This window comes from Nannobrachium achirus (genome assembly GCF_963921795.1).
Source record: "Nannobrachium achirus genome assembly, chromosome: 16".
Classification (NCBI taxonomy): domain Eukaryota; kingdom Metazoa; phylum Chordata; class Actinopteri; order Myctophiformes; family Myctophidae; genus Nannobrachium; species Nannobrachium achirus.
In genome coordinates this window covers 23,800,747-23,872,835 of record NC_137823.1, presented here as the reverse complement: position 1 = coordinate 23,872,835, position 72,089 = coordinate 23,800,747, and the positions used below count along the sequence as shown (strand labels likewise).

Sequence of the window (72,089 nt, the reverse complement as noted above, 5' to 3'; positions counted from 1 at the left end):
CGCAGTTTATAAAACTGGTGATGGGATAGGGTTGTGTGGCTAAAAACACGTGAAAGTGTTTGCCCTTAAGCTAGCAAAGCCTGAAAGCCATGTGCCAGGTTTGGAAGCAGGAAGGTAACTCCTGACTATGTTGTCTTTGATAGTCGGGCCCTTCTGAAACAAATTCCTGGGGGCTCACTAAATACCTCCCGTAGAGAATTGGCACTTTAAATGTCCCAGTTTTTGTTGTCGCTTCTTTGCTATAGCATGTGACAAAGTAAGGTTTCAGGGGTTGTTGTGGTTGGGGGGTGAGCAGATTCCTTCTTTCAAGTGACACGGCTCTGTCATGAGCCTGATTTGAGTCTGTAGTAGATTCCCTCTGTCTGAAACACTGCTGCATGTCCATTGAGTTTGGAAATCCTGATCAGAATCACATGCGCCTCGTCTCTGTACCTGTCTACCTGACCATGAGGGATGTTCATAAAGTGTGTGCGTGCGTGTGTCTGCGTCAGTGAGTGAACTCTCTGACACTCTCTCTAGACCAGAGCTAAGCATCAGTAGGCCTAGTACATATACATACAATACTATTGTTTTAAATCGTCTTTTTACATTATTTTCCATCGAGGTCTAAAACGTTAAATCAGTTGTTGATCGGGTTTTCAAACGTTGAGTTGGCAAGTCTGTCGACGGTCTCACTCTCATTGTCGCCTGTACACTTAACGTTCCTGTATAAATCAAAACTGCCTTTAATAATCAAGATGCTAAAGAACTTTATTCCTTATTACAGATATCGAATGTATCAGTTTAAAGTCGTTGGTTGTCTTGTTAGCGGCAGCGCCAACTCGTTGGTTTCAACCTACGGTGACGGTTGATCATTTATCATTGTAGGCCTACATAATATAGCCTACAGTATAGCCTACACAATAATCTGGTTTTAATCATATTTCTTTTTTCCTAGGCCTACAGGTTGATCCGGGGTTTTCAAACTCAAGGTGACAGCGGTCTCATTGTCACCTGTACACCAAACTAAACCTTATTAATTAAAACTGCATTTAATAGTCGAGATGCTACATTACTTTATTCTTTACATACATCGAATTTCTCAGTTTACAGCCATTTTGTTTAAACGGAGAAACTTGTTTACCGATGTTGGTTTCAACCAACGGTGATGGATGATCATTTAAATCCTGCATTTTCACAAATCTCGGTAGTTAATATATTTATGTAATGAGGGAACCTTACAACTGATAGGCTTCTAATGAAAACTGCTTCTCTGGAGCCCCTCAGTACGGCTGCAGACATGGAGATTTCAGTGAAGAATAATCTAATACAGGGGTCTTCAATGAATTTCAGCCCAAGGACCCCCTAGTTGAGAGAGAGAGAGATGAAGCAGGGACCCCCACAACAATCTCATAGATTCCATATAGTTTCATTGTTTGACAACACGATCATCAGTGTATTTTGGATTCATGTCTTTGAATTTGAGTTTCAGATATTTAACCACTTGAACCGTCAATACTCAAACTTTCACTTGGTACTTAGTCTACTCTTTTTCTCCTCTACACCAAACCTCGTAGCCGAAAATAGCCGATCTACAAGCTCACAACGCAGATCTGCTATTTTTGGCTAAAGTTCTCCGAATATGGACGCTAGGGTTCAAGTGGTTAATATAAAAAAGTCAAACAAAGATTTGGAGGACCCCCTGTAGTAACTCTGAGGACCACCTAGGGGTCCCGGGCCCCCCCTTTGAAGACCCCTGATCTAATAGAACAATTTTATCAGACCACTGACGGTGTCAAACTCTGGGTTTTTAGTGACTGTTCTGTCAGCACTCTGCCCTCTGCTGTTTGAAGTTTAATTTTTGATTTAGCAGATTTTTAAGTACCGGTATGCAGCTAGACTCTATTTTAATCACCTCACGATAAATTGTTAATGTCTACTAATTATAGGTGTAGTCTTACACAGGTGTGTCCCAGTGAGGACCTGCAGTCTTCCCTCTGCCCCCCTGGGGGAATCCTACAAATATTATTCTAAACATGAGATGAAAACACCATGGTCTATAATAAGGCCATGGCTGCACGGAGCTGGATTTTTCATATATCCCGGTTTTTCAGATATCCACATAGAAAAATATCTAGGTCTACATGGAGCTGGATATTTCATATATCCCGGTTTTTCAGATATCCACATAGAAAAATATCTAGGTCCACACTACAAAGATATCTAGGTCTAACAAGCACACACACAGTAAAGTCTTCAGAGATATCCGGGTTCCCTGTCTACACGGATCCAGTGAATCGGATATTTTTCAATCCCTCCACTTATTTATCCGGTTTAAAAAATATCCAGCTTTGCAGACGAAATATCCAGCTTTGTGTGGCTGCAAGCCCCAACAGCACAAAAAAATGTCTAGCTTCAGAAATATCCAGCTCTGTGTTGCCATGGCCTAATTCAGAACCAAGCCAATGATAAGGATGAGGTCATAGTCTGAATTGAGACCCCAGGTAACTGGTGCCTTAAGCCAGGGTATGAATTCAGAATGAATACAGATTTCTGTCCCCACCCCTGGCATCTGAGCTGATGACTTCAATAAGAGTCAATGTAGTGCTTGGCGATAATAATTCATATTACCAGTACAGATGGCATACCTATGCTCAGCTACTCTGTCGCCCAGTCTCCTTAGTGTAACTACTAGCAATATAAAAGCAACCACAAGTGCATTCAAATCCATACACAACGTGGGTGGTATCGCAGTTTATAAAACTGGTGATGGGATAGGGTTGTGTGGCTAAAAACACGTGAAAGTGTTTGCCCTTAAGCTAGCAAAGCCTGAAAGCCATGTGCCAGGTTTGGAAGCAGGAAGGTAACTCCTGACTATGTTGTCTTTGATAGTCGGGCCCTTCTGAAACAAATTCCTGGGGGCTCACTAAATACCTCCCGTAGAGAATTGGCACTTTAAATGTCCCAGTTTTTGTTGTCGCTTCTTTGCTATAGCATGTGACAAAGTAAGGTTTCAGGGGTTGTTGTGGTTGGGGGGTGAGCAGATTCCTTCTTTCAAGTGACACGGCTCTGTCATGAGCCTGATTTGAGTCTGTAGTAGATTCCCTCTGTCTGAAACACTGCTGCATGTCCATTGAGTTTGGAAATCCTGATCAGAATCACATGCGCCTCGTCTCTGTACCTGTCTACCTGACCATGAGGGATGTTCATAAAGTGTGTCTACACCAAAAAACCAAACCTTGTAGCCGAAAATAGCCGATCTACAAGCTCACAACGCAGATCTGCTATTTTTGGCTAAAGTTCTCCGAATATGGACGCTAGGGTTCAAGTGGTTAATATAAAAAAGTCAAACAAAGATTTGGAGGACCCCCTGTAGTAACTCTGAGGACCACCTAGGGGTCCCGGGCCCCCCCTTTGAAGACCCCTGATCTAATAGAACAATTTTATCAGACCACTGACGGTGTCAAACTCTGGGTTTTTAGTGACTGTTCTGTCAGCACTCTGCCCTCTGCTGTTTGAAGTTTAATTTTTGATTTAGCAGATTTTTAAGTACCGGTATGCAGCTAGACTCTATTTTAATCACCTCACGATAAATTGTTAATGTCTACTAATTATAGGTGTAGTCTTACACAGGTGTGTCCCAGTGAGGACCTGCAGTCTTCCCTCTGCCCCCCTGGGGGAATCCTACAAATATTATTCTAAACATGAGATGAAAACACCATGGTCTATAATAAGGCCATGGCTGCACGGAGCTGGATTTTTCATATATCCCGGTTTTTCAGATATCCACATAGAAAAATATCTAGGTCTACATGGAGCTGGATATTTCATATATCCCGGTTTTTCAGATATCCACATAGAAAAATATCTAGGTCCACACTACAAAGATATCTAGGTCTAACAAGCACACACACAGTAAAGTCTTCAGAGATATCCGGGTTCCCTGTCTACACGGATCCTGTGAATCTGATATTTTTCAATCCCTCCACTTATTTATCCGGTTTAAAAAATATCCAGCTTCGCAGACGAAATATCCAGCTTCGTGTGGCTGCAAGCCCCAACAGCACAAAAAAATGTCTAGCTTCAGAAATATCCAGCTCCATGTTGCCATGGCCTAATTCAGAACCAAGCCAATGATAAGGATGAGGTCATAGTCTGAATTGAGACCCCAGGTAACTGGTGCCTTAAGCCAGGGTATGAATTCAGAATGAATACAGATTTCTGTCCCCACCCCTGGCATCTGAGCTGATGACTTCAATAAGAGTCAATGTAGTGCTTGGCGATAATAATTCATATTACCAGTACAGATGGCATACCTATGCTCAGCTACTCTGTCGCCCAGTCTCCTTAGTGTAACTACTAGCAATATAAAAGCAACCACAAGTGCATTCAAATCCATACACAACGTGGGTGGTATCGCAGTTTATAAAACTGGTGATGGGATAGGGTTGTGTGGCTAAAAACACGTGAAAGTGTTTGCCCTTAAGCTAGCAAAGCCTGAAAGCCATGTGCCAGGTTTGGAAGCAGGAAGGTAACTCCTGACTATGTTGTCTTTGATAGTCGGGCCCTTCTGAAACAAATTCCTGGGGGCTCACTAAATACCTCCCGTAGAGAATTGGCACTTTAAATGTCCCAGTTTTTGTTGTCGCTTCTTTGCTATAGCATGTGACAAAGTAAGGTTTCAGGGGTTGTTGTGGTTGGGGGGTGAGCAGATTCCTTCTTTCAAGTGACACGGCTCTGTCATGAGCCTGATTTGAGTCTGTAGTAGATTCCCTCTGTCTGAAACACTGCTGCATGTCCATTGAGTTTGGAAATCCTGATCAGAATCACATGCGCCTCGTCTCTGTACCTGTCTACCTGACCATGAGGGATGTTCATAAAGTGTGTGCGTGCGTGTGTCTGCGTCAGTGAGTGAACTCTCTGACACTCTCTCTAGACCAGAGCTAAGCATCAGTAGGCCTAGTACATATACATACAATACTATTGTTTTAAATCGTCTTTTTACATTATTTTCCATCGAGGTCTAAAACGTTAAATCAGTTGTTGATCGGGTTTTCAAACGTTGAGTTGGCAAGTCTGTCGACGGTCTCACTCTCATTGTCGCCTGTACACTTAACGTTCCTGTATAAATCAAAACTGCCTTTAATAATCAAGATGCTAAAGAACTTTATTCCTTATTACAGATATCGAATGTATCAGTTTAAAGTCGTTGGTTGTCTTGTTAGCGGCAGCGCCAACTCGTTGGTTTCAACCTACGGTGACGGTTGATCATTTATCATTGTAGGCCTACATAATATAGCCTACAGTATAGCCTACACAATAATCTGGTTTTAATCATATTTCTTTTTTCCTAGGCCTACAGGTTGATCCGGGGTTTTCAAACTCAAGGTGACAGCGGTCTCATTGTCACCTGTACACCAAACTAAACCTTATTAATTAAAACTGCATTTAATAGTCGAGATGCTACATTACTTTATTCTTTACATACATCGAATTTCTCAGTTTACAGCCATTTTGTTTAAACGGAGAAACTTGTTTACCGATGTTGGTTTCAACCAACGGTGATGGATGATCATTTAAATCCTGCATTTTCACAAATCTCTGTAGTTAATATATTTATAGTATTGCCTACTACTCACCGGTTATTCCTTATACAGCCAGCCATTTGTAATATTTTTATTGATTATTTATTGTGATTGTTTGTTGATTTGGCTATTTGTAGGTTGTTTGTTGATTTATGTTTGATAGAGTAGTGCTGTTCTTTGCTGCTCTTCGCTGAATGTTCAACTGCCACTCTCCGAACACCTCACCGGCACACTGGTCAACCGCGTAGTGCATTTACGCAATAGACTATTAATCAGTGTTGATTTTGTCTAATAAAAAATACACACTGCATAAATTCTCAGATTATGGATGACGGAACATTTTGACTTTTATGTTGACTTTAATGATATTTCTAAAAAAAATGCCCCACTGCCCCAAGCAGCTGGTCATTGTAGAATGCTGAAGTTATAAACAAAGTAGAAGTTGAAGATTCGTTTCATCAAAAGGCAGTGGATGACAGTTAACTTTTTTTCCGATGAAGACATAATTTGCCTTATACATTGCCTTATACAAACTTGGCAAGTGCAAATAGATTTTATTGTGAAGGGAGAAAATGCGTTTACATTTTTGAGCAGAGCTTCTGGAGGGAGCTACGCTCCAACATCTGGCTTTGTCCGGTTCTCAAAATGTTCGGTCAAAAAAGAACTGAACTGATAGTATTGTATACTGAACTGAACACCGATCCTTCACCGCTGATGGTCCTCAGTGATTCATTTTTTCTATTCGATATAACTATACTCGAAGGCTTAGAGGTATGGCAGCAGCATTTCCTGTGTCCATGTGACTCTAGGGGGTAGGAAATGAGATTCAGGATGAGTTGAAAAGTGATAAAATAACTTTATTTAATTAATGGATGTGTGGGGCTTAATTTGTGTTTATGCAAAACCCAACACAATCATCATCCCATTAGTTGAAAATACCGCCACTCGAGGGGCACGGTGGTGCAGTGGTTAGCACTTCGCCTCACAGCTCGAAGGTCCTGGGTTCGATTCCCGCCGGGGGAAGCTGTGGGCGTGTTCCTCCTCCCGCGTCATCAGCGCCCACACCCTAGGTGGGGTTGGCGATGGGGCCTTTCTGTGGTGAGTTTGCATGTTCTCCCCGTGTCTCCTTGGGCATAGGCCCTCACACAAAAACATGCAGTAGTCCTGGTTTCTATACACCCCCTCCCCCTAGCCAGCCGGGTAGTCCCCAATGTCCCCTGGCGTGGCAGGGGGAGAGTGGAAACCAGGACTACAGGTTAGGTAGTCACCGGGTGAGAAAAATGGGTTGCAAAACCGTGGGATAAAAAAGAAAAAAAAAGAAAATACCGCCACTCATGAATGTGTACCTTTTCTATGATGTTGCCTAAAACTGGAGGATTGATTTGGGGGTTTGTATTGCAAATTACACCATGATGACATCATGATCACGGTGTACTTTGCAATACAAACCCCAAAATCAATCCTCCAGTTCTAGGCAACACAGAAGGGGGGAACTTTTTTATTTCCACACAACTCCTCTAATAACTTAATCATAGTCTAAAATATTAATCATAGTTAAATATTGATAATGGGTGGTTCTCCCATTTAAGCACTTGTGCTTCATTTCTGCTCTGTAAAGCACTTCGTGTCGTGCGTGCATAGATCGGCCACGGTGATGTCCCGGCATCATGTTAACGTCGTCTTGTATGGTCCATTTCAATGTCTCGGCGCTAGCAGCGCTAGCAGCCCCCGTCCACATAACATGGAGCCAGAATGACGCTCTGTTTCCCAGAGCTCTGCGCACGGCATGCGCGTCACTAGCGCGCATCATCAGCGAGTGCCGCTGAGGCTTATGGGTAATGTAGTGTTTTTGCTAATCTGGCGATAATATAGTAATATTTTTATTTATTGGACGTTTCCAGACGTCTTTGTGGCTATTTAGGCAATCAATGTGTTAATAGCCTGTTTATTGGTCCTATGGTTTCGTTTATTGCAATGACCTTCAGGTCAACCTTACTGTATGAAGAGCAAAACGTACATGGTTAAAACACCTGGGGCTGTATTTTGATTGTCTCAAGTAGCAGATCTTATGTCTTAACTTAAAGGCCTGTCCATACTGTCTCTGACCACCAAACATTTTGTCAGAGTTCCGACTTACGACTTTCCGGGGTGCAGCGTTTCGAACTCTTAATTAAGAGTACTGTGAAAACACAAGTACATGCAACAAACACATCACATCACCAAAATGAATTTTAAACCAGAGCGGTCATACAACAACATAACAATTGGGCCTTGGCCGCCTTTGTGGCCTTCGTTAGGTATACTGAATGGCAAGTGAACAGAAGGGTTATTCCGTAAAATGTGTTATGTGCTTGCACTCTTTTGCCTTCTGTGTTCGGGGTGGGTTGCAAGTGCACTGATGTATAGGCGCTCGCCATCCCTGTCTTCCTTCTCTTCCTCCTCCTTAACCATCACCACTCCAACCAACTTGTTCTAGGTCCTCCATGTGTTCTTTTATGCTGATGATCTTCAAGTCGACCTCACTGTATGAAGAGGGCATTATGCCTCATAGGGACATTCTGCCTCCGTATGGGCATTCTGCCTCCTCATAGGGGCATTCTGCCTCCTCATAGGGGCATTCTGCCTCCTCATAGGGGCATTCTGCAAAATCAAACGCATGATTAATATGAAGTGAACTCCACTGAACTGATAGTAGTGTATACTGAACTGAACACCATACCGATCTGGTTCCCCCTGAAGTCGAGGTGGGTGGCAATGGCGGCAATGTAAATGAACCTCTCGCCATTAGGTTCTTTTCTCTGGTCCACCAGCACTTCCCCAACCAGCTAGACCGCTGGAGTTATAAACGGTGGAGAAGTTGAAGATTAGTTTCATCAAAAGGCAGTGGATGACAGCAATTATATGTGAAACTTGGCAAGTGCTAATAGATTTTATTGTGAAGGAAGGAAATGCTTATACATTGTGGGTTGTGATTGTGCTGATGAATAGGTGCTTGCCATTCTTTGTCTTTTTCTTTTCCTCCACCACCCAAGCCACATTGTTCTTGTAGAAAGCTGAAGTTATTAACAAAGAAGTTGAATATTGGTTTCAATCAAAAGGCAGTAGAACTCTGACAAAGTGTGTTGTACGCCCAGGCTCCCATTGGCCAAGCTTCACAGGACTCGCTGTGATTGGCCAGCGGGAGGCTTGATGAAATTAACCCAAAAATAGCACCGCTCACTTCACACTAGGTGTAACTTTTTTAAGGCCCATAAGACCTGGAAGAATGTGTGACTGATGGGAGTTGTCTCACCTTGCATGGACAGTGGTCCGTATCCAAGATACCAGTTGAAATCTTTCTCTGTGTCCATTCTGTCTCTCTTGATGCTCAGCCTCTTCAGCTGGACATCACTGTGTGAAGAGCAAAACGTACATGGTTAAAACACCTTGGGCTGTATTGTGATGGTCTTAAGTACTAGTTGTCTTGTCGTAAGGCCTATGTGGCCTTTGTCAGCATTAGTTACTGCAAAGAATAAAGGTGCTGAACTAACCAGTTAACTGATTTTCTTTTAGGGGTGATTTCTGTTTCTGTGAAACTAAACACAATCAGCACATAGGTTGAAAGTACGATCACTCGCCTCTAGATTAACTTAAGCCATTTACAGTATGATGTTCAACGTAGTCAAACAGATGATTCATCATCTTTTGACCTAGAATGAGTGTATACAGATCGTTTTCAAATAAAACCAAGGATTAATTTCAAGTGAACACTGAAGTACTGATAATACTAGATCTGAACAGAACACCATACCGATTTGTATTCTCCATTATACTCTGTGGTGCGGGCCACTGCCTTTAAAAAGATCCAGTTGTCCTGGATATTATATAGAGTCTATAGACCCAGTTGTCTTCTATAATGCAGCACCATCCCTCCAACCATCACTGGAGCCGCACCTTCCTCTTTGATCCTGTAGACCAGGGGTCCTCAATAGGCGGACCGCGGTCCATGTCCGGACCGCGAGGCACCGCCGACTGGACCCAGGACGAATTATAGTAAAAAAATAGTTTTTAAATAATCGGAAAATATCTTGCACGTTTCGTTTCCACTTCTCGTTCACTTCATTGCATGCACTCTGAGACTGTGTGTGTGTGTGTGTGTGCGCGTGTGTGAGAGAGAGAGACAATGACACGCTGATTGGCTGATGCCGGGCTACATAGTATTATGGGCTGTCATCTCTATGACAACGACGCGCTGACAGGCTCGTCAGCGCGTTACCACAGACCGTGCGTGGAAGCTTTCAGAGCAGGCAGCTAGCAGCTAGCTCTAGCAGCAGCCTGCAACAGTGCAACTAGTTATAAATCAGTGGGTTTCATTCACGCACATCAACATCAATGTGAATACGTTTGCAGGATTGTAATCTTCTCTCAGGAGAGTTTGTCGCGACGCGCCACGGCCCGTGACGGCCGCCTCTCTTTCTGCATGGCGAGCTGCACGCAGTACTCGGTACAGTACAGGAGTGAGCCACGAGCCGCTAAGTCAATCGTCACCGACGCGCAACAACTTGTTTTCAGATCGATATTCACGTTGCGACACAAGCATAAATTATTAGAAGATTATCCCAGTTTGTTAAAAGAAACCAGAGCAACTAACACTAGTATGGGAGTTTTTAAAACAAAACTCATGATTAATTTGAAGTGAACTCAACTGAACTGATGGTATTGTATACTGAACTGAACACCATACCGATATTCTGCCTTCTGACATCAGGGTGGGTTGTGATTGCGCTGTCGAGGTGGCGACGGTCTCACTCTCATTGTCACGATGACCTGTACACTTAACGTTCCAGTAGGCCTATAAATCAAAACTGCTTTTAATAATCGAGATGCTAAAGAACTTGAATCCTTATTACAGATATCGGGTTAGGGTTAGGGTGAGCTACAGACCCATAAGGGTCTATTTGGTTCATAACTATCTATCATTTGGCTGGGGCCTGGGGACCCCCTGGAACTCCCTCAAGGACCCCTCGGGGTCCCCGGACCCCACTTTGAGAACCAATCCTACTCACCAGTGGTGGAAAAAGTACAGTATCAACATTCTAATGTAGACATACTGTGTTACAACTTACAAGTAGATGTCTGTAATAAAAAAAATTGTGGAATAAGAAAAAGGTACAAAAGTATTGGTGTCAAAATAAACTTAAGTACTAAAAGTAAAAGTTCTCAGTAATCATAACAGTTTCCAAATGTATAAAAAATTAAAACTTAAGTACTAAAAGTAAAAGTTCTCAGTAATCATAACAGTTTCCAAATGTATAAAAATCCTTTAAAAATAGCAGATCTACAAGCTCTACAAGCTCACGACACTTTGTGAGCTTGTAGATCGGCTATTTGCGTATAGCCATCATGTCATAAATGTAGTGGAGTAGAAGTAAAAGTATTGAGAATTTGAAATACTCCTATAGTACTTAATTACAGTACTTGTAAAGTAAATGTAGACTACTAGTTACTTTACACCACTGCTACACACTCTGGCCCTCATTTATCAATGGAGTGTAAAAAATGGTCTATTTTTTTCACCAAATTTTGCGTAGGGCAACGTGTGCACGGCATTTATCAATGCTTCCTAAACAGACACACCTGGCGTACATTTGATCCCAGCGTTGATAAATGCGCAGGCTGAAATTTAAATAACACGCCCTTAATTATTCTCGAAACGCCCCATTTTACGACCAGAACAACCCGAATACGACCTAACAACCAAAGAAAAGCCATGTCCGCCTCCCACACAGACCACGCACACATGCACGCACGCACGCACACAACTACACACGCAACTAGGCTACTTGGAACAGCAGCATTTTGGTTTACACAGCAGTCTTTGACAGTGGAAACGTGGGATTAACCAACGGTACAATCTTTGACAAGGAGGCTATAGCACCGCAGCCCACATGAATGACACAAGTCACTGGTCACTGCCATGAATACTTTTGGATATTAATTTAAACCATTGCCTACCCGTGCCGTGCGTGTGCAGACAGAGCGCGTTCATTTGGTTACAAGCAATCATATTCCCCATGGCCATGATCTCAAGGCTCGCCACGTCAGGTTCCATCATTAACTCCAGCATAGTGTACAGTATCAACTGTATAAATTGAGAGACCCCACGGTTACGTTTTGGATATTAATTTAACCCAATTTCGGTGACGAGCGCAATGCACTTTTGAGTGCTTGAACTAGCGATCATGTACCGTTCCTGCGCGGGCTGGTCTTCTCCCAGGTGGGCCGTGGACCCCCAAATAAATCATCCGCAGCGTGCGTGCGCGGGGCTGGGCACAGCCAGGTTTGGAGCTTCGGGTTTTATCCATATTTAAAAGGACTCGCGTCACTGTATAAATTGGAGGCTCACGCCTCACGGTAGATCACAGCGGCGCCGCGCTGGTCCCGAAAATGCTCTCGCATGCGTTCGTAGGCTATTATGTGCTTGTTCTGAGCCAGGTCTGCAATCTTAAAATATAGACTGTTAAAGCACTTAACAGTAGATTGCTTCCATGTTGCTAGATTTTGATTGCTTGTCATTGTAACTTGGAAATAAAATCGGCGTGCATGTCCATGATGTAGCTGGCTATAATATACTTTTATAAAATGTTATATTTTCACAGGATTATTTATTATTGTGTTGGATATACATTTTCGAGTGGATATATGTGTCCATTGCCTGTCAAATAGTTACACAATGCTGCTCCGCACGTCTACAATGGAACAAAGTGGTGTAGGATGAATCCTACACCACCTCTGGACTTGACGTGAGATTTGATCCTACCCTACGCCAACGTCAAAGTCAAGTTGAAATGATAAATGTCGAGACTTCCCTAAATTTCGGTGTACACCCAAATTTTGATCTGCACCACGTTGATAAATGAGGGCCTCTGTGTGTGCATGTATGAAAGAACAACAGCAAAGTTTATTTCTGACTAGTCAACAATGTTTGTTGCCTAATGACAGTGTTGGTGATGCATCCCTCGTTTCTATTCCACATCTAACCAGTGAGAGAATGACAACCGTGTTAGCACTTAGCTCTCTTTAGCATGCGACAAGTAAGCCTACTATTGCCAAACAGCGGTAAACTACATGATTCAGACCCGTCGCTGAGGCACTGCTTTTATCCACAGCCCAAATCTTCTAATTGTACACACCAGTAGCAAATATGCTAGCGAGGGGCAAAGACGTAGTCAGCTCAGAATCAGAGGTGCTCAGCGGGGCGAGGCAGCTGCCTGACTGACTGACTGGACTTAATGAGAGAGGGGAGGGGGAGAAACTAGACATATACATCTCCTTCCAACCGTATGTAAGCGAGAGAAGTTAGAACGCTATGCTTCACATGAGCGCTACATTGTTGTGGGGGGAAAAAACATCTCAACTGTTGCGCACCTCTCCTCACGACGCACTGGTCAACCGCGTAGTGCGTTTATGCTCTAGTCTATTATTATCAGTGTTGATTTTGACTATTGAAAAATACACACTGCATAAATTCACAGATTATGGATGACGGAACATTTTGTCTTGTTTATGTTGACTTTTCTGATATTTCTAAAAAATATATTAATTTCCAAATTAAGACCATTACATACATTACATTACAGACCTATATACTGTAGGTCTATTTTCACCCTCTCTTCATGCAAGAGAAGCCTCGCTCATATACAGCTGTGCTGATTGCCATTGTGAGGTAAATCTGGGCAGAGATGCCAAGCCAGGAGTTCCCAATGCTACACCCAAATATGGAGGGTGTCTAACCTCAATGTATTGTCACGGTATCAGGCACAAACACATCAGTCAATATATGTGGGCATGCCCACATGCCACATACTGTATATGGAGACAATTATGGCTACAGAAATCTCCATCTACTATATAATAGCGGGTGGCAACAGGCACTCTGATTTTGGGTTCAACAGAAATTGGATTATCCAAGTCTTATCTTTTTTCCTTCTTTCTTGATGTCGTAGATGAAAGCATGTCTGTCGTAGCCGTAGAACAGGTTCAGGGTGCTGTTGAAATTTAAAATGCTCATAAAAGCCAATGGCATTTTTGTTATTGGTGGCCACGTGCCTGCATATGGGTATATCAGTGGTTCTGGATAACCAACATAAGGCCGGGCAATGCACTCCCCTGTTGGGTCTTCAGCGAGTTGATGTAGATCAGTTTGACATTTCTCGAGATACTGTAGCGATGGACAGCTACAAAGAGATATCACACAATTATGGAAGGCTATTTTAATTGCTTGATTGAAGTTTGTTCACACAGTACAGGTAGAAAAGGCATTTAAAATGGGTTTGGTGAGCAGGATACGACAAAATGTATTTTAAAATGTCTCATCTACTGTTTATCCTACAGTATATTACATTTGGCTTAAGTAAGGGCAGACGGGCCTCTGAGTCTGACATGACATAGAGGTGAACCGATTGATCGGCGCAGATATCAGATCGGCCGATCAAAGCCATATCGGTTTTGATCGGTGTTTCCATAATTGGATCAAAGCGAGCCGATCAAGGCATTGAAGCAAAAAAAGACGCTGACGTTAGATTCACGTGCGCGTTGTGCATGCGTGCTTCTGACGAAGGAGAGCTCTGTTCTCCTCTCTCTCTCGTGTGTGTGTGTGTGTGTGTGTGTGTGGCTCCATGTTCACTTCGTGAGCCACTTAACCCCCCCCCCCCCCTCTCTCCCTCAACACACACACACACACACACACACACACACACACACACACATGCACCAGAGAAGAGAGGGGGACAGAGATAGCTGAAAGTTGTTTGTTTTAAACATATTGGATACACCATTGGAATAATTCATGATAGATCAGAATATAAGTAGCCTACTTCTTTGTAGCTGTTGTCATCTCAAAGTAAAATCCACGATTTAATTGATCAGTTGAATGCGTTTTCAACAATCAGCCAGCCAGCTGAGCTGTGTTGTTGCCGGGTTAACGAGGCTCGTTAGAATGCACGTGTGTGTGCGCGTGTGGCTCGCTCTCTCTCTCTTACGAGCATCGACGAGGCTTCTCTCTCTCTCTCTCTCTCTCTCTCTCTCTCTCTCTCTCTCTCTGACGTGAGAGAGAGAGAGAGAACGGCTGTAACGTTGCTGTTAAACTTAATTCCAAAAACATAATTCCAAAGTCATTGGAGGACAAGTTGTTGATCTAATGATAAAGTTTGTAGTTCCCTTGTATAGTTTAAAACGGTCATTTCCACAGGTCAGGAGCTAACACTTTGCACTGCAGCTAGATGTAAGGAGGATGAAGCGTTGCCATTTAGTTTCTGCGACAGAAACAAGCAAACAGGTCTATAAAAAAGTGTTGCCATATCCTGTTTTTGCCAGCAAACAGGTCTATAAAAATAAAAAACTGGGGAAGGTCAGTCAAACAGAAACATTGTTATCTGATATTGTTTAAGAACAGTGGTTCTCAAACATTTTCATGCCAAGAGCAAGGACCCCAAATATGTAATATAGTGTACAGAAAATCTTAAGGGCCTATTTGGCCTATTATTGTTGTTATTAACCATTATAGCCAAATAACCTTGAAAATAATGAAGGATAGACAATATTGCCACTATCTTTATAGGAAAACTTTTAGTATTTTTTTTCTTTAGGAGTAATTTTCCTAGGACTAAAATGATTTATGATACGATAATATATTGTATCGAGAATCGAATTGAATCATGACCTTAGAGTTGAATTGAATTAATATATACAATGTCAATGTTGTGTAAGAGGAATCATTAAATATATAAATGCTCCTACAGTGATACAATAGAAGAATTTATGGATTTCACGCTGTGATCGATCGGTAATATCGGGATTGGCAGATATTGTTTCCACGCTGTGATCGATCGGTAATATCGGTATCGGCAGATATTGATTCCAGCTGAACGGTGATCGGTATCGGCCCCAAAAAACCTGATCGGTGCATCTCTACATCACACTCATGCTGTGAGTTAGCCATAACCATATAAGTAGTTCCTCATGCTACACCCAAATATGGAGGGTGTTTAACCTTAATTTATTGTCATGACATCAGGCACAAATACATCAGTCAGTATATACATACTGTATATGGAGACTATTATGGCTAATCAAATCTCCATATACCATAATACTGCATGGGCATAAAAAGGACAAAGACAGACGTGTAAAAACATTCTGATTTTGGATTATCAGAGTCCTATCTATTTTTTTCCTTTGTATGTGGACAACACCGTTTTTTTCTTGATGTAATAGATGAAAGCATCTCTGCCGTCTCTGTAGAACTTTGATTCAGGTTCAGGGTGCCGTTGAAAGTTGAAATGCTCATAAAAGCCAATGGCATTTGTTATTGGTGGCAACGTGCCTGCAGGGGAGCGATATGGATTCAGCATTAGTTACAGCAAAAGATTAAAGTTCTGAACTAATTCATTAGTTGATTTTGAGGGGTGCCATTATTACTCACAGGTAGATCCTCTTGTATTTATGATGTTCAAATAATCGAACACATGATCCATCATCTTTCAACCTAGAATGAGAGTGTAAAGACAGTTTTTCAAATGAAATCCAGGATTAATTTCAAGTGAACACTAGTGCTAGATCTGAACAGAACACCATACCTATGCCTTCCCCATCATATTTCTTTTGCGGGCGATTGCAAGGATATAAATGTCTTTGCCCTCAGCATGGCAGCTCTGTAGCCTTTTCTTTTTCTTCTGTCCTGTAGACTGACGTACAAACAAGGTAGACGCTGAAGATTATCGTCAATAAGCAGGCAAACTATAACTTCTGAGGAAATATGAAATATAGATAATTACTAATAGATTGGAGAATTTTATACTTAAATGGGGGTGTAAAATATTTACAAAACATAAATAATTTAAGGCACTTTATTTTATATTAAGGCATGGTACGCTGCAAAGCAGCTAGGCAGCAACAAACAAGGCGGTTCGGTGTTTATGCCGTTGTATACCTGGTGTAAAATCTTGCCTACAGTATACAGGGTGTCACTGTATGTGTAGAAACACCTGCAATGTTACAACTATATTTGTAGTGATCTGAATCAGGTCAGTCATCTCTCACCCAGCTGTGACAGTCCCTTGGCATGGGCTGCATCTCTAATGTCGTCCTCATCCAACCGGTCTCCCAGCTCATCCTGGTATATGTTGTTCAGCTCATTTCTCTCAGCATCGCTGGAAAAGGAAAAATCCTTCAGCTCGATCTTGCTGTAGGAACAAGAGCAAACCGGTCTCACTTAACAGTTACATAGTTAAAACTCTTCAAAGTTTACAGTTAAAGACAGTTATTAAAACAAAACCAATGATTAATTTGTAGTGAACTCCACTGAACTGGTAGTGTTGTATACTGAACACCATACAGATCTTTTGCCTTCTGTGATTGGGGTGGGTTGCAAGTGCACTCACTGATGTATAGGCGCTCGCCATCCCTTGTCTTATCTTTTTCCTTCTTTCTTGAGTTCATATATATATGCAGGTCTGTTGTCGCCATAGTAATCTTGAACAGTGCTGTGCTGTTGAAAGTTAAAATGCTCATAGAAGCCTATTGCATTTTTGTTAGTGGTCTCCACGTGCCTGCAGGGGAAAGATATGGATTCAGATTAGTTACAGCAAAAGATTAAAGTTCTGAACTAACTCATTAGTTAGTTGATTTTTGAGTACTATTATCACTCACAGGTAGATCCTCTTGTATTTATTGTGTTGTCCAGCGTAATCCAACACATGGTTCATCTTTCGACCTAGAATGAGAGTGTACAGACAGTTTTTCAAATAAAACCCAGGATTAATTTCAGGTGACGTGAACAGCTAGTGCTAGATCTGAACAGAACACATACCTATGCCTTCCCCATCATACTTTTTTTTTGCGGGCGATTGCAAGGACATGGTTGTCTTTGCCCTCAGCACGGCAGCACAGTAGTAATATTTATGAGACTAGGATATCGGATTATATGGATTGATTGATTTAATACTTTTGCAAATGGTAGGCTAAAGTGGTATGACAAAAAGGGCTTGTTTTCATTGTGGGCTCCTCATCCTCTTTTCTCTGTATCGGAGAGACAATAGCGCAATCTACTGGCCGCTAGACATAGAAATGGCACTGAGTCACACTCACCCAGTTGACCACACACACAATGTCACATCGTTGATGACATGACATCACATCCAATCAGAGTTGGATCTCAGCTGGTGATGGGGGTTCTATAAAAGTGGGACTAGGGTTGGACACGGTAACCGCCGTACCGAGGTCTACCGCGGTGTCAGTGTGCTTACCGTGGTAAAAAAAGACAAAAAAAAGTCTATTTTTTATTGGAAAACAAGCAAGTTTTAAAACGGGGGAGAAGCGAGGACCGCATGCGCTCCATGCCGCTCTGCTCTGGGCCGTGTACCACAGTTTGGAAGCCACATACGTCACTCTCACTCTCAGAGACACAGACAGTCACTGCTGCTGCCTGCGTAGAGGAGTACAGAGCAGCGTAAACTTTCTTTGTAATCCACACGACACAAGGATGTTAATACATACCTTGTGTTGTGGCATATCTTTTTTTATTCATACGGATTACTGGCGGAGCGCGGGCCGCGTGGACTAAAACCGAAAATGAAACTATTTTACTTTTTCCATCGCGTCGCACTTTGTGCCCGTTCGGCGGCGCGTCGGAGATTTTATAACCTTTTCTGTCAAGTCTTGTAACTAAAACCTGTATATAGCAGCACTCAATCACTTTATTTGAGAGTTGAGACGTGACGTGAGTTTACAGAATCACTGTACACGATCTGACTACCCGTCCTCTTCTGGTTTGTTCACACAGCTGTTTGTGTCTGAAAAGCCTACTAGCTAGCCTACGTTACTATGGTAACCCGAGAGTGCAGATCTAAAAGCTCAGAACGCGTCGCGGATGCAATGTGTTGTGAGCTTGTAGATCTGCTCCTTTCAAAGCCATACCCGCTGTGCTGTACGGAGAAGTATAACTCGGGCGGTCAGGCTGTGACTTTAGGGAAGATGATTGCAATATTTTGGCTTATCGCCGAACCTTAATTAATAGATACGGGGGTGCGGTAATTACCGCAGTACCGTCGGTAAATGGGAAGACGGTAATCGCGGTAACAAAATGTCGATACCGCCCCAGGCCTAAGTGGGACGACTTACTGAACACCAATTAATTCAATTCAATGGTCTGACCCAGGCTGTGGGTTCAGTGGCTGAAAAAAAGAAAAGACCCTAAATACAGAGGCCCATTTGATGAACAAGCAATGTAGGCATTAAGGCTCCATGCCTCCATAAGGTCTCATTCAAGTCAATCTGAAGTTTGTTCGACACTCATGCCTTGAGTTAGCCATAAACATATAAGGAGTACCCAACAGGTGGATTATCCGAGTCTTATTTTTTCTTTCTTGATTCTTTCTTGAGTTCATATATATATGCAGGTCTGTTGTCGCCATAGTAATCTTGAACAGTGCTGTGCTGTTGAAAGTTAAAATGCTCATAGAAGCCTATTGCATTTTTGTTAGTGGTCTCCACGTGCCTGCAGGGTTAAGATATGGATTCAGATTAGTTACAGCAAAAGATTAAAGTTCTGAACTAACTCATTAGTTAGTTGATTTTTGGAGGGGTGATTTCTGTTTCTGTGAAACCAACACAATCATCACATTTGTTGCAAGTACTATTATCACTCACAGGTAGATCCTCTTGTATTTGTTGTGTTGTCCAGCGTAATCCAACACATGGTTCATCATCTTTCGACCTAGAATGAGAGTGTACAGACAGTTTTTCAAATAATACCCAGGATTAATTTCAGGTGAACAGCTAGTGCTAGATCTGAACAGAACACATACCTATGCCTTCCCCATCGTACTTTTCTTTGCGGGCAATTGCAAGGACATATGTCTTTCCCCTCAGCACGGCAGCATACCCCCCCTACAAACTCTGGAGCCTTTTCTTCTTCTCTCCTGTAGACTGAAGTACAAGCAAGGTAGATCAGGGGTCCTCAAATACAAATCTTGAAGGTCCACAAATATTCTTTTGAAACAGGTCCGGGTCCGGGGAAAAAATAAAACTATATATATATATATATATATATATATATATATATATATATATATATATATATACATACATACACACACACATACATATATAATATGTTTATATTCGCTTATTTGTATTATGTCGGTCAATCTTAAATAGTAGGCATACAAAAAAGTACCAACCAGGGGTTGACACCATGGTCTCAGAGGCACTTGTCCGTCTGGAAAGTACAGGTCATGTTCTACTTGCCCTCAGGTCATGGCCACTTGCCCTCATTATTGTCCATCTTACATAATTAGGGATCCCTTTCTTATTTATTTTTTTACAATGGCTTTTTTTTTGTAGTTTGTTGATGCAGTAATGGTCTTTTCCCGTTTATTTCTTTATTAAAAGGGTCCTTAAATTATGACTTCACTGTCATCTGGGCTGACTCCTCCAAAATCATTTGGGGGCCTTACTTGATTGAAGAGAAACAACCCATTAAAGCAGGGAGAACAGAATGTTCAAAGTAGAGCAGAGATATTTTGCGCTAGTGCTCTGGTTTCTTTTAACAAACTAGGATAATCTTCGAATAATTTATGCTTGTGTCGCAACGTGAATATCGATATGAAAACAAGGTGTTGTGCGTCAGAGACAGGGGAGCACACACTGAACGCGGACGGACGGCGTCGTCGCATCGCGGTATCGACGCACGTTAAGTGCAGCACGGTAACCCCAACTGGATGCGGCGCGCTGCCATACAGCACATCCATTTCCCCCGGTGGGGAGAACCATGGGAGAACAACATCCATGCAGAAAGAGGCAGCCGTCATGGGCTGTCGGGCCGTGGCACGTCGCGACCAACTCTGGTCTCTGGAGATAAGATTACAATCCTGCAAACGTATTCACGTTGATGATGTTTTGCGTGATTGAAACCCCACTGATTTATAACTAGTTGCGTTGTTGGTGGCTGAAGCTACGGCTGTTGTTGCTGCTCCGAAAACATCTGCGGTCTGTGGCAACAGCCTATCAGCGCATCGTTGTCGGAGATGCCAGCCCATAATAGCCCTATGTTGCCCGGCATCAGCCAATCAGCGCGTCGTTGTCTCTCTCTCTCTCTCACACACACACACTCAGCGCATAAAATGAAAGTGAATGAATATGAAAGTGAATGAATACAACGAGAAGTGGAAACGAAAACGTGGAGATATTTTTCCACTTTTTTCTTTTTTACTATAATTCGTCCTGGGTCCGGTCGGCGGTCGGACATGGACCGCGGTCCGCCTATTGAGGACCCCTGAGGTAGATGCTGAAGATTAGTATCATCAATAAGCAGGCAAACAATAACTTCTGAGGAGAACAGGAAATATGAAATATAGATAATTACTTATAGATAACTCAGGTGACGTCTCTCTCACCAAGCATGGACAGCCCTGGCCATCTGTTGCCACACTAAAAATGTTTTTTGGTCAAGTAGCTTCACCTTTACGTCGCCGTGATGACTGATGACAATCCCCTAAATAACCGTATCAAACATACGGCACCTGTCTGAATAACAATCAAAACTAAAATGGTCAACTTAAAACAAAACCCAAATGTCTGCACAAACCAAACGATTCACGCAACAAAAAGAACAAACTTGGTGAGGTCTGTACAGAAAAGATGACTTGCAGCAGGTGGAACCTGCTCTTATCAAGCTGACTGTAAATGAAAACTTGTCTGATTGGCCTCATCCAACTGGCAATCTGGTCATTTTAAGATGGGATTGGCTGTGTAGTCCAGTGCCCAATCAGCTGATCCTAAATTGTTACAGCTGGCCTTCTATCAGAATCATGCTTCATTACAAATAATGCAAATAGTATTTACTTTATTTAAAAATATATATATTTTGTTTTGTCTTTGATGGAATTTGCTACTCAAGTCATCTCACCCTGCCTGGACAGCCCTGCTTTTGTGTGCATAAGGGAATTCATTTTTAGGATGCAATTGATTTCTCAACATGTTGCATTATTCGTTTCATGCCAAACACATTCAGAATTATGAGCAATAGTCTAAAAGTCGGATCTGTGCAAATGTTTCATAAGGTTGATAGATTCAACTGGCCTTATGGAATAAGCTGCAGCTTCCCACAGAAAGATGCAGTCAAATGTGAACACATTAACACACAACCCATGATTAATTTCAAGTGAACTGCTCTGTAGCTGAGCTGTCGAGCACCAGTGTGTGTTTGAAGTGTGATTTTTGATTTGGCAGATTTTTAAGTCTGCAGCTAGACTATTTTAATCTTCTCACGTTAAATGCATGGTTACATGCCTACTAATCATAGGTGTAGTCTACTTATACAGTAGAGGACCTGCAGTCTTCCCTCTGCCCCCCTTGGCGCATCATACAAATATGATTCTAAACATGAGAAGAAAACACCATCATGGTCAGTCTATTATAATTCAGAACCAAGGCAATAACTATAGGAAGGATGACATCATAGTCTTAATTGAGACCCCGGGTAACTGGTACCCTTAAGCCAGAGTATGAATTTAGAATTAATTCAGTACGAGGCAATGTAGTGTTTGGCGATAGGATCATTCATATTACCAGTACAGATAGCATACCTATGCTCAGCTACTCTTTTGTTTGTCTCCTTTGTGTAACTACTAGCATAAAAAGCAACCACACACAATGTGGGTGGTATCACAGTTTATAAAACTGGTGATGGGATAGGGTTTTGTTGCTTAACACGTGAAAGTGTTTGCCCTTAAGCTAGCAAAGCCTGAAAGCCATGTGTCCGGTTTGGAAGCAGGAAGGTAACTCCTGACAATTTTTCTTTGATAGTCTGGGCCCTTCTGAAACGAATTCCTGGGCTCACTGAATACCCCCCGTAGAGAATTGGCACTTTAAACATCCCAGCTTTTGTTGATGTGTTTTTATCTGAAGAGCTTCTTTGCTATAGCGTGTGACAAAGTAAGGTTTCTGGGTTTGTTGTGGTTGGGGGGGTGAGCAGATTCCTTCTTTCAAGTGACATGGCTCTGTCATGAGCCTGATTTGAGTCTGTAGTTGATAACCTCTGTCTGAAATGCTGCTGCATGTCCATTGAGTTTCGAAATCCTGATCAGAATCTGTATCTGACCATAAGGGATGTTCTTATTAAGCCATGGGTGTGAAAACTGACTGCACGTAATAAAATAGTTTTTTGGTCAGTTGGTTTTCTAGAGACTGAGGTTTGTAGGTGATCTTTTTAAATCCGTAGGTCCAAAAAGTTAATGAAGAGTACCAGTATTCCCAGGTGAAGGTTTTCATTCAAATTATTCACTCAAAATTAGAAGCTCTTGGTTCTCACCCTGAAAAGAACAAAAGTATGGTATCAATCTAGGTTTAAAAATATGTTGGCATAATTGGGTGCAAAACATGCACCCATAGCCTTCCCTTTTTCTTGCTTATACACTTTGTTCTGGGATAGGATAACCTTGTTCTTGTGTCCAATAAGAACAAGGTTTATCATGTAGTTGCACGATAAAGTCACTAGGAGGCACCAGGTCATCAGGTCTAGACCCCAGAAATGTCTCAATCATGAACACAAGCCTCAACATGATGGTTGCCATAATGCAGGAACCTATATTCTATATTTGAACTACTTTTGTCAGGACCTGAGTGCTGTCTTGGACTTTGCAATTTGTCAACAAATGGTTTTATAAAGTACGGTAGTCAAAGTTTTGATTTTATACCGCACTTTGAACAGATGGCATAAAAGGATAATACAAAAGGATGCTAAAAGAATAACACCTACAGTTAAGGCAGTCACTATGATGACATTTTATTTGACAAATCATTGACACGATTGATTCATGGTTTAATTGTTTTTGGTATTACCGGTAAACATGATCAAACATTTCTGTTTGCAATTTAGGCTAGTAAAAATACACAGGGCAGATAACATACAATCGTACATAAAACATTTATGTGCAATATTTATTTACATTCATATTGTTTACATTAAAGATACACAAAATGTATAAATATAAAAAGTGAACCATACCGCGCTCTGGAATCATTAGTGGCGATCAACCTCCCCAATTCAACCCTTGATGCTAAGTGGGATGGGTCCCATTGGTCTTTAGTATGACCTGACCAGGGTTAGAACCCGACCTCCCAGTCTCGGGTACATTTCTGACCACAAGGCGGTTATTTAAATAGAACTCTATGACATGCTCAATCATCTTTGACTGATGACTGTTGATCATTTAAATCCTGCATTTCCACAATTCCACGATTTCTCTTTAATTGATTTTTGGGTTTTTAGATTTGGTACTTAGTGCAAATTATGTCATCTTTGGAGAAAAAAAAGTAATTGATTTGAAAACATGCACACAGGTAGTATACAGTAGGCCAAATACAATTTGTAATTTTCGCTCTCTACAACTATTTACAGATTAACAGTATTTAAAATAATACTAAAAACATCTCATGATTTAATGTAATTTACTATTTTGAAGATTTGGAAAGAAAAAAAAAATCATTGGCAGGGTTGTCTTTTCCATAAAAGTTATCGACTTGTCTCCCCTGCTGGAATTGATGATTTATATAAAATGCCTGGGCCCGTACATTTGCTGGCTCCACGTGACTGTAGGGGGAAGGAAGTGAGATTCAGGATGAGTTACAAAGTGATAACATAACTTTAACTAGAAGCAGTGCTCTTCCGAGCACAGGTCTCCACCAGGCCACACAAATCGGCCTGTTATAGCGCCACCATGAGGCTGATTTAAAAAATGTGGGGCAGAGGTTCTGAATTAGCATCCAGGGAGTGTGTGTGCTCAGTTTGGCAGCGATCGGGCCAACGGCGCCGGAGATTAGCTGGTAACCAGGCCACACAAATCGGCCTGTTATAGCGCCACCATGAGGCTGATTTGAAAAATGTGGGGCAGAGGTTCTAGATTGGCATCCAGGGAGTGTGTGTGCTCAGTTTGGCAGCGATCGGGCCAACGGTGACTGAGATTAGCTGTTCACAAACTGCGAGGACGCACGCACGGACGGACGCACGGACGCACGGACGGACGGACGGACGGACGGAGGGGAAAACATACTCTCCCTCAGCCTTCGGCTGGTGGAGACAATTAATTAATGGATGTTTGGGTTTATTCAAAACCAAACACAATCATTATCCCATTCATTGAAAATACCACCGCTCATGAATGTGTACCTTTTCTGTGATGTTGCCTAGAATCATAGTTAAATATTAAAAATGGGTGGTTGTGTCCCCTTTAACTCATTCGTAGTTTAAAGCCCGTTAATTTCTCTATGTCTTTCACTGCCGGCTTCTCCAAGTCCTACCTGTTAACGTGGGCGCTCGTCCAGTTCCCATCGTGCGTGATCGGACACTGCTCGTGTGTTCGCGTATTCCACCAGCTTCTCAAATCCTTCTCAAAAGTTGAAACTTTTTCAATTGATCAATAACTTCTCCATCTGTAAGCCGCGGAGCTCAGACAGTAAGCTGGGCCAAAATAGAGGACGGACTTCCGCTTCCGGTTCAGGGACTCCAATGTTAAAGTGGTCCGCTCAATAATGTGTCCGTGTAGAAACCGATCACGGAGCATTAGTTCCGGCCTATTTTAGTTGCGCTTCGATAAAAAAATGTTTTTTAATTAATTTTTATTACATTTACGGGTTCTACGGGCATGGCAGAGAAGGGGTACAAAGGGGTATTTTGATGGCAGAGTTTGTGTTAAGCACTTGTGCTTCACTTCTGCTCTGTAAAGCAATTTGAGCTGCATTTTGTGTCATGAAAGGTGCTATACAAATAGTTTATTATTATTACTACAGTATAATTATTACTCAGTTGGATGCAGTTGTAGTGTTTTTTATTTTGCCTATAAATCTCTATCATGTGGTTCAGCAGGTTTGATCCTAGAATGAGAATACAGTTTTTAAAACCAAACGCATGATTCATTTGAAGTGAACTCAACTGAACTGATAGTATTGTGTACTGAACTGAACACCTTACCGATCCTTCGCCCTAAGTGATCAGGGTGGGTTGCAAGTGCACTGTTGTATAGGCACAGCTTGCCATCCCTTTTGTTATAAACAAAGAAGTAGTTGAAGATTAGTTTCATCAAAAGGCAGTGGAACTCTGAAAATTATAGATGGTCAGTGCAAATGTTTTTAACTTCAGTTATATGTTCAACTTGGCAAGTGCTAATAGATTTTATTGTAAAGGGAGGAAATGTTTTTACATTTTTGAGCGGTGCTTCTGGAGGGAGCTACGCTCCAACATCTGGCTTTGTCCGGTTCTCATAAAATGTGTGGTCAAAAAAGACCAAAAAGGCCCTAAAGTAAATTGAAGCGTGGCCTACATCTGGCCTAGATATGTCCTACATCTTGGCACAAACATCTCATTGTATGCCCAGGGTCCCATTGACAAAGCTTTGCAGGACACGCTGTGATTGGCCAGCGGGAGGCATGATGAAATTAACTCATAAAATAGCACCGCTCACTTCACACTACGTGTGATTTTTTTTAAGGCCGATGAGACCAGGAAGAATGTGTGACTGGTGGGAGTTGTCTCACCTTGCATGGACAGTGGTGCGTATCCACGATACCAGCTGAAATCTTTTGCTGCTGGTTAGACATTTGTGTTGACAAAATGTTCGTTGAGGGCTGGCATGTCTTTATTTAAGCTGATTTTCTTCAGCTTTAAATCCCTGTGTGAAGAGCAAAACGTACACGGTTAAATCACCTTGGGCTGTATTGTGATGGTCTTAAGTACCAGTTGTCTTGTCTTATGTGGCCTCTGTTAGGTATAGTGACTAGCAAGTGAACAGATGGCTATAGAGTATGAAGGCAAAAGTGGGCAGAGTTCATTTTTATTTCTTTTTTCCATCAGTTTCTCTCTTTATTTCAAATAATGTAGGCATCTTTGACATGGCTGAGGGTGTTTTTCACTGTCCCAACATTCGAACACTGCCAATGCTTTAAAATGGCCATGGTGATGATGACTACAGTATGTGTCCCTGTTTCTTTTATCTTTTTTAAGTTATAAACAGGGTTGGGGGTAAACAGTCTCAAAACCGCTCATTAATTATTTTGAATTGTAAAAGTGTACTTCCGGGCAGTTGGCCATGCTTCCAAAGAAGTCTCATCTTTTGTCCATTTGAAAGGTCTATACAAATAGTTTATTATTATTATTACTCACAGTTCGATTTGGCTGTGGGTATTTTTCTTCTGCCTTAGAATACCTTCAATGTAAATGTCGTTGTCCAAGTTCTCCCAGTTTCAAATTTGTACATTCATTCACAAAGTAAAGCCCTGCTTCATCGCACAAGTCCGTCGCACACAAGTAGTGAAAACAGCAGATCTACAAGCACACAACGCCTCGCTGTGCAAGGCGTTGTGTGCTTGTAGATCGTCTGTTTTCACTGTTTTCAAATCGTTTTTTAAAATGAAAAATGCGAAACAAACGGCTTTGGACATACAAGGTTTTCACCCCGACAACGACGATATGTGAAAATAGCTGATCTCCATGCGTGCGTGCTGTGTGTACGGACCTATTTGATTTTATTTTATTAAGGATCCCCATTAGCTGTTGCCGTAGCAGCCAGCTAGTCTTCCTGGGGTCCACACATAAAAAAACATACAAGATTGTTACAGTTACAAATGCAATATTATTAAAAGTCAGTACTCAACACAATACATAATGAGACTAACCTATCCTGTAGACCTCCACGGGTCTGTTGTACATCGTCGCCATGGCCTGGATCTCGAGGTGGTCCCCGTAGCAGTTGTTTTGCCTCTTTTCCATTTACCAATGTAAATGTACTTCCCAATTCCATCAGGGTCTTTTCTGTCGTCCACGAGCACTGCCCCAACCAGCTGCTCTTTGTAGATCGCTGAAGTTATAAACAGAGGATAAGTTGAAGATTAGTTTCATCAAAAGGCAGTGGATGACTGCAATTATATGTTCAACTTGGCAAGTGCTAATAGATTTTATTGTGAAGGGAGGAAATGCCTTTACAATACCTACAAGGCTTGGAGGTTTTGCATTAGGTCTCCCTCTGGAAACCATGGTGCCTGTAAAAGCCCATGGCAGCATTATTTCCCCGTGTCCGTGTGACTGTGGGGAAACTGTGACTGTGGGGGAAGGAAGTGAGATTCAGGATGAGTTGAAAAGTGATAAAATAACTTTATATAATTTTAATGAATGGATGTTTGGGGCTATTTACATTGAAGTGATTCATTCGCTATAAATATGTTCGATGGATGCCATGGAGGTAATTTATTAGAAAAAGGATTAAATAACTTTAATTAATTAATGGATGATTGGCAAGTCATACTACAGTGTCACACAAAAGTAGCAGGTCCATAAGTAATAACTTAAGTAATACATAATAAGATGATAAATAATGTCAGTAAGTAAGTAATAACATCCAAAAGTAGCAGATCTATAACCTTGATTGATTGAATATTTTATTAGACAACCATGTATAAGGCAAGTTATGTCTTCATCGGGAAAAAAGTTAATTGATCTGACACACACAGGTAGTAAGTACAGTATATTTACATTAAAGTGATTCATTCATAAATATATTCGTAGGCTTGAGGCTTCAGGTACGTTAGCTCTCCTTGGTGGAAACCTTGGTTCATGTAGAAGCCCATGGCAGCAGCATTTCCCGTGTCCACGTGACTGTAGGGAGAAGGAAATGAGATTCAGGATGAGTTGAAAAGTGATAAAATAACTTTAATTAATTAATGGATGTTTGGGGCTTAATTTGTGTTAATGCAAAACCAAACGCAATCATCATCCCATTCGTTGAAAATACCGCCACTCATGAACGTGTAACTTTCCTGTGATGTTGCCTAGAACTGGAGGATTCATTTTGGGGTTCGTATTGCGAAGTACAAACCCCAAAATCATTCCTTCCAGTTCTAGGCAACACAGAAGGGGGGAAACTTTTTATTTCCACACAACTCCTCTAATAAGGTATGATTAATTAATATTAATCATAGTTAAATATTGAAAATGGGTGGTTCTCCCCTTCAAGCACTTGTGCTTCATTTCTGCTATGTAAAGCACCTTGAGCTGCATTTCATGTCATTAAAGGTGCTATACAAATAAAGTTTATTATTATTATTACTACATTAATAATAATTATTATTACTCACAGTCGGATGCTGCTGTACTGTTTTTTATTTTGATGATAGATGTCTTTCACATGGTTTATCAGCTTTGATCCTAGAATGAGAATACAGACAGTTTTTAAAACCAAACACATGATTAATTTGAAGTGAACTCAACTGAACTGATAGTATTGTATACTGAACTGAACACCATACCGATATTCTGCCTTCTGACATCAGGGTGGGTTGTGATTGCACTGTCGAGGTGGCGACGGTCTCAGTCTCATTGTCATGATGACCTGTACACTTAAAAGTTCCCGTAGGCCTATAAATCAAAACTGCTTTTAATAATCGAAATGCTAAAGAACTTTAATCCTTATTACAGATATCGAATGTATCAGTTTAAAGTCGTTTTAAATTGGTCGTCTCACCTTGCATGGACAGAGGTCCGTATCCATGATACCAGTTGAAAGGGTTGTCTGCTGGGAATATATTGGCAGCTCTGAAAAGCTGATTGAGGCCCTCTATGTCTTTCTTGATGCTCAGCTTCTTCAGCTGGACATCACTGTGTGAAGAGCAAAATGTACATGGTTAAAACACCTTGGGCTGTATTGTGATGGTCTTAAGTACCAGTTGTCTTGTCTTAAGACCTATGAGGCCTCTGTTAGGTATAGTGAATAGCAAGTGACCAGACGGGCATATGAAGGCAAAAGTGGGCACAGTTCAACTTTATTTTATTTCTTTTTTTCCATCAGTTTCTCTTTTTATTTCAAATCGGCAAGCATCTTTGCCATGGCTGAGGGCATTTTTCACTGTCCCAACATTCGAACACTGCCAATGCTTTGAAATGGCCATGGTGGTGACTACAGTATGTGTCCCTGTTTCTTTTTTCTTTTAAGTTATACACAAAGTAAGGGGGGGGGGGGGGGGGGGGGGGGGGGGGTGAACAGCCTCAAAACAGCTCATTAATTATTTTGAATTGTAAAAGTGTACTTCCAGGCATCTAGGCGGTTGGCCATGCTTCCATAGAAGTCTTATCTTTTGTCCATTTGAAAGGTCTATACAAATAGTTTATTATTACTCAGTTTGATTTGGCTGTGGGTCTTTTTCTTCTGCCTGAGAATGTTTTTCACATAATTCAGCATTGTTTCCTAGAATGAGAATGCAGACAGTTTTTTAAAACAAAACTCATGATTAATTTGAAGTGAACTCCACTGAACTGATAGTATTGTATACTGAACACCATACCAATCTGTTTTCCTCTGAATTTTTCTTCAATGGCAGCAATGTAAATATACATGACATGCCACCAGCACTGCCCAAACCAGCTGGTCTTTGTAGAATGCTGAAGTTAGAAACAAAGAAGTTGAAGATTAGTTTCATCAAAAGGCAGTGGAACCCTGACAACATATAGTTCATTACTAGTAGATGGTCAGTGCAGCTGTTTTCTGACAGCAGTTATATGTTAAACTTGGCAAGTGCTAATAGATTATATTGTGAAGGGAGGAAATGCTTTTACATTTTTGAGCGGTGCTTCTTAAGGGAGCTAAGCTCCAACATCTGGCTTTGTCCGGTTCTCATAAAATGTTGGTCAAAAAAGATGTCTGAGCCCTAAAGTAAACTGAAGTGTGTCCTACATGTGGCCTAGATACATCCTACATCTTGACACAAACGTCTCAAAGTGTGTTTGTAAGCCCAGGGTCCCATTGGCTAAACTTGTGCTGTGATTGGCCAGCGGGAGGCTTGTTGAAATTAACCCAAAAATGGCACCTCTCACTTCACACTAGGTGTGAGTTTTTGAAGGCCCATAAGACCATGTGTGACTGATAGGATTTCCTACTCAAGTTATCTAACTTGGATGAGTCGTCTCACCTTGCCTGGAAAACCCCTTTTTGGTGTGTTCTTCAGACCACCTGAAGTCCTTTGCTTTATCAGAGACCTTCGTTTGAATTAGAAGCGTGTTTATTGGTCCCATGGTTTCTTTTATGGGAATCACCTTCAGGTCAACCTTACTGTATGAAGAGCAAAACGTACATGGTTAAAACACCTGGGGCTGTGTTTTGATCGTCTCAAGTAGCAGATCTTATGTCTTAACTTAAAGGCCTGTCCATACTGTCTCTGACCACCAAACATTTTGTCTGAGAGTTCCGACTTTGCGGGGTGCAGCTCTTAATTCAGGGTAATGCTTTTCAGAAGATGCGAGTGACGTCATTTTGTAGTAGACCCGGACCTTTCTGATAAGGTTCGGTGGTCGGAGACCAGTGTGTTTAAGTTAAGACATAAGAGCTGGTACTTAATACCAGACAATAGATATAGAGCCCCTTGACTCAAAACATGCATGAAAACACAAGTACATGCAACAAACACCACTCTGTACATCACCTAAATTAATTTTAAACCAGAGCGGTCATACAACAACATAACAATTGGGCCTTTGTGGCCTTCGTTAGGTATACTGAATGGCAAGTGAACAGAAGGGTTATTCTGTAAAATGTGTTAAGTGCTTGCACATGTGTGTTATGTGCACATAACGGCATCTTCATTGTCCGTCTCCACCTTAGTGCACAATATATATATATATATATATATATAACACCGTGCCAGTTCTCTGTTTTGCTCCTCTGTTCAGAAGCCAACTGACCTGCTGGTATCTTTCTCGTATCTTTCTCCTGTAGGCCCATATTTTACTCAGGTGAAGTCTCTCACCAAGCCTGGTCCGCCATGGCCATCTGTTGCCACACTAAAAATGTTTCTGGTCAAGTAGCTTCACCTGTATGTCTCTGTGATGACAATCCACTAAATAACCATCAAACATACAATACCTGCCTAAATAACAATCAAAACTAAAATGGTCAACTTCAAACAAAACCCAAATGTTTGCACAAACCAAACGCTTTGTGCAACAAAAAGAACAAACTTGGTGAGGTCTGTACAGAAAAATGACTTGCAGCAGGTGGAACCTGCTCTTATCAAGCCGACTGTAAATTAAAACTCATCTGATTGGCCTCATCCAACTGGCAATCTGGTCATTTTGAGATGGGATTGGCTGTGTAGTCCATTGCCTAATCAGCTGATCCTAAATTGTTTCAGCTGGCCTTCCTGTCAGAATCGTGCTTCATTACAAATAGCATTCTGTTTGTCTTTGATGGATTTTGCTACTCAGGTTTTTTAGTGAGTCGTCTCACTCTCAACCTGCCTGGACAGCCTTGCTTTTGTGTGCTCTTCATATTTCCTTTAAGTAAATAACAGCTTCATCGTGCATAAGGGAATTCGTTTTTAGGATACAATTGAGTTCTCAACATGTTGCATTTTAGTTTCATGCCAAACACATGTTCTTCAGAATAATGAGCAATAGTCTAAAAGTCGGATCTGTGCAAATTTTTGCACAAAAAAGGTTGATAGATTCAACTGGCCTTATGAAATATAAGCTGCAGAAAGATGCAGTCACATGTGAACACATTTAACATGAGGTAGTTTCAAGAGTTCTTGAGATTGACATGAGTTTTGTAGGTGGACAGGATCTCGTCTACTTCGACCATTTTCTTTTTTATAGTATTTAAAATCTAATATAGAGTAATTGGGAGAGGGTTTGGAATGCCTGGAGCGTTGATGCTTTCCCTTTATGAATGTGTGAATGTGAAAATAACATACCTACAAGCTCACAACACGGTGTGGAAGAAACGCGGTGTGAGCTTGTAGGTCTGCTATCATTCAGAATAAAATGTACGTGTGTGTTTGGGGTGTCCCTAAAAGGAACAGAAACCCATGATCACTCTTGCAGAAGTGAAAATGAATAATGAGCATCTAGCCTCAACCTTAAATAATGTCCTGCTAAGTCACACCCACACAATAAAGGGGAGAAAACGTAGTGGTTATATAGTAAATGGCTCAAGGGAAATCAGATGTGTAAACTATCAACTCAATTGAACTCGGCTGTAATGGAAAAATTGATTGATTGATTGAATATTTTATTAGACAACAATGTAGAACACAGCCTAAGGCAAATTATGTCTTCTTTGGAAGAAAAAAAATAAGTAATTGATTTGAAACATTTGAACAACACAGGTAGCATATACAATTTGAAATGCTCTCTACAACTATTTACAGATTAACAGTTCATGATTTAATGTAGTTTAAACTATTTATTTTGTTTAGGTATTTGGAAAGAATATTCAATGGCAGGACGGCCAATTGCATAAAAGTTAGGGTCTTGTGGCCCCGGCTGGAATCCATGAGTTTGGTAAAATCTCTGGGCCCGTAGATTTGCTGGCTCCACGTGACTGTAGGGGGAAGGAAGTGAGATTCAGGATGAGTTACAAAGTGATAACATAACTTTAATTAATTAATGGATGTGTGAGGCTTAATTTGTGTTTATGCAAAACCAAACACAATCATCATCATCATTTTTTGAAAATACCACCACTAATGAATGTGTACCCTTTCTGTGATTTTGCCTCGAAGTGGAGGATTGATTTGGGGGTTTTGATCTCCTACTCCCTGGTTCCCAAACACTGGGTCGGGACCCATTTGTGGGTCGAGGACACAGGTTTTGTTTTCTAAATGTTGTTTTTAAGGCCAAAACCTTCAAGTAATTTCATGAATAAATCCAAGAAAAATCCAAGAAATTCCATAAAAAAGAAAACAAATGTTTAAGAATTAGTGAAAATAGACAGGGCATCAATGGGCAAACGTGTACTCTCTCTTTTGGGTCACAAGCTAAACAGTTTGGGAGCCACTGCTATAAGGTATGATTAATATTAATCATAGTTCAATGTTGAAAATTGGTGGTTCTCCCCTTTAAGCGCTTCGTTTCTGCTCTGTAAAGCTGCATTTCATGTCATGAAAGGTGCTATACAAATACAGTTTATTTTCTATTTTTTTATTATTATTATTATTGTTTTTGTTATTATTACTCACAGTTTGATGTGGCTGTGGTTTTTTTTCTTCGAACTGGCAATGTCTTTGACGTAATTCATCATTTTTGATCCTAGAATGAGAATACAGACAGTTTTTTAAACAAAACGCATGATTAATTTGAAGTGAACTCCACTGAACTGATAGTATTGTATATTGAACTGAACACCATACCGATCTTTTTTCTCCTGAAGTCACCGTGGGTGGCGATGGCGGCAATGTATAGGTAACTCTGGTCAGTATCCTTCCTGTCGTCGACCAGCACTGCCCCAACCAGTTTCCCTTTGTAGATCGCTGAAGTTATAAACAGAGGATAAGTTGAAGATTAATTTCGACAAAAGGCAGTGGAACTCTGAAAATATCAAACAGAAAATTCTCCAAATGTCTGAGTGTCTATCTGAGTGTCTGTCCCAACGTTTCTCCTCGGTGGCTGGACCAATTGACCTGAATCCGCATGACCATTAGCATATGAACAGACCTGACATAACTGCAAATCGTATGCTGTATATTAGAATCTTTATGCTGTAGGCCTATCTATTCTGCATCTAGCATGAGGCATATCTATTCTGCATCTAGCATGAGGCAACATTTGTAACCAAAATCTGTGCTTCTGGGCCGGGGGTCCCCAGAAGAAAAAAAAAATCGGATTGAGATGGGGTCTGTGGCCAAGCACATACCTTTTTGGGGGTCCTTGACATGACACAGTTGGAACCACTGATATATAGCATATGTTTTTCAGAAAACTGTTAGGTGACAACGCCCAATTTGGAATTGGCATTAACATGTCAGAGTCAACAGATACATAGATGAGCCATTAATGTTCCTATGTGGCCAACCGGGGAATGAAAATAATAATAATTGTATATATATATATGTTACAGTATGTTCAAGAAACCAGTAAAAGTTGTCAAGGAGCACTCGTTTTGACGTTCACCACACACTAATCACCACCAGATGGCGACGTCAGCCACTGCTCTGCCATTCACCAGAGTGTATATAAGAGAGTTACGTCACGCTTTGAACTCGCCGCAGACCGGAAGTGTTTACTCTTTATTTACTAGCCTAGCCTAGCCTAGCCTAGCCTAGCCATTAGCTCCATTGTAGTCACTTGGACAGGGCGTTTAACGTGCGCTTGCCCAGGCCTTACGGCCTGGGCATAAATATAACGATTGCATTCACCACGGCTTCGTAACTCGCGCGCTCTTCGCGGCCACTCGCGCCTGCGGCGCTCGGGGGCGAAGAGCAGGACCAAGGTCCGCTGGCCTTCGCGCCGCTTGGGGCTTCGTGGACCCAGGGGGGCCTCGTAACTCGCTTGGGCTTCGTGGATACAGGGGGGCTTCGGTAGCCGCTCGCAGTGTCGTGGACAATAGAGCGGCGCACCGCCTGGAGTACGTTGTTGTGGCGACCGCTTGCTCCGCCCCGTGCCGCACCACGAGTGCTCCGCGTCTCGAATGTGCTGTTTCTCTAATATACTATGACATATACACACACACACACACACACACACACACACACACACACACACACACACACACACACACACACACACACACACACACACACACACACACACACACACACACACACACGGGTACTACTACTCAAGTTATCTAACTTGATGAGTCGTCTCACCTTGCCCGTTTTGCCATTTTCGCAACCATTAACAGTAAAGTGATTATTTGTTCTATTCGCTATAAATATATTTGAAGGCTTGGAGGCAAGTTATTAGGCTTCCCCTCTGGAAATCATGGTGCTTGTAAAAGCCCATGGCAGCAGCATTTCCCGTGTCCAAGTGACTGTAGGGGGAAGGAAGTGAGATTCAGGATGAGTTGAAGTGATAAAATAACTTTATTTAATTAATGGATGTTTGGGGCTTAATTTGTGTTTATGCAAAACCAAACACAATCATCATCCCATTCGTTGAAAATACCACCACTCATGAATGTGTTCCTTTTCTGTGATGTTGCCTAGAACTGGAGGATTGATTTGGGGGTTTGTATTGCAAATAACACCATGATGACACCATGATCACGGTGTACTTTGCAATACAAACCCCAAAATCAATCCTCCAGTTCTAGGCAACACAGAAGGGGGTAACCTTTTTATTTCCACACAACTCCTCTAATAAGGTATTAATTAATATTAATCATAGTTAAATATTGAAAATGGGTGGTTCTCCCCTTTAAGCACTTGTGCTTCATTTCTGCTCTGTAAAGCACTTTGAGCTGCATTTCATGTCATTAAAGGTGCTATACAAATACAGTTTATTATTATTATTACATTAATAATAATAATTATTACTCACAGTCGGATGCTGCTGTACTGTTTCTTATTTTGTTCATAGATGCCTTTCACGTGGTCAATCAGCTTTACTCCTAGAATGAGAAAACAGACAGTTTTTAAAACAAAATGCATGATTAATTTGAAGTGAACTCAACTGAACTGATGGTATTGTAATACTGAACTGAACACCATACCGATACCCTGCTGTCTGACAATGGGGTGGGTGGCGATGGCGCTGATAAATAGGTATTTGTCATTTTTCTTTGTCTCCTCCTTAACCATCACCACCCCGACAAGATTGTCCTTGTAGATTGCTGAAGTTATAAACAAAGAAGAAGCTGAAGATTCGTTTCATCAAAATGCAGTGGAACTCTGAAAATATATAGGCCTAGTTAATTACTAATAGATGGTCAGTGAAACTGTTTTCTAACAGCAGTTATATGTGAAACTTTGTCCGGTTCTCATAAAATGTTCGATCAAAAAAGATTTCTGGACCCTAAAGTAAACTGAGGTGTGGCCTACATCTGGCCTAGATATGTCCTACATCTTGGCACAAACGTCTCAAAGTGTGTTGTACGCCCAGGCTCCCATTGGCCAAGCTTCGCAGGACACACTGTGTTTGGCCAGCGGGAGGCTTGATGAAATTAACCCAAAAATAGCACCTCTCTTCACACTAGGTGTGAGGTTTTGAAGGGCCGTAAGACCTGGAAGAATGTGTGACTGATGGGGTTTCCTACTCAAGTTATCTAACTTGGACTTTAGTCAGGAACATTCACGTCAAGTCATTTAACCATTTATTGCTAAATGCAATACACAATAAGCGGACATTGACATGTAACTTAATCAGACAATCACAAGTATTTGAGCTTAGCCAGACTGAAAAGTGGAGGCTGGGGTGGAGGAGAAAGCAAGCAGCAAATGATTCCGAAGCTCGGAACCAAGCATAGGAAGAGAAAGCAAGCTCCATTTAAAGGAGCCTTCCCTACTGATTGAGAGCTTTGATTGGAGTATGGCAGTCATGTGACATAATGACCAGCAGATATGTTTATGAGGTATGAGAACAGAGCTGACTGACATCTGACTACAGCTGAGCAGCGACTTGACTCCCATGTCCTGCATAAACTAACGCTGAAGCTTCATGAGTCGTCTCACCTTGCCTGGAAAACCCTTCTTTGGTGTGGTCTTTAAACCACGCGAATTCCATTACTTTATCCATGACCTTCGTTTCAATGAGAAGCTTGTTTATTGGTCCTATGGTCTCTTTTATGGGAATGACCTTCAGGTCAACCTTACTGTATGAAGAGCAAAACGTACATGGTTAAAACACCTGGGGCAGTATCTTGATTGTCTCAAGTAGCAGATCTTATGTCTTAACTTAAAGGCCTGTCCATACTGTCTCTGACCACCAAACATTTTGTCTGAGAGTTCCGACTTTCCGGGGTGCAGCGTTTCAAACTCTTAATTCAGGGTAATGCTTTTCAGAAGATGCGAGTGACGTCATTTTGTAGTAGAACCGGACCTTTCTGATAAGGTTCGGTGGTCGGATACCATGTGTTTAAGTTAAGGCATAAGAGCTGTTACTTAAGACAAGACAATAGAGCCCCTTGATTCAAAACATGCATGAAAACACAAGCAACAAACACCACTCTGTACTACATCAAAATTCATTTTAAACCAGAGCGGTCATACAACACAACAAGCACATAACGGCATCTTCATTGTCCGTCTCCACCTTAGTGCACAATATATACTAAACACCGTACCAGTTCCCTGTTTTGCTCCTATGTTCAGAAGCCAACTGACCTGCTAGATGCTGCTAAATGCCTAAACTGCTGGTATCTCTTTCTCCTGTAGGCCCATATTTTACTTGAAAGCACACAGCCTGAATGTCAATGTAACTCAGGTGAACTTGAAAGCACACCACCTGCATGTCAATGTAACTGCATGTGAAGTCTCTCACACCAAGCCTGGGCCGCCATGGCCATCTGTTGCCACACTCAAAATATTTCTGGTCAAGTAGCTTCACCTGTATGTCGCTGTGATGACAATCCACTAAATAACCGTATCAAACATACAACACCTGCCTAAGTACAATCAAAACTAAAATGGTCAACTTCAAACAAAACCCAAATGTCTGCACCAACCAAACTTGGTGAGGTCTGTACAGAAAAATGACTTGCAGCAGGTGGAACCTGCTCTTATCAAGCCCACTGTAAATTAAAACTCATCTGATTGGCCTCATCCAACTGGCAATCTGGTCATTTTGAGAAGGGATTGGCTGTGTAGTCCATTGCCTAATCAGCTGATCCTAAATTATTTCAGCTGGCCTTCCTATCAGAATCGTGCTTCATTACAAATAATGCAAATAGTATTTACTTTATTTAAAAACATTTCATTTTGTTTTGTCTTTGATGGAATTTGCTACTCAGGTTTTTTAGTGAGTCGTCTCACTCTCAACCTGCCTGGATAGCCTTGCTTTTGTGTGCTCTTCATATTTCCTTTAAGTAAATTACAGCTTCATCGTGCATAAGGGAATTCATTTTTAGGATGCAATTGAGTTTTCAACATGTTGCATTTTTAGTTCATGCCAAACACATGTTCTTCAGAATTATGAGCAATAGTCTAAAAGTCAGATCTGTGCAAATGTTTCATAAGGTTGATAGATTCAACTGGCCGAATGAATTATAAGCTGCAGAAAGATGCAGTCACATGTGAACACATTGAACATGAGGTAGTTCAAAGAGTTCTTGAGATTGACATGGGTTTTGTAGGTGGACAGGATCTCGTCTACTTGGACCATTTTCTTTTTTTATAGTATTTAAAATCTCATATGCAGTACATGGGAGAGGGTTTGAAATGCCTGGAGCGTGATGCTTTCCCTTTATGAATGTGTGAATGTGAAAATAACATGCCTACAAGCTCACAACACGGTGTGGAAGCAACGCGGTGTGAGCTTGTAGGTCTGCTATCATTCAGAATAAAATGTACATGAGTGTGTTTGGGGTTTCCCTAAAAGGAACAGAAACCCATGATTGTAAAAAGAACTTACTGTCTCACTCTTGCAGAAGTGAAAATGAATAATGAGCATCTAGCCTCAACCTTAAATAATGTCCTGCTAAGACACACCCACACAATAAAGGGGAGAAAACGTATTGGTTATATAGTAAATGGCTCAAGGGAAATCAGATGTGTAAATTATCAACTCAATTGAACTCAGCTGTAATGGAAAAATACTGGGAGTGGGAATGTGGACAGCTACTGTATCTGTTTAACCTTTTAGCTGTGGTTGGTTTCTGTGAATAGTTTTGTTTGGTTCTGGAGCTTGATGCTTCACCCCTACTAGCTCACAACACCTTGTGACGTGTTGTAAGCTTATAGATCTTCTGCTTTGCCAGGTTGAACGTTAAATGTATGACTCACTAGTCAAGATTATCGGTTTGCATTCATCCCTCCAAACAAGTGGTTAAATTAATTTCTTTCTTTTCTTTCTTTCTTATTTTTTTTATTATTGTTTTTACAGATAGTGATAGTATAGCCATTATTATAGTGTAAAGTGATGATTTGGTCACTGTAATGTTTGTCAGGTACTCTGTTGTCTAGGCCTCCAAGGCAGTGGTTCCCAAACTAAGGTTTCCCCTAAGGGTTCCCAAAATTAACACTGGGTGCGTTTATATGCACATTCAGAATGGCATTCAGAATGAACTTATTCTGAATAGAGCTTCATACCCAAACGTTTACATGGGACCTGAATACAAGTATCCCTCATTCCACTGTCGTTTACATGACCAAAGGATTCATTCGGAATAGAACTTTGGGCATGCGCAAAGTAGGCCTACTTCAGGTCGGAGAAGGGGGGGGTGGGCAGTTCAGACAGCAGTTCATTCCGAATGGAGCGTTTATATGACAAATGTATCCCGATTGAAACAGCATAAACCACCTCTTCAGACCAGAATGAAAATTCATTCGGGTCAGACCGGAATGGCCATTCCTAAGCGTTTATATGAGCATTTCTATTCTGAATGAGCAGTCATTCCGAATATAAGTGGAATACATCTGTGCATATAAACGCACCCACTGTGTTCTCACCAAACGGTAAACAAACCAACATACAGTATTTTACATAAGAGGCAAAAATTGTGAAAATAGCCAATTTACAAGCCGCGACTCGACTGCGAGGCGGTGTGAGCTTGTAGTTCGGCTCTTTTCACAATACTTAACCTGTTGAACAAAATGTTAGTGCCTCAACTCCTAATCAGGCAGAGGGATTCCCAGTTCAGATATGATTATTTTGGGAGGTCACAGCCTGAAAAGTTTGGGAACCCTTGCTCTAGTCCAGAGTTTGAGTTGTGTTAAGATTATGTATGTTGTGTTAAAGAGTTTTAAAGCTACCTTCAATCGTCAAGTGTTTTAACCTATTGTGTCTTACTGCATTTACTGTTGTTTCTTGTGCAATTCTTTCCCCTCTGTAAGACACTTTATGTATATATACTTATATATTATTCGCCCCCTCTATTGATGCACCTTCTCTTTATTGGTACTGTACTGCTCTTGTTTTTTTTTTTTCCTCTTATCTATCTTTTTGGAGCTGTGTGAAGCACAGGCTCCCTATACGTGGCTGTGTGGGTCTGTGTGTGTGTGTGTGTGTCTGTCTGTCTGTCTGTGTGTATGTAGCCTGAACTTCCTAAACTTCGGCACGCCACTAGTCCCACAGTTTTGCCACCACACACTCGCGCCATATGTCAAATCGACCGGCTTACTCGGGAATCGTGGGCTATTACTTTACTAAGAGAAAGGTTCTATAGTTTAATTGATATTAATTTATTAGTGAATTAATTTTCCCCATTGACTTATAATGGGAATTGCAAAAACTCACATTCAATTATTTGTCTCTCGCAAACCATAGGGGCTAGAGTTTCAAGACTTGGAGAGGAGGTTCATAATGATTTCAAGGATTAAATAAAAAATAATTGTGTCATTTGGCCGCATGGTCGCGCCATAACACCCCACTTTACGTTTTGGCCTGTAACTCTTGAACCGTAGGTCGGAAAATTAAAAATATTTTTTCCCTGGATTCCTTGGGTCATGACGCATCTCCCCATATAGGCCACGCCCATTTGCGCCATGATAGATTTTCCGCCATCTTGAATTATCTCCAAAACACACTTTTTGCTCCTTTTCCTACATATTTTCTTCAAATGTCACAAAAATCGGTACACATGATCCACACACACACACACACACACACACACACACACACACACACACACACACACACAGCTCCACTTCACACGGGTGTGATTTTTTTCTTACGTCTCCTTAACTTTGTAAATAACTGTATACTGCTGTGCTACTACTGGACAACTGAATTTCCCCCTTGGGATAATAAAGGTATCTATCTATTTAAATTTTCTTTTCAAAGATGCTAAATACATAAAGCATTATCATTATTATATGTATAAAGACTGTGTATGCAATAATATCATTATCTACATGCTGCAAAGTCATATATTTTCGTCACTGTCGTGACTTGTGTTTGTCAGGTACTGTTGTCTAGGGATAGGGTTCGACTTGTTAAGATTATGTATTTATGTTGTGTTAAAGAGTTATATATCTGTCATGTATTGTTTGTTTAATATCAGTAAAGTCTACACCAAGTTAATTGTGTTTTCTGAGTTTGGTGTTTTGAGTTCCAGTGTTTGGGTTCTACCTTGACATAAATCGGCATCACTGCACAGCCCACCAAAAATGGATCTTGTGAGCTTGTACATCTGCTATTTTCAGAGAAGAAATATGGATTTTAATAAAGGGCCACTCCACCAAAAATGATTGTTTTTTTGTGAATGTGTGTTTGAAGCTTGACTACAAAAACCCTGCCAGTGTCTTGTATTCTGCATATCTCTAAAGCATTTAGTATTTTCATTATAACCAAAATCAGTTTTTCAGATGACCACTCAATTCAACTAAGTGATAACTGCCTTGACTTAGTGCTCATATACAGTATAGGCCTGCTGTAGCATGTATAATTGTATTTCTATATCTGTCAGCAAGCCACTTTCTATTAGTTTAAAAAGTAACTCCATTGTGTGACTGCTGTTCATTTAGTGTTTCCTTTTCTAACATTAAGTTGTATTTAATTGGACAAATAAATCATGTCTGAAATATTAAACATAGGCCTATTTACATTTCCCACACCTTGTGACTCCTTGGCATGACACCAACCGAAAACAATACTTGGCCTTAGCAACTTTACTTGCAAGACAACATGATGTACTGTTGCAGAGGAAAGATTAATCCAGCTCCCTTTTGTTTACTTGAAATTGTCAGTTCCATACTGAAAGAAAGGGAATTTGTTTTATTCAACCTGGAGTTAATTTATTTACAGAAACCAGACCAACATGAAATTATGGGCCGATGTTTACTGACCAACTGAACAATGTTCCTGATGTCTATGCATGTACCCAAACATTAAGTATGATTTATTTTTTATTTTTATGGAACCACTTGCTATTACCATTATGTTGAATGTTTTCTCATTTATCAGCTGTATCTGTAAGAAACTGAACCCTCTGGTGCTTGGGTGGCACAAAGGTAATGTCCCTGCCCACCACCACAGAGATTGTGGCCGTAAAATCCACCATTGTGCATCTGGATTTGTTGAGATTGGATAAAACCTCCCAATTCTGATTTTGAAACTGTTCAGGCTCTCGATCTCCATCATCAGGCTCTTCTGCTGCTCCTCCATCAGTGCAGTGATCCTGATGTGATAGAACAGCAGAGTCTGTGTTTATTGAAGTTTTTTTTTACTCTAACAGTCTCCTCACTCTTGTGTATTAATGTGGTTGAGCAGAGCCTGTAGGAAATACAGGTATTTGGCTGCGGCAGGGAGAGAACTCAAGGAAAGAGCAAACTTATTAAATAGGCCCAGAACCCAGAGCAACAGTTCACTTGTCCTGCAGTCAACTCATCAGTCATGGAGCTGGACTAGAAAAAAGAAAATACCAACATAAAAGATAAGGCAGAACACTTTAACTTAATTTTAATGAGTTTCAATTATAAAGTTACATAATTTATATTCTTTTACAGTATTTTCTGTCCCAATGTATAACAATAACACTTCGGTAGATTGAGGGATGGCATTTTTATTCACCAGTTATCCAGGGGATTTATACATCAAGCGTTTCTTTACTCTGGGTTATCACTACTAGTGATGGGTCAGGGTTTTTTCAAACCTGACCCACCCAGCCAATTATGAGAGAATTAACCGACCAACAAGACCCGACCCCTGAATCTGAATCACTAGTATTTAGTGCAAGTACTAGTATATTGGTAATTGGATATAACTGAGTTTCATTAGTGAAGTGCAAAGGCTGGAAAACATTCAACATCAAAACGTTCCACATCCTTACATCTTACAAAATACTGTATCATAATTTACTTCACAGCATCCCGGCAGCTCCTGGCATGTCACCTAAAGAGAGGAATCTGTGCAACTTAAACTCAAAGTCAATGGGATGGTCACTAGGATGCCTGAAGGTCCTGGTCATGTTGTTGGCCAGGTAGGGAATGAGCTCACAACTCTCCTCAAACAACGCTAACTTCTTCTTGTACTTCTGATGGACATAGTCTGAGCTTTTATGGTTGAAGGCTGTGGAGAAACGTGAGAAAAAGAGGCGAAAACAAAGATGACCCAGATTGTTAGAGAAGCAAGCAAGATGGGAATTAATTCTAATTTATTTTGCAAACCTCAGATGAAAAAAAGGAAGAAGAAACAAGCCGACAAGCTCACAATATGTCATATCAAACTTGTAGATTAAATAGCCTTGGTATAAATAGCATAGGTATAAAATAGGGCTACAGTGGATGTATGCTTCTTTTTTTCAAATAATTGTAGTGGAGTAAAGGTACAAAATTTGGATCTGAGATGTAGTGGAGTAGAAGTAAAATTATTGGAAATTGGAAATACTCAAGTAAAGTTATACACTTAAGTGTACTTCTTAAGTACATCTACTTATTTACTTTACACCACTGTAGATATATTGGTCAAATTAAGTAAAAACTGCACTGCTGACCAACTACATTTAAGCAAATTGTTAAATGACACATGACCCAAGAGATCACTGAAGTCTCATTTACCTTTCAGATAATAGGCCATATAGAGCAGAGCTGATCTTTGCACACTCATATAGGGATACTTTGGTTTGCGACGCCCAACAGCCGTCATGGCCTTGATGATTGCTTCTGCAACACCCTGTCATTAAAAAAAAAACATAAAAGACAAATCACTTCAGCTGGATGTCTCAGAAGCATACTGTAATTCAGCTGTGACATTAAAAAGTCGTTTGCATTAGGTGTATTCACTGAGTGCAAGTCTCACCTGTTGCAAGTAACCCAGCATTGGGAGGGAGGTAAGCTGCACTGGCTCACAAATGGGAGGAAGCTTAATGGGTAGCTTTTGGTCCCAGTAGGTTTCAGGCAGCCTGTGTAGAATGTATAGTTTGAAGACCAAGTTTCATTGAAGCATGCTAGTCATTGTGGTTTTCATAATTATTACACTTGAGACAAGGGTCATACATGCTATAGGCTTCATACAGTAAGAGTCAACTCCATACCTGAGAAACTTGTCCTGTTTATGCTCCGTCTCAAACGTGTAAATCCGCTCCCTGTATTCCACAGCATATTCTATGTTTCCTCGAATCAGGGCCTCGTATCTGAGCAGAGGTCAATCTAACGTTAACACTATGAAACATCCCAGTGCTTAGGATCAGGTCATGGCTTCACTGGACAGACATTTATAGACAGAAATATGTTTGAATACTGATTGTATGTTTGTAGAAAATGTAGAATGATATGTACTGAATTAACTTTTTATAAACTCGGCACAAAAAGAAAGGAAACTTTGGTCCGATGCTTACAAGCTGTACCTTGTTGTAAAGGTGACGAATCAACAATGAAAATGAAATAAAACACAATACAAATTGGTATTATTAAAGGGGAGATATAATGGACCGAATTCAAGTTTCCTTTCTTTTTGCGCTGAATTTAGATGGTCGGGTTCTCTCATTGTTCTATCCAGAGAGAAGTGGTGTGTGGACTGTGTTTCAGCGTACCTCTGCTTTCCATCCAGGTAAGTAACAGGGCAGAAGCCCTTCATTTCAAGCTGCTGTGGGAAGCGATCTTTCACCTGAACTGCAGTTAGCCTTCTGGGCAGTAGATGGGGTGGGGGCAGTGGGTAGGGGCGGTCAGGGCTCACAAACCGATCTGCGGTGGCCATGAACCGCTGCGGTCCATCAGGGAATATAATGAGGAATAATAGATTACTGTGTGCTTTGATGTTGTAAAACATGATATAAAATATCATAGAACTAGTGCAGTCTTCATCAGGGGGTCCGGGACCCCTAAGGGGTCCTCAGAGCTACTACGAGGGGTCCTCAAAATCTTTGTCTGACAGAAACATTTTCTCCTTTTTTATATTAACCACTTGAACCCTAGCATCCATATTCGGAGAACTTTAGCCAAAAATAGCAGATCTACAAGCTCACAACGCCTCACAGCACGAGGAGTTGTGAGCTTGTAGATCGGCTATTTTCGGCAAAGAGGTTTTGTGTAGAGGGGAAAAAGAGCAGACTATGTATATAGAGTGAAAGGTCAAGTTTATTAAATATTGACGGCTCAAGTCGTTAAATATATGAAAACACAAATTTACATGAATCCAAAATACACTGATGATTGTGCTGTCAAACGATGAAACTATATGGAATCTATGAAAAGGTTGTGAGGGTCCCTGCTTCCTCTCTCTCTCTCTCAACTAAGAGGTCCTTGGCCTGGAAACATTGAAGACCCCTGAACTAGTGTAAGCCTCTCATTAGGGTTTTTCATGAGTAATAATTGACTTGGATTTTGGTTTCACCACAGAAGTTGTATTGATGGTAAATGAGTTCTCTAAACAGTCACCTCAAAGTGCTCTGTGCAGCACATCCTGTAGTAGTGTGTCTGGTACTCAGCTGCCAGTGCCAGTGAAGCAACGCTTGTGGAATCCACTAGGTGGCGGTGCAGCGCCAGGCAGACTGGGCAATAGTGGCCAAACTCACCCAGGCGAGCCTGCAGCTCCTTGGGGGTGATGCACAGCCTATCAATGCAAGCCGCCTGGCCTGCAAAATTAACATAATTAATATTCTGGTTAATAGTGAATGGCTTTGCACAATGACGGCATTACTTACTTTGGACATACAATTACATGGCTGTGACATTGAGATGTAGATTATTGATGTTAACGTTGGGGACCCAGATGAGGTAAAATGAGGCAAATGGCAAAAAACTGTTCATTCATTCATGACCATTTTAAAGCTTTGTAGTAGAACATACACGTGGATATGTTTAATTAATAATTGTTCACTAATTACATGTTATTAACTCCTGTCATTTAGTGCCAAGCAAGAGCCAAAGCTGAAAGATATGATCAGCCTGGGGATGTTTAAAGACTTTCAAACAATAGAAAGGAATGCAGACTTAACATTAATGCAGAGGACGATGTTTTTATCAGTGGGACCACTAAACGTGTTACATTTCTGTGCGGGGCCCGAGTCGCCGACATGGAGACAGATGTAGCCTACACTACAGTATTATGTGCTGTATGTGTATACTGTACATGTATGTGCTCCACTATGTTCTATGCCCTCATAACGTACCACTGCGGTTTCTCTCCAGGTAGCTGTAGATGTGCTTCACGGAGACGTGAAGCTCCTCTATGACGTGGCTCCACACCCACCACTTGCTCCTGGTTCCGTCCAGCAGGACCCAGTTGTGGTACTGCTGCTGGAAGTATTTCCTCACGCCCTCCGCCTCCTGCTTGTAGTGGGAGTTACGGATGTGGAGGATCTCTGGGCTGTCGTGCATCAGGTGAGGCCTGCCCATGGAGGAAAGACATTGGGGGAGAGTATAGTACAATTCATCTTTATGATTTTTAAATTGAACTGTGGCGACGACATGATGTCCGAAGAAGTGAATTATATGGAACACAGGAGCAGTTCTGCTAACTGTTATGATATAGACGTGGGTTGACACTAAAGGCCTTTCTACAAAGGGTCCGATTTTCCGTCAAAGAAAAGAAAAAAAAGAAAAACAGACAATATTGTCCGAATGTGGACAGATTCGGACCTGGGTTGTCAGTTTTTTCAGAGTGTAAAATCGGATCCTGTGTGCAAATGCTTTAACAGTTGCCTGACTGCTCGTGGGAAGTAAATGAAACGTTCGGGCAAGTAGAGTTTGCTTTCAGGTTGGGCAAGTGTGTTTGAGTGGGGAACCATTATTGGGTATTCATTCGAACAATGCTACCTTTTTACAAGTAGCAGTTGTGCCCATTATGTTTTTCAAAGTGTCGATTGGATCGATTGGATTTAATATGTTCTACACACACTTCATTCTAATGTGGAAATTGAATGCATGATGCTTTGATGCAAGTTTCAAGCATGCAAGTAGAAAGTAAAAAAAAGTGTTAAAATGAAAGGTAATTCCAATTTTACTTATCATTTTGTAATGGACAATTTACTTTTCAGGCAAGTGGACATGACCTTTGAGCAAGTAGAATATAACCTGCACTTTCCCGACAGGCAAGTGCCTTTGAGACCTTAGTGTCAACCCGTGTGTAGATGTCACAAATGTGTGTTTTCTGACTTGTTGGGGTTCATCTTGTCAGCGAGGCCTCTCTTCAGCACCTCCGCCGTGTTCACTGACAACTCCACTACTATCATGGGAACGATGCTCCGTGCCTCCATCAGCTCCGCCTGTTTACGTGTCACGGGGAAGCCATCCAACACGTAGCTAGAAGAAGAAGAGACAGCTTTGGAATGTTTCCATATACAATCTATAGGTCTAGTCATTCAACCAATCAATCAGATTTAATTTATATATCACATTCTATACGCTGAAAGACCGGACAGTGACAATGTAAATGTGAAAGTGAAAAGCAAGTAATGATGAAACTGAATAAACAACAAAACAAAAAACTAAAGAAAAAATTAACAGGTAAAACCAACACAGGGAATAATAAAGTGAGGCTCAATAAAATGTTAATGGATTTGAAAGGAGATTAAAAATAATGGAAATAAGTTACATTGGGGTTATAGTGGTATCATCTTGTTCGGGAGTAACTAAACAGAAAAGATAGACATATACAGGATCTTTTTTTTTATCATCGATAACTCCCTCTCCTCCTTCCCCAGGGTGTTTTACCCGCGAGTGCTGCAGACCAAGCCCAAGAGCGCCACCTCCAGGCACTGAATTGCCAGTTCATCAGGCACAACAAGGCCCCTGTGGAGGAGGTCCTTCATGTGAAGTGCCAGCTCTGTGTGGCCCTGAGAGTCCAACACCATGCGCATCACGCCACCTATGGACAGCCGCGCCAAGCCGTACTCCTGGGCAAACTGCTGTGCCACTGGAGAGAGACAAAAAGTGTCAAAAAGAAAAATATATGAGGAATAATAGATTACTGTGTGCTTTGATCTTGTTAAACATGATATAAAATAGCATAGAACTAGTGCGGGGTTCTTCAACTACAGTGGGGCCTCCAAATCTTTGTGTGATAGAAACCTTTTTTCTCCTTTTTTATATTAACCACTTGAACCCTAGCGTCCATATTCGGAGAACTTTAGCCAAAAATAGCAGATCTACAACGCCTCACACTGCAAGGTCGGCAAAGAGAGTGAAAGGGCAAGTTTGATGGTTCAAGTGGTTAAATATCTGAAAACACAAATTGACATGAATCCCAAATACACAATGATTGTGCAGTCAAACAATGAAACTATATGGAATCAAGGAGAGTCAAAAAGAAAAGTGTTGACACAGCAGTCATTGAAAGAGAGCATTGATTATAAGAAAATACCAATATCTATTGAAAGACAGGTGATGTGAAAGTGCAAAGCAAGTAATGATGAAACTGAATAATCAAAACAACAAACAAATGAAACACAGATAAAACCAACACAGGGAGTAATAAATGGAGGCTCAAGAAAATGTTAATGAATCTTAAAGAAAATACCAATATCCAATGAAAGACAGGATAGTGCATTGTAAATGTGAGAGTCGATTGCAAGAAAACACCAGTATCTCATGTTATGTTTTGTCAGTCTGACCTGTGGTTCTTCCAGATTTGGGCGGCCCCGTGACAGCCACTTTGAGGGGGAGAGGCAGGTTGGGCTTTCTCTGCTTCAGGTACTTAATGGGGTTCAGCATGAATGCGCTACGAGTCTCATTGGATGTAAAAAAGTAGATATAGTGGTGGAAGAGTAATGCGTGTTTCGCATGGAGTGGCCCACGCAACCGCTGGAGCAGGTCTCCTTCTGCGTACTAGACAGAGAGAGGTGGAGGGAGGATAGGGGTAATAATATTGGTGTAAACAACGAACGAACATAATGTGTTACTAAACAACGAACGAACATAATGTGTTACTAGTACTACTAGTCAGCATTTTAATTCTTTGGTATGTCTTATCTATCTTATCAACCCATTTAGACCTTTAGATTTTAACCACTTTAACCATTACTCTAGCTATTCAAAAATAGAAGCACTCAATACTGCACTATGAGCTTGTATATTTAAAAAAATAATTATGAAACTTTGTGGAAGTCTTTGAATATATACATTTTTTAACGCAAATTTTGTAACCCAAAAGCTTTCTTTCTCGGGGCAACAATATTTTGACAATTACTATAATTCTGGGGGTCCTTGATGTTAAAAGATTGAGAACCACTTATATAGAAACATACAGTATTTTGTTTTCTTCTTTTTTCTAGAAAACCATTGGGATTTAGAAGACATTGGTAGAATGGGCTCCTCAGGTCTAACTGTGATACTGAGTCCTTCTCACCATGACGGGGTCCCAGCAGCCAAAGGCACTGTGGACCTTGTAGGAGGAGTAGAGCAGCTTACGCGCCAGTCTGTAGCTGACAGGCCTGCACTTCTGGAAGAGAGACTCCCTGTTGGCCAGCAGCGGCTGCACCTTCTGCAGCAGCTGGTAGCGCACCATCCTTGGCTTCCGCGCTGCATTGATGGACACTCTGGGAACGTTCTGTTCACTGAGGAGCTCCTGGAGATGGAATGGAACAAACAGATGCCATGAAATCTAAATGAAGTCTACGGTATGTTGTTCATTCTGTCTGAGGGGGATTGCCTGAAAATAGCAGACCCCATGTGTGCAGAAATACACTTATAAAACTATGGTGAACCCTTTAGCCAAAAATAGCAGATCTACAAGCTCACAGCGCCTCGCGCTGCGAGGCGTTGTGAGCTCGTAGATCGGCTATTTTCGGCAAAGAGCTTTGGTGTAGAGGGGAAAAAGAGCAGACTAAGTACATAGTGAAAGGTCAAGTTTATTAAGTATTGACACTTCAAGTGGTTAAATATCTGAAAACACAAGAATCCAAAATACACAGAGTGTGCTGTACTCTATGAAAAGGTTGTGGGGGTTCCTGATTCATCTTTCTCTCAACTAAGGGGCCTGAAAATGTTGACCCCTGCGATAAATGATAATATCGCTTATTGTCCCATGTCTAGTGTGGATGTGTATTGTAGTACCGTCACGCTGCTGAGGCTGTGGTCGTCCGTGTCAAAGCGTTCTCCTATCTCCATCTCCAGCCTCTCCACAGCCGCTTCCTCCGTCTCTTCGCTCTGCTCGTCCTCTTCCTCTTCCTCGGGCGGGAACTCAAAGCGCAGCATGGCCTCCACCTCTTCTGTCCTGCTTTCACCCTCCATGTCCTCCTCCTCCTCATCTTCACTGGGGTCATCCCTCAGCTGTGCACGGTAGGAGATTAGATCAGTGGTTTTCAACTCTTTTCATATCAAGGTCTGATATTTATTCTGCATTTGAGCCACAGGCCACCATTAGAGGAGATTTAGCCTCTCAGACCCAAAACGTAAGAATAATTCCATGCTGTATTGAAGTCAGTATCATAGGTTAACGTAGGAGAGACAACTTGCAAACGATCAAAATAACAATTCTTCTACATTCTCTAACTGTGTAGACGTCTTGTAAATTAAGTAATGCAGATGTTTAACAATAATCTAACTCTTTAGAGTGTAAAATGAAACCAAATGGACCCGTAAGGCAGGTCCATTTGGTTTCATTTTAAGCTCTCAAGAGTTAAAGATCTTTTTAAAGATCATTTGGTCTCCATCATTTAGCTGGGGTCCACCCCCTCAAGGATCCCCTGGTGGTCACCGGACCACTGGTTGAAAACCACAGGATTAGATGACACAGGGAACGTGATGAAGGCTATGAAGCTGACGTTGAGGATGATGATGAAGGTAGTTAGGATGACCTTGCTTACCTTTGATGATTTAGTGGCTGGCTCGGCCATGAGTTCAGCCCTCCTCTTAGCAATGGTCTCCTCCTGTCACAGAAAAGGACAGACTTGTGATCTCTTGAGCAGAGAATTAACCACGTCAACCGTATCCAGTAGCCTGGGTGCCAGCCTGCTACGCTACGTTCTGTGGATTTGTTTTGTCACTTCGCTTCTCAACTGACAAAACAAATCCACGTACCCAGAGACCCCAGTCATTGCAGTAACTGTTAACTGTAAAATGAGCATGATACATGGGGAGATCGGTCTCTTTCTGTCCCATTTGCGAATGCACCTCTGCTACCACCAAATTATATTTAATGTTTATTTTAATGCAGCACAATATTTGTCTTTTCTATCTTTGGCCCCCTCCTTTCCCCTCCGTCTACACCAAATCTCTTTGCTGAAAATATCAGGTCAGCTATTCTTTTTTTCCCACAGAATGTTCTGATTCTGCCCAGGATGCCCAGGACGCTGTGGTTAAAAGGCGGTTGAAAGCAGAGCGTACTCGTACCCGTATTCGGTGACGTAGGTGACGGAGGAGCTGCAGCTGTGCCCTGCGGCGCTCACGTCGCTCCCTCCAGGCCTGCAGGCGAGGGGGCAGCAGGCGCCTCACCGTGTCATCCACCTCCATCGCCATGACAACGGCCACGTCAGGGAAGAGCCGCCGCTGGAGCGCATAGCTCACCTGCTCAGCGCTCCGCGGGAAACCCTCCAGGATGAAACCTGTGGACCTGAGGGAGAGCAATGCACACACTGTACAGTAGCTACATCCAGGAGCGTCACAAGGGGTAGGAAAGTGGGACTGAGTTACTGGGGCCCAATGTGGAGGGGCCCCAAGGCCCCCAATAACTTTATCTATTGAATAATAGCAGATATACAAGCTCACAGCGCGGCACTCGGTGCCGCGCTGCGAGCTTGTATATCTGCTATTTTTCAATAGTTAACATTCATGGGGGGCCCGCAGTGAATCCTTGTACCCAGGGCCCAGAATTTGGTGTGACGCCCCTGGCTACATCACACAAAAACACATGTGTGAAAGTGAAGAATGCATGTAGATAAAAATGTAAGTAAACAAAGGATGTAGAGGGGTTGTAAGTAGGCCTCAAGGCCTGTCACAATTATTACAAAATAATAGTCTAATCGCAATTATTTGACATAATCACAATTATTTTGTCAATCGTTTCCATGTTGAAAAATGTTCATATATTTAAAAATAAAAATCTAAAATAGTGGAAATAGATCTACAAGCTCACGACTCATTGTGAGCTTGTAGATCGCCTATTTCCACTATAAATGTTTGATTTAGGTATACAGTTTTCAAATATGTCAGTCATTTCTTTGTATATTTAGGTTGTGTCATATCTGCCATGTGCAAAGTCAAAGCCTACAAGCCAAACAGAAATGTAATTGTCAACAGAAAAAAACACAACACACAATTAAATCGTTATTCGCAATCATTTGAGTGATTGTGACAATGAATCATCATGTAAAATGTCATAATCGTGACAGCCCTAGTCGTAAGGAGAGAGAGAGAAAGGGGTGAGTGAGGAGGTCATTCATGAAGATGGAGCACAAGAAGCAGGGTGGAGGATGAAAGGTAACTTACTTGTATGGCTCCTGTTCCCAGTACGGCGCCAGTAACTTATCCAGGATCTCAGGGGCCAATGAATCACCATCAGACAGGTAGGCTTTGATGGAGTCCTCCTCCTGGGTCAGTGTCACTTCCTGCCACACACACACACACACGCACAAACACACACGCACACACACACACACACACACACACACACACACACACACACACACACGCACACACACATTTTAATTCATTTAATTTGAATTCACAAATTACAATTAATTAAAAAATAAAGGGAAACAATTTAAGGTGTTGATAGTTTCAGGTGTCACAGCCCACAATCACATATAGTCAGGGGATATCTTCAGAAATGGTGTCAAATCCTGGAATAAATTCCTTACCAAATAATGTCTTCGCAAATGTGTTTGTAAAGGTGTCTAGTAACACATCTCACAAAGACTGAAATTCAGTTTCCCTGTGAGAAACAGCTGGTGAAAGTTGGGGTCCCATTAAATTAACTATACAGGATAAAACACACCAAAATAAATATGCTTTAAGTAGCATGTGAGATGTCAAAATAGGGTTTTTTCATGATTCTGAATCCATTGCAAGCATTTGTTTTGCACGAAAAACATTCCTTGGGCTAAAGACGGCACCACAAAACTATGGTTTAGTGATGAGTCATCACTTTTCACAGTTTTGTGGGAGCCGCCTTTACCCCAAGGAATGTTTTTCGTGCAAAACAAATGCTTGCAATGGATTCAGAATCATGAAAAACCCCTAGTTTGACCCCTCACACCTTTGCCTCAGTCCCTGGTTCATTGATCGGGGCATCCTCCCTCTCCTGTCCATCCTCTGCCTTGGCTTCCTTTATCAGGGCGTCGAGGTCCTCTGGAGGGTCCTCTGGGGCTTCCAGCTCATCGGTACAGGGCACACGGCTCTGTGTCTTGGCTAGGATGAGCTCTTGGAGCTGCTCCCTGAAGTCTATATAGAAGATGCCCAGTCGCTGGGCAAGCCACTCGCCATGGGTGGTTTTGCCCGACCCTCTGGTACCCAGCACGATGACTCGCAGCGCAGGAGGCTTGGGTAGAAAATTAGTTAAGAGTTAGGAATCTTTCGTTTTCATCTTTGTCTTAATCCGTTCTATTTTTGAGCGGTGTTAACCACTCCTACATCTGGCTTTGTGTGTATGAGCACGGAAATGAATACAGATCCCCATGTATGGAGATAACTGATGTCACGGACAGACCTAGCCTGGGGCCAGCCTATATACTATGCAGCTAACTAGTAACTTAACATGTGTAGGGATGAAGTCTAGCTCCAGCTAGGCTAGGACAGACCAGCCCATACAAGGAGATATGCATGTGTGTCGTGTTTGCAGTGGTGGAAAAAGTACTTCTTAGTAATTTTACTTAAGTAAAAGTATCAACACGGCCATGTAGAAATACTCATTACAAGTAAAAGTCCGGAATTGTAGGTCGGCTATTTTCAAATAGCCTGGTATAAAATAGGGCAAAAGTGGATTATGTATGTTTTATAATATAATCATTTATATCTGTAAAGTAAATAGTAACTAAAGTTTTCAAATAATTGCAGTAGATATTTGGATCCGAGATGTAGTATTGGAAATTGGAAATACTCTAGTACAGTACAAATACCTCAAAATTGTACTTAAGTACAGTACTTAAGTAAATCTACTTAGTTGGTGTGCATGTTTGATACCATGCGAAGTGAGCATTGTTTTGTTACATATATCTGTCCGCACACCTTGAGCAGAGCGGTTTGAGCCACAAACTCTGTGGGGTTTTGAAGGAAGTGTTCCCTGGCCTCCTGGCTGGAGAAGTAGTAGGACTTCTGGCGGTACTTTGCTGCGATCTCTTCTGAACCGGGCAACAGGACGTTGTGTTCTTTAAGGGCCACGGGACAGAAGTGATGGGCGTCCCCCAGTGATCTGGTGGAGGTTACATCCTGCATTTCATAGAGAGGAGAGAAGGAGGAGAGGAGAGTGATAGGTACAGGTAGACAGATTGTGATATCATCCCAGGGATCTGATCCTTTGTACAAAAGGATCAGATGATCCCGTGCCTACCCCTGTTTTTCGTTTTCGTTTGGACATCATGCTTGCATGTGTGACATTAATGAAACATCATATGGAATATAGCCATTTAGATATAATGACGTCTGTCTCTGCCATTGCTAGCGGACCCTGATGAAGGCTAAACGAGGCCGAAACGCGTTGGTTGTTTCTTTAAATGCTGCCATGAGCTAAATAGATTTGTTTTCTACTTTGAACTGAACGGAGCTGCCTTGGATTCCCCACCTTATCAGTGCACTGTTTTATGTTACAATGGAATGGAACTAGAATCTTTTTGTCTCAATAGCCATTTAGTTATCTCGTACAACTCCACCCAAGGGTTTTTTGTTAACCCAGATTGTTAACGGAAGCTGACCCGACGTAACCACAGCTCTGACCGGACAACCTAAAGTGACTGCCTGTGCCCTATTGATCTGAGTGCGTCTTATCCTACAGTAGAAAAGTACTACTGGCTGAGCCTGCACTGCAGAATCAAGAATGTTAATTTAACTCTGAGCCTGTAGGGACCACTCTTATGGTGCATTTTAACAGCGGGCGACGGTCGGGCGTATTTTCCGGAAGTGCGTTATTTGTCAATGGGACCCGGCGAAAAAGTCGCACAAAAACGTAATAATTTAACTTTAGAACGACATCGCCCAGAGACGCCGGCTGTTGCCCACTGTTAAAACGTAGGGTGATGCTTGTCGCCCCCATCCGAAACGTTTTCCATATTTTTTCAAAGATGTTCAGAAATAGCAGATCTACAATATACATTGTAAAACGTATAAAATATAGATGAAGTGGTTGAAATGATTGTGATGCTGTATTAACAGTACCCCTCAAGGACCCCACTCTGAGAACCACTGTCTTTTGACTGACTTCATTCTCTGTCTCTTCTGCCTCATCCTCCTGCTGGTCCTTCTCCATCTCTGCCAGGGCCTGAGCATCCTCCTCTTCCTCATCTTGGTCCACACCTGACAGCTCCCAGGGAACATGCTGGAAAGGCCCTGAGGAACACAAAGCACTCTAGAATTATGTGAAGTTTCGTTGCCTAGTTTGGAGTTCAGTTTGAAAGGTATATTAGATGATTATTTAAAAAGAAAAAGTATCTTTCTATTCTATTGTAATACGTTCAGTATAATGACGTGATAATGTGTATATGTTTGGACTGTAAACTAAATTGTAAAAGTCAAAATCAACTGTGTGTTTACTATTCAAAACCCGATTCTTTCCGTCAGACTCTGATGCAAACAAATGAAAACACGCACATACACGCGAATAGACGCACGCACGCACGCACGCACGCACGCACGCACGCACGCACGCACGCACGCACGCACGCACGCACGCACGCACGCACGCACGCACGCACGCACGCACGCACACACACACACACACACACACACACACACACACACACACACACACACACACACACACACACACACACACACACACTACAGTACTCTCACTCTCTAAGTGGTGGACCATCTCTCCCAGCAGCTCATCAGGGCTCTTGCTGCCAATCTCCAGTATTGAGGAGCTGCAGCCGGCAGTCAAAGAGGATTCCATGCTCTCCCATTCCACCATGAACTGCTTCACCTGTAGCTTATAGTCATTCATCACTGGACTGTCTGGATAACCCAACTCCCACTCTTCAGGTAGAGGCACATCTGTGTGTGTGTGTGTGTTGGGGGTATAGTGAGAGACAGAGAGTGAAATAGAGAAACCAAACTTTTTTTTAATCTGCTAAGAACAACTATGTTCGTCAATGCGTGAAGAATAAAATCCCACCTTCTTCTTTGATAGTGACAGAACGTAGTGTGTCTTCTGTGTCAGGCATGTCTACGTTTTCTGCCAAGAAAGAAGTTATAATACGTCAGAAATAAAATGTAAAATAAAATAAAACATTGTTTGACAGACAGACACCTACCATCAGTCTCCTCTGCCACTGTCTCTAGCTTAGCCTGGGGTTCTGAGGTTTTGGATGCCATCTCTGCTTGCTGTTCCTTGACACTTCTAGAATAGAGACCAAGGGGACATACAGCAAGTCAGCAACCACAAACAATATGTAGAAAAAATATTTTTTTAAATTAAAGAAAACTAAATGAATAAAGCTCTCAGGGGCATTTCAACGTTTTCAGGCCAAGGAACCTTTGTTGAGAGAGAGATGAAGCAGGGACCCCTATTTCATAAATTCCCTATAGTTTCATTGTTTGACAGCACAATCATCAGTGTATTTTGGATTCATGTCAATTTGTGTTATCAGATATTTAACCACTTGAGCCATCACTACTTAATATACTTGACCTTTCACTCTGTACTTAGTCTGCTCTTTTTCCCCTCTATACCAAACCTTTTGCCGAAAATAGCCGATCTACAAGCTCACAACGCCTCTATTTTTGTCTAAAGTTCTCAGAATATGGATGCTAGGGTTCAACTGGTTAATATAAAAAAGGGTGAAAAAAAGGTTTCTATCACACAAAGATTTGGAGGACCCCATGTAGTAACTCTGAGGACCCCCTAGGTGTCCCGGACCCCTTGTTGAAGTCCCCTGCTCTAAATAGTCATCAGTACGATGCATCAACCAGAACCACTCACAACAAGGCTCGCTTCTCCCTCTCAAACTTTTCCTCCTGCAACCTGCTTTTCACTGCCACGTCCACAGAATCCTTGTCCGCCTCATAGAGTCTCCTCAAAACTGTTCCTCCTGTAGTTGGTTGTGAATGAATATAGGAATGAATTACCAACTTACACCCTTTATAGCAATACTTTTCAACTAGTGGCCCGGGGACCACCAGTGGTCCTTGAGGGGGTTCCAGGTGGTCCCAAGCTAAATGGAGAGTTGGTAACCAAATGGATCCTTATAGATCTTTATAAAGAGGTAAACATCTAAATTGGATGGAATTGGCAACCCACCTGAAAATGCTTTTTCTTTTTTTTTCACAAAACATTTTTTTGGCAAAAAAGAAAGTAGTTTGAATCAATGAAATGGAAATTAATGTTGTTGGTCATTTAGTTTACCCTCACCGTGACTGTCTTGGAGGCAGAAGAGAACGTCTGGCATGATTCCTGTGTTGCTCTGCTGTATGGCGGCCAGCTGGGAGTGGTTCTTGGGAAAGTTGTCCAGCACCCAACCTGTTCTCATCTCTGCGTTTCCATCAGCCTCCTCAATCTGATTGGTGTCAGCCAAATCATTAGTGACTGCACCAAATTAGCTTCAAAACCCACCATTTATATTAACGTTTGTCATGAAATTATTTTTTTTCACTTGAAAATCTGTTATTTTCGGCAAGAAACATTCTATGACAAGGTTTACTGGAAGCTACAGTATACCAGCCATGTCTCATCAACCTCTTTTTATGCTGGTTATTGTGAATGTTATACATGGCTCAACCAAAAACTCATGTCAACTGCAGTACCTCTTTTATTCGCTTCTCCAACACCTCAGCATACAGGTCAAGGGGAGGTGGTGTGTTCATTTGCTTGGCCTCTCTTAGTGCATTAATCACCATGGCCTGCACCTCTGGGTGATCTTCTGTCACTGAAATCAAGAGAAAGCTGGTTATTATTGTAAAGTACATTTCAAACCATGAATGGCTCACTGTACCGCACTTATCACAATGGCTACTTATTGTATGAACAAAAGCTTAACACGCTTCCGATTCCATAGCAATGTAAACAGAGGCTGAGCAGCGGTCTGTTATTCAACAATAACAGTTTCCCACCCTGCTTCTAAATTATTAAGAACGTTTCATACCATATACCATAAAGGTATTTAAAAAGAAATTGTAAATTGTAAGAAACATGAACATGTTAACAGAAAAGGTACATTATGCTACACATACCTGTAAGATACTGTATACAGGCAAGAGTCAGACTCTTTATATAAACACACGCACGCACGCACGCGCACACGCACGCACGCACGCACGCACGCACGCACGCACGCACGCACGCACGCACGCACGCACGCACACACACACACACACACACACACACACACACACACACACACACACACACACACACACACACACACAGCTCATCTCACCCAATTCCTGGCTGCCCCTCATCTCCGTCTCCATCTTGATTTGCTCCATGGCGAGGTGGGTTGTGTCTTCTTTCACTCGGTCCAGCCTGTCCTGCTGTAGCTTCGCTACAACTGGCTGCATCAGCTGCTCCACGTCCAGCACCACGGCTCCATAGTGGCGAGCCAGCAGGGTGCACAAGGTGCTCTTCCCTGCCTGCCGGGGCCCGATGACGGACACCCTGCAGGGTGCCCTGGGCATCGGAGGCAGCAGGTAACGCCGGGGGTTGATGGCAAACTTCTGATAGGCCTCCTCAGATGAAAGGATGTAGAGCTTGTCCTGAAACCTGCTCCAAGGCAAGGGGATTATTCAATCTATAGAAAACAGCCACAAATAATACACTGACACATATTCTATTTACATGTCAATTACAGGGCAACTTTTTTTTTTACAACAAGGTTTCATATTTTAGATAAAGAGAAGAAGAGAGAAGAAAAGATGAGCGTTGTTTTAATTTACTTCTTTCTATCGTTTTAGTGATTTTAACGATTTTGATTTGCATGCATGCCCCCAGGTTGGGTGCATGCATGCAAGTGGCTAAATATGTCTTTTTAGACACAATAAGCCCATTCCTAAGATGCACTGCAATCTTTCATTGGCAGATGTGATTTAAGGGGGCTGGTGTAAATAGTAACACAGAAATTGCCGGATTATTGTGTCTAGAAAGACATATTTAGCCACTAGTACACATGCCCCCACCCACTGAAATCAAATACTAAATTCACTAAAACAATAGAAAGCAGTAAATGAAAACATTTTAACACTCATATTTTAATTCATTAACTCTAATTATTATTAACAATCTATGAACCGATGTTGTAAAAAAAATAAAGTTGTCCTTTAAGCTTAGTTCCCAGCCATTATTTTTCCTTTCTGCCACTGCCCCCGGAAGACCAAATGTATATCTAAAATGCAAGTGGCATTTAATGTACAGTATTTAATCTGATATTTAATCTGGTAGCTACAGTCCAGCCTCATACATACCCTCCCACCCACAGATCACTTACCCCACAGAGAACTCCGGCAGTCCGTGGACGATCCTGCCCTCCTTCAGAGCTACGGGGCAGGTCCGACCCCATCGGCTCCTCCTCCATCTGAAACCAGGGGCTACAGCCCTAGTAGAGGACATGAAGCGCAGCAACTCTTCCTTGAAAAGGAATGAGTGGATTCAGGATCACTACACTTCAAGTCAACCAAGGGTGATTTTTAAGCAGACAAGGATAAGGTGTGTTAGATCAGTGGTTCTCCACGTTTTCAGGCAGAGACCCCCAAAATAATATTTGAACCGGGGACCCCCACCCTGCACAAGCACCTGGAATTGTAGGAGTTGGCATTATATTTAGTTTGACTATCTATTCCATTGTGAAAATAGCCGATCTACATGCTATTTTCACAATGTCTGCCTCTAATATTTGACAATTAGACCAATGTTTGACCAGAGGTACTAAAAATGTCTTTAAAGTCCTTCAATTGTCACTTTAGAAATGTGCAGATACCCTGTATAGACTTATACTGTATGTTGGTCTGTTTACTATTGAGTGAGAAAACAATGTTAACATTTAGCTAAACATCTGTGGGACCCCCCCAAAATAATTTGAGGCCCCCTCTGGGCTCCCGACCCACAGGTTGAGAACCATTGTGTTACTGTAGATACTACTGTCTATAACCCAACCAGTACCTGACCGATCTTTGACACAGTACTGCACAGTAATTGAACATTGTTTGCCTCAAACCTGTAACTGTTTAAATGTGACTATGGCATGTTCATGAACAATGTAGTAAAAGTGCAACATATTGTGTGATCACAGACCGTGCCGATCTCATCTGGCAGTTCTTCCTCCTCATTTTGGTGCAGGCGGACAGGAACAGCAACTCTCCTCACGCCTAAGGATTCTAGACGGGACATAACATACTACAGGCACAGCAGTGAACAGCTTGGTATCTATCAACGCTGCACAATTCATTCTCAAAGCTCAATGTATTTTCGACCAAGCTTCCTACAGTGGGGTATAGTTTGTCTTACCATATGCAGCTCCTCAGGGCTGTGATTGCCATCCAATTCAAAAAGGTAGAGGGGGTTATGGTAAGCCATGTAGTCCTAAAGGAAGAGCAGTCAACTCATTTACCCAAATACCCATATTTACTAGGGGTGTAACAATACATTTTATAGCGATACGATACGTATCACGATACATTGTTGACGATACGATACATGGACAATATTGGTTCATTCATGACAATACGATTCGATTCAATGATTTAAAATCGATATAGTAACTTAACAATTAAATTAAATCTGCGTGAAACGTGTCAATAGTGCAGGTTTTAAGGGAACATCTATTATCATGGATATAAATAAGTAAACACTGTGATTCTCTATGGACATTATACATTATTTCAACACATATGGACAAACCTGCACCTTGACACCCGTAACATAAATGATCTTTCAAACATTAATTAAGGGGTTTAAGATAACCTTTTCAATCTGTGAATTTTTTTTGAAAATGGGGCAGTTCACTAGCCACTTTAACAGTTTCCATCTTTAAGACTACTATGTAGATTTAAACGGCAGATAGGCTATCTGTGAAGTGCTGCCCTGTGGAACATACCTCAAGTGTTCTGAGCACTATATTTTTGTACATGTTGATCCTGAGTAAAGCATTCTCTGCGGAATGCTCTGGCAGCTGCACCATCTCGCCAATCATGTTCTTCAAGAGATGCTTCCACCAGACACCCAGAACAAACACAAATGGGAGGTATTCATTGGAAATGTTTCAATGATACGCTAAAGATTTAAAGAAGCTCTTACAGCACACGGCTAAATGCATTATGTTAACGTAACTGTACAAATGGACCCATAATACTCAATACAACAAGTAGAAGACATGGTGTAATGGGTGAAATCAACTTAAAGCTCAGCTATTACTGCAAGACGGAGAATATACAGTATAGTTAAATGTTAGAGCCCAAATGGCAAAGATAGTCATATATACCTGCTCAGAATGGCCTTGATCCTCATCTTCCCCCACATCGTCCTCGTCTTTGATAGTTTCCTCACTATTGGAGTCCACCTCCTCAGGGTTCCACTGCTCTCTGAGGTAGGCCTGGCCTGTATCTGGATGCTGCTTCAGGCCTGACAGTCTCTGGATCAGGTCCCTGTCTGCACACTGCTCACAACACGCATGCATCAGACAATTCTCAAAGTCGACTTGAAACCACCAAGGTATTACTACATTGAGCAGACCTGGGTATTGTTTGGCCCTGGGGTCGTATACGGCCCTTTGGTTCACTCTGACCGGCCCGTGTAGGGTTATGGCAAATGACAAAATAAACACATTTTCAAATTTTACCTCATGCATGGACTAAAGCTGCTTTGCTTTTATTTTGACGTTTTTTATTCACGTACATATGCAAGCAGGTGGTCAGACTGGTCACAAGTCAAGACTACCTGCCTTACCTTACCCATCAAAAATGGCTAAAGTGTAAAGAAAAGTCGATGCCAAATGCCAGGTTTTCAACAAAATATTTGGCTGCTGATTTACTGAGGTGAAGCTGTGTTTTTAGATTGCGGGGAGCACTGCATTTTGCCCCGGCCCTCCACAATATTTTCTGTTGTTCATGTGGCCCCATGGAAAAAAATAATTGCCCTCCCCTGACATTGAGGAAAAGCTAAAGAGAGAAAAAAGTGTTAATGTTACCTTAATGTTTATGATGAAATCGGGTGTCAACTTGAGGTTTTTGATCAGCTCAATCTGCTCATGTATCTTCAGACACTCTTCTGAAATGACGGGCAGGCCGCTCAGCACATAGCCTGCAGGGAGACACAGGGTGCCATCACACACAAGCAATGTCCAGAACCGTTCCTTATATTATTATTATTTTTATGAGTTAAAGTAGTGAAAATAGCCGATCTACAAGCACACAATGTCTCGCACTGCGAGGCGTTGTGTGCTTGTAGATCTGCTATTTTCACTACTTTTGTGCAACACTCTTGTATGATGAAGTAGGCTTTTTTTTTTACGAAAGAACATACTATTCTGATACATGGAGATACAAGGTTTCTACCTGATAGTGAAGTGACGAATAGCAAGGCCGTAGCAGGCAGCCTATTCCCAGTTATTTAAAAAAAACGTACAGTGCTAACTTATTTCTGCCAGTCACAGCCAGGACTTCCTTTTTGCGTTCAGGTATTTCAGGTATGTCTGGTATATGTGCATACTGAACCAAATGTTATCTTATTTATCATATTGATGTGTGAGATGATTTACCATAATGCTCAACATCTGGTGACTGGAGTCTTTTAGTAATCAGTTGGAGCACTGTCTCTTCTGGAATACTTCTCCCCTCAGCCAAGATATCCAAGAGCTGAAAACATATATAAAATGCTATCTAATTACATGTATGATCATTGAGGGTAGGCAAGTGCTACAATAAGTGCTATGGGCTAAGGTGGAGTCTGAAGAGGTGAGTCTGAAGAGGTGAGTCTTCAGACCACGGCGGAAGCTAGGGAGTGAGTGCAGTTCTAAGTGAGGCAAGTATAGTTGTTCAGGGCGAAAACCATCCAAATTCTCACCTCTATTCCATTCTTGGTTTGTTCTTTGATGTGAGTGTTGAGCAATTCTTTATCTGCAATTTTACAGAACAGTCAGAAACATCGTTCACGTTATTTACAACCGTATACAGACCATGGACACCACTATGTTAGAAAATATGTGATAATAAAGGTACTTTCCATCAATCAAGATGCACATCCAGGACTCTGCTATTTTTTGGGCCAAAGTGGATTTGCCAACGCCCTGCCATAAATGAAAGATTTAGATACGCTTTAGGCACAGGTCATGGTCATATTGTGTCATATTGTGTAGAGGAATAGCAACATTAGCAAGCACTTCAAGCACTGTCATGAGTCACAAGTCACATGAGTTACAAAGATATAAAGAAAAATATAAGGAAAATCCTGAACAATAATGGCATTTTGCTGGACGTGATAACTTAGGGCAAAGTGTTGTTATGAATGTATTATACCGGCTTCCCAACAATGATGAAACAGGTGGGCTTGGCATGAAGAATCTCTCTCTCAGCTTCATCTTCAATTAGGTTGTCGACATATGTATCCATAGAGAGTCTATGCAAAAGTTAAATTAAGAATTAAAATAAAACACATGGGGTTTCATTGAACACAGGCTGTCAGCCCTATATGGCTGTGATATTATATAGTATTGGTTCTCAAAGTTGGGTCTGGGGATGCTCAGGGGTCCTTGAGGGAGTTCCAGGGGGTCCCAAGCTAAATGATAGTTAGGAACCAAATGGACCCTTATGGGTATGTAACCGAGTGTAACAATTGAACCAAATGGACCCATTAAATTATTAGGCCTATTATTGATTTTACAATATAAATTGGGGTCTCAGTCAGAGATAGAAATGCCATTAAATGTTGGCCCGTAGCTTAATGCATGTCAAACTGGGGGTCCTTGAAATTAAAATTGCTGGGAAATCACTGCCTTTTTTTTGTTGTTGCTTGTTTGTTTTAGAACCACTGGCTGTCATGTAGTCTACTGAAATGAAATGCATGCAAATTAATATCACAATTAGCTCTGGTCCAGAGCGTCAGTTATGGACCAGCTATATCACAACCATATGGCTGCCATTGATTTGCCACGGCTATTAACTTAAAGGGGAAGACCACCCATTTTCAATATTGAACTATGCCATTAATATAACTTAGAGGAGTTGTGTGGAAATAGAAAAAAGTTCCCCCCCTTCTGTGTTGCCTAGAACTGGAAGATTGATTTTGGGGTTTGTATTGTAAAGTACAATGTGTGATGTCATCAAGTTGTACTTTACAATACAAACTCCAAAATCAATCCTCCAGTTCTAGGGAACACAGAAGAAAGGGAACTTTTTTTCTGTTTCCACACAACTCCTCTAACTTGCTCTAAGGTATATTAATGACATAGTTCAATATTGAAAATGGGTGGTCTTCCCCTTTAAGTTGTACGTTATTATTAACATAAGGCTAGAAGTGTGGCCACATGGCTTTATTTATGTTTACTCACCTTTGTCTGACCAATCACCAATGACAGCAAATCCTTGCTTTTTAACGGCGAGTCGTTATAATAACCTAGATCTAAACCTCGTTGCCGACAGTTTGCTGTCAGTTCACAAAGGTGGTAACCATAGTAACCAGCAAACTAACCCGAGAGCACTTTGGTAATGAAGTAACGTAGCATGAAAACAGATACTATCACTGCATGACTGAATGCGAGTCAATAAACACGTTTAACTGCATGAAATACGCATTTAAATAGGCTACTGCATTGACATGACATGAGTCAGTCACTCACACGACGCAATTCGGGCAGGCTTGCTGCTTAAACAAGCTCGCTCTGGACTGGTTTGCATCAGTTTTGCGTGCTCCTCGCCGAGTGTGGCTCAGTGCCATTTCTATGTCTAGGGGGTGTAGTTCTGTTCAACGGCCAGTAGACTGCGCTAGTGTCTCTCCTGTTGAAGATCTCACAGCTCAGCATCAAAATATGAAGAGACAGAGGAAAGAGGATGAGGAGATGATTGGAGATACAGGTGTGTGTGTTTAACATCTGTGCTCTCATAGATGTCCACCACTCTCTAGTCCAAATGTCCTCTGTCCTCAGTGTCCCCTCTCTGTCCTCTGTCTATCCTCCATCACTCTCTCTCAAGTCTGGCATGATTTAAAATTGTGTAGACATCTTACAAGGATGAGAGAGGCTTGAACAGTAACTATATTGACTACAAATAGTAAACTCTATCGTATATTCTTCTCTTGTAATGATCTATATAGAAACTAGACCAGGTCAACCTGGTTGTGCCAGACCCCCTGTCTGTCATCATCATTTATGACATCATGCCTTTTGTAGGCATGTCATCATCATGTCATCATCATATATACCCTTTATATAGAAAACCCGGACAGACCGACATTTGCTTATGTAGGCCTACCCATTTCATGGGTCTGGCAAAAACTACATGATCACTACACACAGTGTGGAGTACTGTGTAAACACAGTGGTGGATGAGGCAGCATCACTGGAGCTTTACGTGAACTGTCAGAGTTGGGTATCTCCCCCATCAGACACGCAGCCATGGAGCCAACCTGTGCTTGAGCTGATCTTTTTGTTGTCTAAATAAGGCTATAGTTTGATGTGTTTCCTCCTCCTGACACGTAGCAAAAGGTTTTCTTCATTTCAGAGTCTGGATGTGGGCTGGTGTCAGTGTGAGATACAGGAAGTACATTTTTAGGCTTAAAAACATACTGCAGCGAGAAGGTCTGAGGATGTGGTTTATCACTTCTATCGTCACGCTCAAAAATGTGAACATGCTAGGTTCCTTTTTAATTCGCTACTGTCCTCTAATGTTAAGGCCATTTTCTTTGTCTCGTCTTCTAATTAAGCCTTGATCCATTATTGTATCAAGGCTAGATTGATTGACGCTGCTTAATGCTTAATTGAAGCACTGAAAGAAGTTGAAGCCGGCTCAACTTTTTTGTTGCTCGTCACTCAGCAACAATTGTCTGGTGTCAGTTTCTTCCTACATTCAGTGTATGGATGTATTCATGTGCTGTGTGAGAGTTGTTGTTGTATAGCCTAAAAAAGTGTTTAAGGAAACCTAAAGAGAAAAAAAAAAGTTTAGGCCCCAAACAGTCAAGGTGGCAGCCCAAACAGAACCTGCCACAGAGGAGGAGGATGGGATGTAGGAAGGAGAGGTTCTTAATTATACACTTTAACAAAACTCACCCAGCAGTATCTCGACTGTTGGTCTGACAGCCTGCTCCACTCTGCGGGGGGGGGGGGGGGGGGGGCTCACAGTTGTTAATGTCTGGTAATAACTGAGGATATACTTACCAGAGTTAGAGTTCTATATATCTATCTTTATTGTGAACTACAGTTTATCTGTGCCCTGCTCCCATTCAAAACAATCATTGTTTCTTTTTTTTCCTCCTTTTTTTCCTCCTGTTTTAGCAAATAATAAAAGTAAAAGTAACTGGTGTTCTCAACTCTTAAAGGTCTATTAGAGCATGATGGGTGCAAACACAAAAGACCTTAAAATATCAAATTAAGTCACTCGCAAATAAATTTATGACGTACTGCATGCAGGCCTACAGAGCTTCCTCAGTGTTTCAGAGACATATGTGGGTGTGAAATATGGTTTTAGAACATGGCGAGCATTCCATCTCATGCACGTCACACCTAGGAGTGTGACCTTGCTAGGTTCTGTTAGGATTTTTAACAGGTTAATCAGACAAAATTATTAGGTTCTATTTCTTAATCATTATCACCCATATTATAAGTATTACACATTTGGTGACTTGACTAGAATTTTTGGTTTCTCTGGTTTCTTATCTTGTCCTCCAATAATGAAACACATAAGTTGTTCTTTCCTCTAAATTCAGTATTTTTTTGTGGGTGGGGGGTTAGGTTGGCTGCACCTGCCCTTCCAAAATGCTATGCATGGCCCTGAGACTATAACATTGTAATGGTAATGTCATGTTTGTTCTAGTGATGATGACAACATCAGGACCATCAATATGACCATACACAGACAAATGTGTCTGTAGCAAAGACGGGTCTTGTCCATGGCAACATTTTAGACTTTATTTTTTAAATGCCATTATGTTCTTATTTTGATCAGACCCAATTACAGTATGTCAAGGGGCCAGGTTTTCCCCTGGACAACATGTCTCCAACTCTCCATACAGTACATCCTGTTACTCTGGTTGCACTGTAATGATATCACGACAGTCCTTTATTATATAATATCCTTTTCCACCATTGCCCCATGCCTTTTCATAAACACACAACCCTAAAACATTGTCCTTAGTGCATGCCCAATACATTCAAGACAGGAAATGCCTCCTTGTGGAGATTTGCACTCTACTTAGCACACCTTTAAAGTTAAATGTAGAATTTGTATTTTGTAACATTACTTAATGGCCGCATGATCCTATAAGAGAGACAGGAAAGTAGGACAACATGCAGTAAGTCCTTAATAGTCTGGAGTGTTTAGTCTGGACCTAAACTCATGAAAATTGTTAATTAAAGAGTTGAATAATGCTTTTGTCAATTAAAGTTTTATTAGAAGCTTTCACTGCTCAGTGTACATGTTCATGAAAACCTGAGTTAAAATACAGCGTTGTAGTTAGTGGCATTATTGCACTTAACTACTTTCCCTCTACAACAAATCACTTTGACGAAAATAGCAGATCTACAAGCTCATCACCTTATGACACATTGTGATCTCGGAGATCTGCTACTTTTGATGAATGTTTTGTCTATTTTCTCTGCTGAGAATAAGGACACTCTGGTCCATTTAAAGACAACAGTGTGAGAGCAACCCATATATAATAAGAAGATCAAAACACCATAATAAGCAAAAAAGCAAAGACATGGAAATATATTGCAGAATAGAATAAAATAAAGTAAATATCATCTAAACATAGATTGTGACTTGACGTTGAATCCTGTTTCTCTGAACTTGGTGATGAACTTGGAGACAAATGGTGTTGAATGATGAACTGTAGTTAATGAACATCATTTTGTCACATACTGTATGTGTTACACAGTTCCACATTGATGGTGTAACAATAACTGTGTCCTTAAAGCAAAACTAATATTAACCATGCTGAGCCCTAATAGTTGGTGGTTTACAAACATGATTATGGGTACAACAGTTAATTATATTGTACAGTAAAATGTTTCTGAATGACATTAATAATTATTACTGTTCAACTAAACAAAGCAGAACGCTAAGCTTCATCTTCAAGCTTCAACATCATTTCTCACAGATATGGTGCCGGTTTGCTGAACATTTATCATTATACCATCCTGTATTCGGGAAGTAGAATGCACAGTTCCTGTCTTCACCATTAACAGGATATCCACTGTCCCAGTACCTGTAGAATAAACAACATCATGTATTTATAACCACATCCACTCAGTCACTCACATACAGTGACTTTGATAAATTGATAGAAACACTTGTAAAATGTCTCACTGTGTTGTCACTGCTGTTCCATCCAACCAAGAAGTCCATCTGCCCCCCGTCCTTTTCAGACCAATCCAAGATTGCTGGTTCAACCCTCTGATGAAATTCTGATCATTGTACATGATTGAACCATAATCAATTTTCTTTAATAGGCTACTGGACATTCAGAACTTAAAATTAAAATCATGAATCATGAAAACACATGAATCTATGTGTTTAATGGACACACACACGCACACGCACACACACACACACACACACACACACACACACACACACACACACACACACACACACACACACGAACACACACACACACACACACACACACACACACACACACACACACACACACACACACACACACACACACACACACACACACATTAACCTGTTCTTCTTGACTGTTAATGATCACCAGATCTGCTCCTGTCTGCTGACATTGGTTTCTACTTTCCTCCCAGGTTTTCCCTTCAGTAGATATGTTATAACAGCTGCAACGGAACTTCATCCATCCAGTGGGACATGATTTGCCTAAATATCAAACAGGTGTTTTAATCACACATTTTCATTAAATTTGATAATCAATTCCAACTATAGAGTAGAGTAATCATTAAAGAATCAATAACAATACACATAATGTATTAGTATTCTTTCAAAAAGGTTTGTAACCTCACCATTTTCCATTAGGGTCAGTTTGGACTTCAGCTGTTTGTTCTCCTGCCTCAGGTTGTTGTTGTTGGTTGTCAGCTGGTTCTTGTCCTGCGTCAGGGTAGCGACCTTGGTTGTCAGCTGGTTCTTGTCCTGCGTCAGGGTAGCAACATTGGTTGTCAGCTGGTTCTTGTCCTGCGTCAGGGTAGCAACATTGGTTGTCAGCTGGTTCTTGTCCTGCGTCAGGGTAGCGACCTTGGTTGTCAGCTGGTTCTTCTCCTGTGTCAGGGTAGCGACCTTGGTTGTCAGCTGGTTCTTGTCCTGCGTCAGGGTAGCGACCTTGGTTGTCAGCTGGTTCTTGTCCTGCGTCAGGGTAGCGACCTTGGTTGTCAGCTGGTTCTTGTCCTGCGTCAGGGTAGCGACCTTGGTTGTCAGCTGGTTCTTGCCCTGCGTCAGGGTAGCGACCTTGGTTGTCAGCTGGTTCTTCTCCTGTGTCAGGGTAGCGACCTTGGTTGTCAGCTGGTTCTTGTCCTGCGTCAGGGTAGCGACCTTGGTTGTCAGCAGGTTTTTCTCCCGCAGCAGGTTGTTGTTGTCGGTCTTCAGCTGGGTATTCTCCAGGGTCAGGGTATCGTTGGATTTCAGCTGGTTATAATCATGCACCAGGGTGTTGTTGGTCATGCTGTTACTGGGTGAATGATCTTCAAAACAAAATGGTTATGATAAACACAGTTGTTTTGTTGCCACTGTTCATCATGTTATTATTATTCTTACTTACGTGCATTAAAGGTGTATTCAGTGTTAATGAAAGTGGCCGGGGGTCATCTTGTCCCTTACTGGCCTTACAGCATGGAAATGTTAAAATTTTTATGATTTTTTACACCATTATAATGTTCTCGTTTTGATCATTAGACCCAATCACTGAATATCGGTAGGCCTACGTCTCCAGCTTCAGGATATGTATGATACTGATTTACTACGAGACTGTGGCATTTTATGAGTTCAGTAGTTTACAATCTAAGCATTTAGCAGACGTTCTTAATTCAGAGCGACTGTGGTTCTCAAAACTTTTATTTTGACCATCATAACTAAACATCATAACATAATTAACTACGGCCATACTCTACCCTGATTGGTCGAGGACTGGCTGGCCACCTCTGAAAACCGAATCTAGCTATGCTCGTAACACGCGCCATGGTGGAAGTCCTTATATGGTCAGCACACATTCTAGTGAGGAGAATGAATGGAAAATGTTCCAATTATATTTTGATTTGAATGAAATACAATCACTGAATATACCTTTAACTTGTCAACACCACTTTATTAACTCTTTTACTGCCACAGAATTGAACAAAAAGCTCAATCCACTGCCAGCTAAATTGAGAATTGTCGCTCATCTTTGAAGGCCTACTGGAGAAATTTGGTTTCGACTATAAAGACAACAATTATATGGCAACGAAGAATAGAATGTCTACTTTGCAACAGAAAAAGATTTCGAGTTTTTATCTTGTTCTGTTCATTAGCTAGAAGCTGCAGAATGTGGCCTAAAAACAGCTCTTTGAGAACATAAAGCTGAGAAAAATGCATTTTTGTGAAGAATACATTTTCAGGCAGAAATCTCTCTTTAGCCTTTTATTGTTGGCTTCAGTAACATCACACCTATGATCAGTGGTTGTTTACAAACAAATTCAAAAAAATAAAAACAAGAAAAAGTGTCTTTTTACACACTTTTAGTGTGTAAGAGAAGTAAGAGCAGTAGTAAGAGCAGTGCAGAACATTGACACAGTGACATGAGCTTCAGCCTGAATCCTGCTTCAGCTTTCAGGGTTCTCTTTATCTCACTGTGACACTACATGTCTACAGAGTGTATATGTGTGTGTGCGTGCGTGCGTGCGTGCGTGCGTGCGTGTGTGTCATTCAGCCTGCACAGGGCCTGGGGCTCCATTCTGTTTCACTCCAGCCAGGCTCCTCCGGAAGGGCTCCACCGGGTCTGCTGAACTCGTACACGAGCCCATGGTCGATCTGTAAATTATACAAATACATAATTACTATAAAATACATGAAAAATAGTACACCTTCAAGCTCACAACGCGTCACAGCAGAATGCGTGGAGGTTGGGGGCCTACTATTTTCATCAAAAGGCCGTTTTAGAAATGTCAACCCCTGCCTCTCTAACATTCTATGCACTTCCTGCTTACCACACAAATATATATATATATATATATATATATATATATATATATATATATATATATATAGTAATTATGTAAAAACAGCATTCATGGTCTGGAGAGGGCACTTTTTACAGATGGATAAAAGGGCAGGGGCTCAAGCCCCCTTTGATGTTTATGTGAGCATGTGCATGGTGCTAAGTCTGATTTACAGAAAAAAGTTTGTTTTTTCTTTACCTATCCTTGTCCTTGGACGACCACGATGTGGAAATGAAGAAGTAGGCTCATCATCATC

General features: G+C 41.5%; 1 protein-coding gene across 1 annotated transcript; it reads right to left on the bottom strand.

The window, feature by feature from the left end:
- Positions 1 to 28,136: 28,136 nt before the first annotated feature.
- On the bottom strand, positions 28,137 to 64,076 carry ak9 (adenylate kinase 9; the record flags this gene model as incomplete). Its single annotated transcript, XM_080744811.1, has 44 exons — positions 28,137 to 28,248; positions 28,728 to 28,797; positions 29,114 to 29,247; positions 33,600 to 33,669; positions 33,771 to 33,890; positions 34,012 to 34,040; positions 35,902 to 35,971; positions 36,074 to 36,193; positions 37,032 to 37,171; positions 42,551 to 42,634; positions 43,320 to 43,524; positions 44,013 to 44,127; positions 44,254 to 44,356; positions 44,489 to 44,587; positions 44,987 to 45,156; positions 45,831 to 46,027; positions 46,565 to 46,782; positions 47,550 to 47,696; positions 48,108 to 48,309; positions 49,007 to 49,220; positions 49,741 to 49,959; positions 50,448 to 50,663; positions 51,065 to 51,262; positions 51,726 to 51,945; positions 52,821 to 52,939; positions 53,590 to 53,871; positions 54,558 to 54,758; positions 55,744 to 55,871; positions 56,331 to 56,537; positions 56,798 to 56,883; positions 57,466 to 57,574; positions 57,895 to 58,039; positions 58,287 to 58,408; positions 58,919 to 59,241; positions 59,963 to 60,102; positions 60,766 to 60,867; positions 60,979 to 61,053; positions 61,568 to 61,678; positions 61,952 to 62,125; positions 62,657 to 62,769; positions 63,227 to 63,323; positions 63,532 to 63,584; positions 63,640 to 63,754; positions 63,984 to 64,076. 44 exons carry the CDS (start codon positions 64,074 to 64,076, stop codon positions 28,137 to 28,139), a joined length of 6,267 nt encoding a protein of 2,088 aa, XP_080600937.1.
- Positions 64,077 to 72,089: the final 8,013 nt, after the last annotated feature.